Source organism: Triticum aestivum, chromosome 5B (assembly GCF_018294505.1).
Source record: "Triticum aestivum cultivar Chinese Spring chromosome 5B, IWGSC CS RefSeq v2.1, whole genome shotgun sequence".
In the NCBI taxonomy this organism is placed as follows: domain Eukaryota; kingdom Viridiplantae; phylum Streptophyta; class Magnoliopsida; order Poales; family Poaceae; genus Triticum; species Triticum aestivum.
The window spans coordinates 529,774,381-529,846,469 of NC_057807.1; the positions used below are offsets into that span (position 1 = coordinate 529,774,381).

The 72,089-nt window shown below is 44.1% G+C and overlaps 2 protein-coding genes, 2 long non-coding RNA genes and 1 pseudogene across 6 annotated transcripts; 4 read left to right on the top strand and 1 right to left on the bottom strand.

Annotated features, from left to right (window-relative positions):
• Positions 1–7,381: 7,381 nt before the first annotated feature.
• On the top strand, positions 7,382–7,772 carry LOC123116765 (cortical cell-delineating protein-like; annotated as a pseudogene).
• Positions 7,773–15,968: 8,196 nt separating this feature from the next.
• On the top strand, positions 15,969–19,620 carry LOC123116766 (aquaporin NIP1-3). Of its 2 annotated transcripts, XM_044537675.1 has the most exons (5): positions 15,991–16,269; positions 16,386–16,513; positions 16,746–17,168; positions 17,428–17,489; positions 19,315–19,620. In XM_044537675.1, the coding sequence occupies exons 2-5, from the start codon at positions 16,493–16,495 to the stop codon at positions 19,523–19,525; spliced, it is 717 nt and encodes a 238-aa protein (XP_044393610.1). In that variant the 5' UTR covers positions 15,991–16,269; positions 16,386–16,492; the 3' UTR covers positions 19,526–19,620. The 2 variants fall into 2 exon arrangements, with proteins under 2 accessions (XP_044393609.1, XP_044393610.1); XM_044537674.1 differs by lacking the exon at positions 16,386–16,513 and having other exon boundaries at positions 15,969–16,269.
• Positions 19,621–23,307: 3,687 nt separating this feature from the next.
• Positions 23,308–26,577, top strand: LOC123116767 (uncharacterized). Its single transcript, XR_006457180.1, has 7 exons — positions 23,308–23,453; positions 23,567–23,821; positions 24,030–24,327; positions 24,443–25,085; positions 25,199–25,269; positions 25,394–25,726; positions 25,817–26,577. It is a non-coding gene; the product is annotated as an uncharacterized lncRNA (long non-coding RNA).
• Positions 26,578–35,802: 9,225 nt separating this feature from the next.
• On the top strand, positions 35,803–40,649 carry LOC123112949 (uncharacterized). Of its 2 annotated transcripts, XR_006455826.1 has the most exons (5): positions 35,803–38,819; positions 39,190–39,411; positions 39,510–39,678; positions 39,844–40,008; positions 40,406–40,649. It is a non-coding gene; the product is annotated as an uncharacterized lncRNA (long non-coding RNA). The 2 variants fall into 2 exon arrangements; XR_006455825.1 differs by having other exon boundaries at positions 35,803–39,411.
• An 832-nt stretch (positions 40,650–41,481) lies between these two features.
• On the bottom strand, positions 41,482–42,299 carry LOC123112947 (auxin-responsive protein SAUR36). Its single transcript, XM_044534056.1, has one exon. The coding sequence runs from the start codon at positions 42,057–42,059 to the stop codon at positions 41,622–41,624; it is 438 nt and encodes a 145-aa protein (XP_044389991.1). The 5' UTR covers positions 42,060–42,299; the 3' UTR covers positions 41,482–41,621.
• Between the last annotated feature and the right edge of the window lie 29,790 nt (positions 42,300–72,089).

Sequence of the window (72,089 nt, forward strand, 5' to 3'; positions counted from 1 at the left end):
ACACATACTAAGGAAGGCATAGGTTCAACCCATCGGGGCATCTTAGAATCATATTCTAGAATCTTTAGAAATAATTAACTCAAGCTCGAAGGCAGAGCATGGTTGAGAAAGCAGAGGATACAATTTACCAAAGGCATTATGTATCAGAGGAAAAGCTCACAAGGTTATTGAATATGAAGGGCGTTGTCAGATAAAATCCAACAAAGGATCTGGTGGTCCACAAGGGATCTGACGTGAGCATCGGTACTCAACTAGAGGAAGAAGAATGCAAGGAGATCAAATTATAGAAACAACTGGCTAACTCAATTGTCAAATGCAAAGGAATTATGATTTCCAAATCAAGGGATCATTAGCAATGCTCTGATTAGGGATGGATAAGTTGAATAGCCTTAGGGTACAATCAACGACAATTGGATTGGTCGAGAACCAATTCGAGTTAAAAGAATGGCAGCTCAGCCGGAAAGGTAATTTATAAGGATCAATGATGATTGCGGGTATTCACAAACATATTGAGTCAACAGACTCAAAATGATAATGACAAGGAATGTCAATATGACTACGGGACTTATGGGATTAATCATAATGCAAGCAAGCAAGAATTTCAAGAGCCAAAGGCCCCAAAGGATTTTCGGAAGATCGAATATTATTTTGAAGACTTTTGTGAAACACATGAACAACTGGGGATGAGCGGATACTCGACAAGTGCGAGGATTTATTTGAAGGGTATTCATGTGGTAAAGAACTGCTAGGCAGTAGGCACAAAGTATTCTCGGAACAATAGAGAAAACTTCGGGGTATCTTGTAATAACAAGATTAACTGGGAATAAAAGTAAGAACGACAGGCGTAAGTATTTATCCATAGGGATGTTTCAGTGGTAGGGAATTACAAAAGCGACAAGCACAAGGTCTCGAGAGAATATCAGAGAGTATCTTCAAATTCTTCTGGTTCATGGAGCAATCACCTGTAGTGAGGGGTTCTCCGAGAGGAAGTAGTAACGAGATCCTAAAGTTAGATTTTAGTAAAAATCGTTTAACCTGGATAGAAAAGAGTTCAGAGTCCCAGAGTAAAAGATCCTAGTACCACCCGATGGCGACGTTGGCCCGTAAGGCACACAGCCAAGTTAGTATAAGTTTTTGTAATGTCTAGACTCGACTTCGGCCAAGGAGTGTGGAAGGGGGATTCCTACAGGCAGTTGGCTCTGATACCAACTTGTGACGCCCCCGATTTAATCGTACACTAATCATGCACGCAAATGTGTACGATCAAGATCAGGGACTCACGGGAGGATATCACAACACAACTCTAAAACATAAGTAAGTCATACAAGCATCATAATACAAGCCAGGGGCCTCGAGGGCTCGAATACAAGTGCTCGATCATAGACGAGTCAGCGGAAGCAACAATATCTGAGAACAGACATAAGTAAACAAGTAGCCATAGATGACTAACACAAACTAGGACACAAATCGAAAGAGGCGCAGGCCTCCTGCCTGGGATCCTCCTAACTACTCCTGGTCGTCGTCAGCGGCCTGCACGTAGTAGTAGGCACCTCCAGTGTAGTAGGAATCATCGTCGACGATGGCGTCTGGCTCCTGGACTCCAGCATCTGGTTGCGACATCCAGAAAGAAAGGAAAGGGGGGAAAAGGGGGGAGAAAGCAACCGTGAGTACTCATCCAAACTACTCGCAAGCAAGGAGCTACACTACATATGCATGGGTATATGTGTAAAGGGCCATATCGGTGGACTGAACTGCAGAATGCCAGAAAAAAGGGGGATAGCTAATCCTGTCGAAGACTACGCTTCTGGCAGCCTCCGTCTTGCAGCATGTAGAAGAGAGTAGATTGAAGTCCTCCAAGTAGCATCTCCAAGTAGCATCTGCAGTCGCATCTCCAGTCGCATCGCATAGCATAATCCTACCCAGCAATCCTCTCCTCATATCCCTGAGGGAGAGCGACCACCGGTTGTATCTGGCACTTGGAAGGGTGTGTTTTATTAAGTATCCGGTTCTAGTTGTCATAAGGTCAAGGTACAACTCCAAGTCGTCCTGTTACCGAAGATCACGGCTATTCGAATAGATTAACTTCCCTGCAGGGGTGCACCAACTTACCCAACACGCTTGATCCCATTTGGCCGGACACACTTTCCTGGGTCATGCCCGGCCGCGGAAGATCAACACGTCGCAGCCCCACCTAGGCACAACAGAGAGGCCAGCACGCCGGTCTAAACCTAAGCGCACAGGGGTCTGGGCCCATCGCCCATAGCACACCTGCACGTTGCGTACGCGGCCGAAAGCAGAACTAGCCCCCTTAATACAAGAGCAGGCTTACGTTCCAATCCGGCGCGCACCACTCAGTCGCTGGCGTCACGAAGGCTTCGGCTGATACCACGACGCCGGGATACCCATAACTACTCCCACGTAGATGGTTAGTGCGTATAGGCTCGTAGCCAACTCAGATCAAATACCAAGATCTCGTTAAGCGTGTTAAGTACCCGCGAACGCCGAACAGGGCCAGGCCCACCTCTCTCCTAGGCGGTCTCAACCTGCCCTGTCGCTCCGCCACAAAGATCCACTCGCGGGTGCTCCACCAGCCGACCCGACTTTAGTCTCCACATGTATCATGTATAAGGTATATAGTATATACCCGTGATCACCTCCCGAGTGATCACGGCCCGATAGTATAGCACGGCTGGCGGACAAGAATGTAGGGCCACAGATGAATATACTAGCATCCTATACTAAGCATATAGGATTGCAGGTAAAGGTAACAACAGTAGTATCAAGGACAGGCTATGCATCAGGATAGGTATAACAGAAAGCAGTAACATGCTACACTACTCTAATGCAAGTAGTATAGAGTAGAATAGGCGATATCTGGTGATCAAGGGGGGGGCTTGCCTGGTTGCTCTGGCAAGAGAGAGGGGTCGTCAACACCGTAGTCGTACTGGGTAGCAGCAGCGTCGGTCTCGATGTCTAGCGAGAGAAGAGGGGGAAGAAACAATAAATATAATGCAAACAAATGCATGACGATGCATGACATGACGAAGCGTGATGTTAGGTGTACCCTAACGCGGTACGAGGTGGTACCGGTGAAGGGGGAATCATCCGGGAAAGTATTCCCGGTGTTTCGCATTTTCGGACAGAGGAGCCGGAGGGGGAAAGTTGCGAGTTCGAGTTGCGTATCCGGATTCGTCTCGTCGTTCTGAGCAACTTTCATGTTGAAAATAATTTAATCCGAGTTACGGATTAAAAGATATGATTTTCTAAAGATTTTATTAATTTCTAGAATCTAATTAATTATTTAATTTAATTCAAAATTTGGTTTTATAACATCAGCATGATATCATGCTGATGTCAGCAGTCAACAGAGTTGACTGGTCAACCTGACCAGTGGGTCCCACTGGTCAGTGACACATTTTAATTAGACATATTAATTAACCTAATTAGTATTAATTAGGGGGTGGGCCCCACTGTCATTGACTGATTAACTAAAACAGATTAACTAGTTTAATTGGTAATTAGGTTAATCTAATCAGAATTAGTTAAGTTAATTAATTTAATTAATTAATTAACTGATTAATTAATATTTTATTATTTTCTTTTAATCTTTCTTTTTGAAACGTTCTGGGGCTGGGCCCCGTTTGGCAGTGGCCCAGAGGGGCGATGCGGTTTACAGGCGCTAGCGGGCGCCGGGTCTCGGGCGTCGCCCGAGCGAGGGGGGAAGTGAGGCAAGGCCAGTGGCAAACGCCGGCGAGGAGCGTGGCGCAGGGAGCGGCCGGACAGGGAGGGGTAAGGCGAAGGCCATGGCAGAGCTGGGCGGTCGTGGCGAGGCACCGGCCGTGGCCGCGAGCGGTGAAGGCGCGGGTCGCGGCAGAGGCAAGGCCACGGCGGGGCCGGAAAGCAGCGGGCGGGCGCTGGCTGCATGGGGTGTGGGCGAGGCACAGTCGTGACCCTGGGCCAGCATGCGGTAGGAGCCGCGGTTCGGGGCAAGTGGCGCGGGCGGAGCACGGCCACGGTGGCCTTGGGCGCAGGAAGGTGGTGTGGAGCGGCGAGCACGACGAGTGTGGCACAGCCGGGTGGCCGCGGACGCGCAGCGACGGGCGTGGCGAGAAAGGGCGATGGTGGCGGACGGGTGTGGTGCGAGGAACGAGATAGAGACGGGGGAAAGCGGGGATCGAGGGCGCGCTCACCGGGCCCTGTAGGCGTGCAACAGCGTGCTCGGGGAGGGCTCGACGGTGGCATGCGCCGGCAATGCGGACGGCGTCCTCGGGCGCGAGTAGATCCGTCAAGGGAGAAGGAGAGGGGAGTGCGAGATGGCGGAGCCGTCAAGGGCGACGTCAGAGCCGGCGAGGTGGTCCCGGGCGGCGGCGAGCGTTGGGCGTCGAGGTCGGCGGGATCGGGGCCGATCCCGATCCAGATTGGTGGGGGAGAAGGGATCGTGGGGGGGGGGAAGTGGGGTGCGGTTAGGGTTTCGGTCGTGCTAACCGGGGTGTTGTAGGCTGGGGCGCTGGGTGGGCCGGCCCATTCGGACGGCTGGGGCCAGCTGGGCCACTTGGCCCAGCGGAACAGGGGGGTTCTGTTTTCCCCCCCTCTTTTTTTTGTTTGTTTGTTTTGTTTTACTTTTTTTTTAATTTTATTTCCTAATTTGTTTTTAGTTTGGTAAAATATCCAATTAGCACCTAACATAGTAACATTAATTATACCACTGCCACAACAACTTTGGCACCTAGCTAAATAGCTTAGTATTTTGTAAAATATATTAGGAGTATAACTAATTGTTTTTGCTGTTGTTTTAATCACCTTAGGGTATTTAATTATTTTATAAAGATGTTGTTTCTCCACCAATAATATCCATGATTTATTTGTCACATTAAGAACATTTTAGTTTTGACTTTCGATAAGTTTAATTGTTTGACTTGACTTTAAATTTGAAATTGAACGAGATTTGAATCATCGCAAGATTAACAACAGTAATCGTGGTGATGTGGCATCATTAGCAGAGGTTTACTGTAGCGTAACTATCCAGGCGTCACAACAACAATGCCAGAAATTCTTCTGTTACTCTTGTAGGAGTTGTTGGATTTCCCCGAAGATGAAGGTTGATGTAGCACAACAAAAGAAATTATTTCACTCAGTTAAGAACCAAAGGTTTATCGAACTAGTAAGAGACACTACGCTAACAACGTAAACAATATCTGCACACAAACACAACAATTGCTTGCACGCAACAAACGCAAGGGGGTCGTCACTCCCCTTGTTCTTGACAGTTACAAGATTAAAAGCAGATATAGTGATAGGCAAATTAGCAAAATTAGTAAAGAGCAAATAGTAGGAGCTTTTGTACTAATGGAGAATAGACCCGAGGGCCATAGGTTCACTAGTAGCATCTCTCTTGAAAGCATGTAGTGGCACGGTAGACAAATTATTGTTGGACAATTGATAGAATAGCGCAAACTATAACTATGATCATTCATGGCATAATCTCACATAGGCATTACATCTTTGATAAGTAGACAATTAGTCCAACTACATCTAATACTATTACTCCACTCCAAGACCGCTATCCAGCATGCATCTCCAAGTATTATTTCATAATAAATAAAGTAACACAATAAGAAAGATGACATAATGTAGACATGAAGAGATCAATCAATATGACCAAACCCCGTCGTTTTACCCTTTGTGGGAACAATACAATACGTGCCTTCGCCTCTCCTGTCATAGGGAAAGCTCGCCGCAAGATTGAACCTACTACTATGCACCACTCCCTCTCAAAACCTACTCATCTAATTGGTCAGAAAAGTCTCATAGATTGGAAATCATACGTAGCTACAAAAATACACAAGAGAAATACTTCAAGAGAATCAATATGAATTAATGAACAATATGATCATAAGTCCACAGTTTATCGGATCCCAACAAACATGTCACAACAATTACATTGAATAGACCTCGGAAGAGATCGTTGTATTGAAGGGGAGAGAGAGAGAGAGAGAGGAGCCATCTAGCTACTAGTATGGACCTGTAGGTACTGAAAGAACTACTCACAGATTATCATGGAGGCAACAAGGTTGATGAAGCTGGCCTCCCCAATGATTCCCCCCTCTAGGAACAGGGATTTAGATGGGATCACATCGGAATAGAGGCTTGCAGTGGCGATAAAATTATTTCGGGTCTCGCTTCGAGGGTTTCTGAATATGTCAAAATTTATAGGCCATGAATTAGGGAAAATGAGCTACAAGGGGCCCACAAGCCAGGGTGGCACGCACTACACCCCAGGGCACGCTCTCTGCCTTGTGGGGTCCTCGTGGGTCTTCTCGTCCTCCCCCAAAGTTTGTAGGGTCTCTTTTTGTCTAGAAAAAATTATCAAAAAGTTTCGTTGTGTTTGGACTTCTATAAGTATGGATTTTTAAAGAAAACCGAAAAGATGGAAAAACAGAAGCTAGCATTGGGCACTAAATTATTATGTTAGCCTAGAAAAATAATATATGATGACATAGAAAGCATAAAAAATGATAATATAATAGCATATAACAATTAAAAATTATATTTATATTTGACACGTATCAGCAGCCCGCCTATGCGTTTGGGGTGGATATGGGGGGTCCGGGTGTAGATGCACCAACTAGTCATGTATGTGAGCCATACCCTTCTATGCCAGCTCATTAATAAATTTATGTTTAGATTATACATAATTAGCTTTCGAGTTATGTTTGTGTGTGTGCGTGACACAAGTGCATCATGTTATGTAATCTAAATTATTGTGATGGAGATCGTGTCATTGAGGATATTTCGGTAAGAATGTTTCTCATTACTGATAGCATCCATTTTATAATAACAATGCTCATGATAAGGAAAACAAGATCATCATCAATACATGAGCAAGTCTTAGAGGCATGACTAGGGATCACATTGGTGTTTATATTTCCACGCATGTATTTGGGTTTTTCTATGAATCTCATATCTGAGAACTAATATACTTATAGAACAAAAATATAAACTTGATAATGAACATGGAAATATAATAATAAAAATAATTGCCTCTAGGACATAATTCCGACAATTACAGGTTTCCTTGTTTATCAAAATATATTAGGAAGTAAGTAGAAGCTTCCTTTTTATAGCATTTGAATTAAATAGATTTAACCAAACGAAGAAGTGTGTAAATATTGTATTCGTCCTTGAGAACACGTGATAATTTACTACCAACTATAAGGTATGTATGGTATATAATTATGAGTCATCAATGATTGCTTGACATATTGGGGGATGTAAAGAACCCACTAATTTTTTTCTAGCTATAAGTACCACGAAAAAGAAACATCTCAAACAACACATGTACCAAAGAAACCACCAGCTAGCTTGCTTCAAATCTTAAGTAATGGCGCTAACAAAAGTTGCTCTCTTCCTTGCCCTCAACCTTGGTCGTTGTGCATGGTAACCCTCCAATGGTTCCTGCACCACCTTTGGTGCCTACCCCACCTGTTGCACCGGCACCATCGATTGGTGGTTCCTGCCCAATCAACCCACTAAAGATAACTGTCTGCAGCAATGTGTTGTTGCTACTCAAGCTCCGGATCAACATGCCGGAGACCGAGCAATGTTGCCCACTGCTTAGTGGGTTGGCTGATCTAGATGCCGTTGTTTGTGTTTGCACTGCCATCAAGGCCAACCTCCTCGGCATCATCACCGTCGACATTCCCGTCGACCTGGCCCTCCTACTCAACCATTGTAACAAGACATATCCCTCTACTTTCACCTGCTCGCCATGAGCCATGATCAACTATACCTCTCCAAAACATACTCATAATTGCCATGCATGTGAGGCATACCCATCTATGCCAACTCATTAATAAATTTATGTTTAGATTATATATTTAGATTTCAAGTTATGTTTGTGTGTTTGACATAAGTGTATTATGCATGTTATGTACTCAAAATTATTGATATGGAGCTTGTCTCATTGAAGATATTCCCTACAACATATGAGATCATTATAAATAATTCAAAGCGACATCGCAGTTGGTTGTTTGAACCATCTATCTATATACGACATATTTATGAATTTTTACAACCGGTTCTATAGTCTATGGAAACATCTATGACATTTGGATCTTACTATGAACCATATGTTGGCAGTTATTTATCATCGAAGGTTTAAGAGATTTCTTTGTTCTCGGCTAGATGTGTTGATTATGTTCATGTGGGGTCCAACCTCTATAAACTAGATGACGCCCCGCACTTTGCTGCGGGATTTTGTTGTCGCGAAGATGATAACAATTGAAATTAGTTATATGCCAAATTTTATTTACATTCAGTGACTGTTGTATTTGTTTTATAACATGCATCACCGGCACGATGATTTAAACAATTGAAAAGAAAAATAATTGGAAAGCCCAAGAGCTGGAATAGTTCCTGGATTCCCGCATGAATCATCCTTCATACTCTGCTTTTGAACATAGTCAAAATGGCCATATAAAATGAATAATATGTCAATTGTGATCCAAATCACTCAATATAGTAACACTTTGTAGAAGGATTAGTTCAGAATAGTGACCCATTTCATTGTTGTGGTTTATTAGTTGTGCAAACTACAAAAAGATCTCGAGAATCTTAGGCCCTGTTTGGAGTCACTCAGCTCCTAAAAATACGCGGAGCTGCGGAGCATCTGTTTTCCCAGCTCCATGCTTTTTAACTTTAGCTCTTGGAGCGGAGTGGTGGAGTGACGGGGCGCCGAACAGGGCCTTAGTGGTCTTAATCACATCATATACGCCATGGTTTTTTATTTCCTTTTGATTAGTACAAAATCCACCACTGTTATCACTGGACAACCTTACAACGACATTCCTTGTGAATCCACATATCGATCTTGGCTTATGCGTATAGTCGAACCAACCAAACTGCAAAGTCAAAATGGCCAAACGAATCAAATGTTACCTCGCTGGGGAGAAGGCAGCTTGCCCCAATAATCAGCAACATAGTGGAAATAATAGATTGAAAAGATGAGCTCACTTGTGTGTCCTTGCTTGGCGGAAGGCGTTGGGGTAGAGGCGCCTGTGGAGGGTGATGAGAAGAAGAGGCGGACTACTCCAACGCGCCGGCCTCTACGACGACGTGTAACGCGGACTCCGTGACACCTATCAACATGGCAGCGAGCGATGCGTTGGATTCGGGAGCCTTGGCGTCGTGCAGGGATGAGGCATGGTAGTAATTATTATAGGGAGACTTTTACTTGAGTCAATTATTGAGAGGAGAGAAATGGTTTAGACGTGGGACCTACTTGCTGATATGGACAGGGTACATGTTGAAAAAATTGATAGTAATGGGCATCAACTTCTTAAGAATGAGATGTCATGCCATTTATTTATTTTTTCGTGAGAAAACTTTCAATCTATTCATCAGTTGTCAAGGTAGTACAAAGAACACCAGAAGTAAAAAATTTACATCCAGTTCCGTAGACCACCTAGCGACGACTACAAGCACTGGAGCGAGCTGAAGGCGCACCACCGTCATCGCCTCTCCCTCATCGGAGCCGGGCAAATATTTTTGTAGTAGTTAGTTGGGAAGTCGTCGTGCGAAGACCCCATAGGACCAGCACAGCAAAACATAAACCGCGACCGATGAAGAGGGTCCTAGATTGGAAAGATTCAACTTGCAGACATATAGACGAACGAAGACCGGATCCAAGAAGATCCACCGAAGACAAATGCCGATCGGATCCCACGAGATCCACCGGAGACACACCTCCACACGCTCTCCGATGATATTAGAACGGAAATGTTAACGCCCACACATGTGGGCGTTGACCATCTCGACCACATGCTTCTATCACCGTCCAATACTATATGCACGAATCTTAGCACAATCTGGCTGATTTTCTGTGCCACGTAGGACAAGGCGAGTGTGTGGTGTGTGACATAGTTCGTCCACACATTCGTTTTACCACACGGAGGGGTCGGTGTGTGGGCGTTTAGCAGTTCACCCACACACCAGTTTTCAGTCACGCACAAGGGCTGGTGTATGGGCGTTTGCCATCTCGTCCACACGTCCGCCTCCTCTCCCACACCCAAGCTGCCAGTTGCCATGCGTTTTGCAGTGTACATGGCAACTGCCTTAGTGTGATTGCAAGCAGATGGCAACTCTTTTTTTTTACCCGAACATGTCAGTTGCCATATGTTTTGCATGGGTTCATGGCAAACTGCCCTAGCGTGCACGTAAGCAGATGGCAACTCTTTCTTTTTACATGGCAACTGCCCTAATGTGCTTGTGAGCACATGGCAACTCTCTCTTTTACCCGAACATGTTTTTTTGCCATGCCATTTTTTCAGTGCTACATGACAACTGCCTAGTCTCTACTCCTAATGTCTCAGTTGGTAGGTCGCGTTCCGGGTTTTATTTTCGTCCCACCTCACCCGGTCTTTTTTGGTACTTCTTTGGTACTTGCTCCCACCTCCCGCTCAGCCGAGACGGTTTATTTTCGTACTCCCTCCCACCTCCCAGGTAGTTCCCTCCACGCAAAAAAAAATCGAACCAACCAATCTCTACTCCTAATGGAGCAGTTGGTAGTCTTCGCCGGTCAATTTTCGTCCCACCACTTTCATCCGGTTTTTTTTCGTAGGTTAACTGTCGTAGATTTTTTTCGTCGCCTCCCCCACTTCATCGGTTTATTTTCACTTCACCCTCTCACACAACGAAAAAAACTGAACGGATCAGAACTTTCCGTACTGACGCAAATTATTTAGTAATGTCTTTATGTAAAATAATCAATCACAATCAATCTCTAAAGATCAAATCTAAATTAATTAATCTTCATAACGTTTGTTTCCTTTCGAATCACGTTCATAACTTTCCTTCCTTGTTTGGGCAGAAACTATTTGGTAGCAGAGATTAGGAAGCTTCCTATGAGTGTAGTAATAGGAAGTATTCTTTTTCTTGATGATTCGTTTCCATGCATGATGATAGTAAATTATGCCAACATTCACCACTATTTATCAATGTCATCAATCGTATCCATTTCTACCAGTTTTAAGGGAATCTGCTCGCTATGTTTTTTTTAAGGGGATCCGCTCGCTAAGTCGTCGTCGCATGTTATTTTCACAAACAATCTCTACTCCTAATGGAGCAGTTGGTAGGTCGCGTTCCGGGTTTTATTTTCGTCCCACCTCACCCGGTCTTTTTTGATACTTCTTTGGTACTTCCTCCCACCTCCCACCCGTTTTATTTCGCTGGTTTTTTTCGTCCCTCCCCCACCCCACCGGTTTAGTTTCGCGTCACCCTCTCACACAACGAAAAAAATCTTAACGGATCATAACTTTCCATGCTGGTGCAAGTTATTTTTAGTAATGTCTTTATGTGAAACAATCAATCACGATCAATCTCCAAATATCAAATCTAAATTAATTAACCTTACCTTAAATTGCTCAATCACATTAATTAGGAAACAAAATAACCGATTTTAAGAAAATATCTACTCTTAGTGGAGGGTATTACATACCAAACATAGGTACGTCATTAGCTCGCTTCCTTCCCTTCTCTTCCCTTCGTCCCTCAGTCCCATGCTCGTGGCGCTGAAGTGGCATCGACAAGCGATGGCGGCGAGGACAACACGTGGCAACCCCTGAAGCACGAACACGACTGCACCTCGGGTCTGCCGTCTCCCAAGATATGGGTGAGTTCTCGTGATGCCCACCCTAAACCCTCACGTCCTACAAATTCCTCAACCTCTACCATCTCGATTTCATCCATGCTCTGATCCAAATGACGATGCAGCTCCGGCCGATTGACAATGGAGGTTTGCCATCCTTCCTCTCAGCACCCACTCCTGGAGGAACGACACGCCATGCCGATCGAACCCGGTCGAGATCACTCACCAAGATTGCTATTCGGAAGTTTTTTGTCAAAAAGTGAAGAGTGGGACGGGATCTGCACTTTTGTTAATATCTCTACTCCTAATGTCTCAGTTGGTAGGTCGCGTTCCGGGTTTTATTTTCGTCCCACCTCACCCGATCTTTTTTGGTACTTCTTTGATACTTGCTCCCACCTCCCGCTCAGTCGAGACGGTTTATTTTCGTACTCCCTCCCACCTCCCAGGTAGTTCCCTCCACGCAAAAAAAAATCGAACTAACCAATCTCTACTCCTAATGGAGCAGTTGGTAGTCTTCGCCGGTCAATTTTCGTCCCACCACTTTCGTCCGGTTTTTTTTCGTAGGTTAACTGTCGTAGATTTTTTCGTTGCCTCCCCCACTTCATTGGTTTATTTTCACTTCACCCTCTCACACAACGAAAAAAACTGAACGGATCAGAACTTTCCATACTGACGCAAATTATTTAGTAATGTCTTTATGTAAAAGAATCAATCACAATCAATCTCTAAAGATCAAATCTAAATTAATTAATCTTCATAACATTTGTTTCCTTTCGAATCACGTCCATAACTTTCCTTCCTTGTTTGGGCAGAAACTATTTGGTAGCAGAGATTAGGAAGCTTCCTATGAGTGTAGTAATAGGAAGTATTCTTTTTCTTGATGATTCGTTTCCATGCATGATGATAGTAAATTATGCCAACATTCACCACTATTTATCAATGTCATCAATCGTATCCATTTCTACCAGTTTTAAGGGAATCTGCTCGCTATGTCTTTTTTAAGGGGATCCGCTCGCTAAGTCGTCGTCGCATGTTATTTTCACAAACAATCTCTACTCCTAATGGAGCAGTTGGTAGCCTCGTACGGTTTATTTTTGTCCTCCTCCCACCTCCCCTGGTTTATTTTCATCCTCTCTCCCACCTCCCAATTTCGTTGGTTTTTTCGTCGGTTTTTACTCGCCCCCTCCCACCTCCCAATTTCGTCCGGTTTTTATTCGTCCCACCTCCCACCACCCCCTCATACTGGTTCTTTTTCTCTCCACTCTTTCCTTGCAAACCAATAATTTCCTAACATACAAAAGATCACGAATCTATCTTTCCTTACCCGAACCAATCGCGCCCTACATCAGTGCATTTCTTTATTAAGAAAACTAACATGTAAATCTTAACGCATTGCAAACAAATCCCGTTATGGACCTAATTAATTTATTATGGAATCTATACGTGGTCGCGTTGGTTCTTTTTCTCTCCACTCTTTCCTTGCAAACCACTAATTTCCTAACATACAAAAGATCACGAATCTATCTTTCCTTATCCAAATCAATCGATCCCTACATCAGTGCATTTCTTTATTAAGAAAACTAACACGTAAATCTTAACGCATTGCAAACAAATCCCGTTATGGACCTAATTAATTTATTATGGAATCTATACGTGGTCGCATTGGTTCTTTTTCTCTCCACTCTTTCCTTGCAAACCACTAATTTCCTAACATACAAAAGATCACGAATCTATCTTTCCTTATCCGAATCAATCGATCCCTACATCAGTGCATTTCTTTATTAAGAAACTAACACGTAAATCTTAACGCATTGTAAAGAAATCCCGTTATGGACCTAATTAATTTATTATGGAATCTGTACGTGATCGCATCTCTCCCCTCGTGAAAAAATCGCATCCATCTCCCGTTAAAAAGGAAAAGAGAACATGAACGATCAATCCCACACCCTGCATCTCAGTAGAAAAAAATCGCCCCCGCCTCTGCTACTGCGCCTCGCCGTGTGCCTGGCTCGACCCATGCCTCGCCTGCATGGCTGGACGCCGCCGTCTCCACCGCCACGTACAAGAAAACGGCGCCTCGCCGTGTGCCTGGCTCGACCCATGCCTCGCCTGCATGGCTGGACGCCGCCGTCTCCACCGCCACGTACAAGAAAACGGTGGGCAGAACCATCCATTCAAATCGCACACCCCCACCCTCCTCCGCAATCCCTAGCCCCACATCACCCTATCGCTTTCTCGCCTCTCTTTCCCCTCGATGTAGATGGTGCCGAGCGGCGGCCTCGAGCACCAACAGTGCCGCCCTCTCTATCTTCGCTGCGTCGAGAGATGGGCTGAGGCTATCGTCGGTTCGCCGCCCACGATTGGGCCGCCTCTGGTTGTCGCGCACCACCGGCTCCACCTAACTTGCCCGACCCTCTCCGCTTTCGACCTTCCGGTGACCACATCCCTCCGCGCCTCCATCCATCATCCACAAGGCCACTCCCTGCACCCACCCTCCTAAATTCTACATACCGGCGGACAATCACCGAAGATCCAAGTTGGCCCGATATCAATTTTCTTACATGCTTTCTTTATCAGTTGGTGATGGGAATGGGTTCCAATTTCTCTCTCTGACTGTGGATTCGCAGGCAAGAAGCGCTTCTACATGCATCCTCCTGTCGGTCCCTAAAGTACCAAGGTAAATGGTTGATGTTGCGTTTGTCTAGGATGATATATGTTGGCTCTGTTCCGGTTCATCCGAGCAGTTTAGTGACTAATTTACTGATAATTTAATTATATTAATTAAATGAGTCGGGTGTATCGTCGTGCATTTATCTTGCCAGTAATGTTATGTGATGCTCTGATGCACTTTGGGAATTGGTTATCTTGTCTTCAGTGCAGAACATTTGTTTATTAATGCATGAGAAGAATCCTTGTTACTACCTTGAACCTGTTTTATAATTCATATTGTTATGCACTAGCGCGTGTGCGTGTGAAATAGATGGATTATGGTTCCGTACCCAATAAGATGGATATGTGTGTGTGTTAGAGAGAGAGAGAGGGAGAGGGGGAGAGAGAGTGAGGAGGAGGGAGGGAGAGAGTGTGTGTGAGAATTTGATGGTAAAAAGGTCGTCAATGTCACTTGATATGTATGAGAATATTAAATGTAATATTAACATAATTGATATTGAACTCTTAAAGTTAATGTGGCCCTGTTGCAACGCACGGGTGTTCTTCTAGTGTTAGTAGGTGACAACTCCTAAAGTTTTGCAATCATGGCAACTGCAGTAGACCAGACCACACATGGCAACAGCTGTAGTTGTCCAAAAAATGGCAATCTGGAACTTTGATCTGAGATGGCAACTGCCTAGTGTTAGTAGGTGGCAACTCCTAAAGTTTTGAAATCATGGCAACTGCAGTAGACTATACCACACATGGCAACAGATGTAGTTGTCCAAAAAATGGCAATCTGGGACTTTGACCTGAGATGGCAACTGCAGTTGAGCAGACATGGCAACTGTAGTTCTCCGACGTGGCAACCGTAGTTCAGCGACATGGCAACTGCACTTAAACGAACGTAGACGAGGGTCCGGCCCATGGCAACTGCGTGCGCGCGGTAAAGTGTCACGTGGGGCATGCGGGACCACGAGGTACGAGGCCTGACGTATCGGGCATGCGGGCGTTATCTATTTCGTCCACACACGCGCGTATAAGAGGGACCGGGAGGAGGGAAAAAAAGGCGTGTGGGCGCTAGTTGTTTTGCCCACACACAAGCGTGTGGGCCGGTCCTCTTAAGCACCACACAGAACATGTGGGCAGATCCCTTAACGCCCACACGTGTGGCAGTTATCGAGACCCTATTAGAAACATCGCCGGGACTGGGGCTAGGCGGGGAGGACCTTATTCCATCTTCAAGAAGCCGCCTCCGCCTCGTCTTCCTGATTTTACTATATTTATTTTGATTTTACTGTTTATGACGGGGATAGATGAGCTCAGAAGCCTAATCGGCCCTCTCACTAATATGCTCCCTCTGTAAATAAATATATTGTTTACATAGGGAGTATATACTAGCATCGTCTTAATGACCCCATATGGGTATACGTACATGGGACCTCACGTTCTCAACTAGAGGAATTTTTGCGGATTTTGGCGAGGCTAAAAATAATAATAATCCATAGGCAGTCTTCAAAGAAACTTCCTATGCATAGCTACCGTTTCCGGACTTTAGGAGGATTCGTGATCCGGTGGTCAACCCAAGAAATCACAGGATAACATTTGCTAGGAGGACACATGGACCTCGCTATCTAGCAGCTGTAGCATTGAAGCCTGGAACCCATAAATAGCACAAGCGTACTGATCAGCACGCAGATCCAAACAAGACATAGAGATACAGAGCAGAGCAGAGCTGATAGACAGCCGGACAGCGAGAGAGAGGGAGGGAGGCTGGGAGGGTGTGAGCGGAAGGCGGCGTGCGCATGGCAGGAGGAGAGCATGGAGCCAACGGCCTGCAAGAGCACGACCACGCCGGAGCTCTGGAGGAAGGAAGAGGAGGAGGAGCGAATCAACCAGCAGGGTGCGAGGATGCAGAGCAAGCTCTGAGCAGCACCGGCAACCAGCCCATGATCTCCGTCCAGTTCGTGCAGAAGGTGTGTATGTTTGCATACGCAACTACTACTAGATTATCCTTCATCCACGAACTATTATTCTTGTTTAGTGTCTGAGAATCCTTACGTGATTCGGCCATGCATGATTATCCATCCAGCACAAAGTAGTTGCACTTGTTCACACCTGCCCGTGGAGGCCGTAGTTCAGGTAGGAGAGAAACCGGGCGGAGCTCAAACACCAGAAGAGTCAAACAAGTGGACGAAGATGACGACTTTCGTCTGCAAGGTACACGTGATGACTGATGACTGATGAGCCGGTAACATTCCAAACGCAACAATATTATATTGTTTCGGCCAGTGGAAAATCCCAAATGAGTATTTCTTTGCCTTTGAAAATGTGGCCTACTGGGTCATAACACCACCGGCAGTAGCTATCCTATCATTACGAGTCTCTGGGCAACTTGGACAAGCAAGCAAGCAATTGACCTGACCGCGACATTCTTGGACCATGGGCGCAGGTCCTCGCCGAGATCCTGGGGACCTACCTGCTCATCTTCGCCGGCTGCGCGGCGGTGGCCGTGAACCAGAGGACAGCCGGCACGGTGACGTTCCCGGGCGTCTGCATCACCTGGGGCCTGGCGGTCATGGTGATGGTCTACTCCGTCGGCCACATCTCCGGGGCGCACCTCAACCCCGCCGTCACGCTCGCCTTCGCCACCTGCGGCCGCTTCCCGTGGAGGCAGGTCCCGGCCTACGCGGCGGCGCAGGTGGTCGGGTCGACGTTGGCGAGCCTCACGCTGCGGCTGCTGTTCGGGGGCGAGCCGGAGCACTTCTTCGGGACCGTGCCGTCCGGGTCGGACGTCCAGTCGCTGGTGCTGGAGTTCATCATCACCTTCTACCTCATGTTCGTCATCTCCGGAGTCGCCACCGACAACAGAGCCGTAAGTAATTAAACCGGAGGAGTGCTGTGCGATCACAATCCTTGTCTTGGCCATTAATTTAGTTTTCTACACTTAGCTAATTTTTGAAAAAGACCGGTTATAACGCACCCGCACACACGCACACATTCACACCACCACACACCTCGGTCTACTGAAGATTGTGTCAAAATTACGGAGCTTAAAGATTGACGAAGTCGCTACAGACGCATCGCTGTCTACTTCACTAATTGTTTCTGACCGTTTTCTCCTTCTCTTGCAGATTGGTGAGCTCGCTGGTCTGGCCGTTGGAGCTACTGTGCTACTAAACGTGCTCTTTGCCGGGTATTCCACGATAACCGCTACATTAACTGTGTTTTACTCGCCATTTTGGACTTTGGTTGTCAAAAGTCATCTTTTGATTGAGACACGTTGACGGGTCCATTTCTTAGACATATGATGTTTTTAGCCTCTGGTTATCTCTTAGTGTGAAACAATCAACCAATTTACCCCAAAAGAAAACTATTTGCACAAGAAACTTACGATTTGTTACCCTAACAAAACCCATTTCGAAAACTCCACAAAGCAGCATGGCGGCCCAATGTCATGTCCATGCGGCGGAGAACTCACATGTCATGTCAAACAACACTGAAACTATTTGGAATTGCAATGCGGAAGAAAAATTAGATAATTGCTGCATGGTAGGTTAGCTTGTATTGTACATGGTGTGCTAAAATTTTAATGAGTTTTGTACACAATCAGTGTGATTTACATATAATTTTACTGTTTAATGTGGTTGTGTACAAAAAACTGGATTTTATTAGGTGAAACTATTCGAAATTGCAATGAAGTTCCATTAGATGACCATAAATTAAAATCTGGAATTAGAAAACCATGGAGTATACAATCTGAATTATTATCCATGAATTTTGGGAACAAGTAAGATTAATTCGAAAACAATGGGGTATGTGTCTTTTATTTAAGAGGATTCCTATGATTATTTTTAAATATTTGTGTGGCCTGGGATCCTTGTGCTGACTGGGTCAGCTACCACATTAAAACCATTAAGCTACGCGTGAAGGGCGGTCAACCAGTTATGCCACGTGACGCAAGCTGGTTGGCCGCGGTGAGAAATCTTTAAAAAAAGATAAAGGTGTGGATTATTTTTTAAATGTATTTTTTAGATGAAGGCGAGGACCTCTAGTATTTTTTAAATGGCGGGTTATGCAAAGTGGCACTCGCTGGTAGGCTGCGGTGGTATTTTTTTTTCTTTTTTACTTTTTTTTAGGTGAAGGTGAGGATTTTTCCGAGATGTTTCTTTTATACGGAGACGAGAACTCTGTGTTTTTGTTTTGAAAACATGCGCACATCTTCCTCTCAAACGGCGTCACAGGTGGCGCCCCAACCACTAGTGACCTAGTAAGTGGGGGTACCATGTTGATTTAGTTTTTCTTAGAAAAACTAGCATACGTGGGAACACTTGCCTAGCCAGGAGTTACCGATGCCTCAGGTCAATTGCGAATTACAGTAGTAAAAAAATTGCCTTCACAAAAAGACAAATTTCAGTGCTTTTAAATAGCATTCCACGCCACTTTTTTTGTCCTTTTGCACAGGCGAAGAAAAAGTTGTTTTTACACGAAACTTTGTGCGTGCATATAGAATGTGAAGATGCGTGCATGAGTTTTTTTCAGAATTTCTTGGCATTTAGAAATAAGTTTTCTAAAGTGGGTTCATGTATCCATGGGTTCATCTATGCACTTTTCTTCTTGCCACGTACGCCCCAGGCCATGGCCTTAGAGCTTTCGTCTGACTATGGACCTGCTTCGGAATGAAACTGAAGTACATGGTAAAACGAGTTTTTTCTCTAAAATCAGCTAAGCTCTAACACTCGATAGTGGGTAAAAGTCGGTTTTTATGATATAAATATTTAAAAATAGTGATAAGGAAGTAGTTTTCATGATAAGTCTAGTAATAATATAAACATGTGGAGAAAACAACCTAGGCATTATTTAGTGTATAGAAGCGTTTGAAATTTTCTAATGTCTTATTGCACTCTACCACTATGTTTCGCGAGAAGAACTAACTATATTAAAATATGTCAGACTGATTTTTGTGGTTTTATTATATTGGAGAAAATAGTAATTTTGTGTACACGGACTGTGATGTGCAGGCCCATATCAGGAGCATCCATGAACCCTGCAAGAACCATCGGTCCGGCGATGGTCGCCGGACGCTACACCGGCATCTGGGTGTATATCGTCGGCCCTGTTAGTGGCGCAGTTGCCGGTGCGTGGGCTTACAACCTCATCCGGTTTACCAACAAGCCACTGCGAGAGATCACCAGGACTGGGTCCTTCTTGCGAAGTGCAAGGATGAGCTAGCTGCTTTCACAGTGTTGTTTGCTTGTAGATAGTGAATGTCAATGACATGTTTTTAATTTGCAATTCTCCAATCGCACTGTAAATTTATTCTCCAATCTCCCTAGCCTTTCCCCTCTCGGGTGTCCGCAAGTGCGGGACAGGGAGACCCCGGGCGGTGTCACTAGGCGGCGGCGGTCCAGCGCGGCGGCGGGGGTTCCTGGCGCGAGCGGGGGCGGGTTTCTAGACGGCGGTGTCGCCATTGGCGGCGGGGCGACACGGCGGCGCCCGCTTGGCCCAGATTTGGGCCCTTCGGGCCCCATCTGGGCCTGGGCGGGCCGGCAGTGGGGTGAGTCTGCTTCGTGGCTTTCGCGAGGCGGGGGAGAGGCAATGAGGGCAGGGTGCTGGCGGCGCCATCGCCGGCTTGCTGCAGCGTGGCGACGGGGCTGAGCGGGCCCGTTTCGGGCCTGGCCGGGTCAGGGGTGGCCTGGCATGCCCTGCTGCCACGTCCGTACGGCTACCGCGACGGTGCCGGAGGTTCTGGCCTCCCGCACGACGACAGTGGAGGTGGTTCCCTCCCGTTCGGCTTCGGTGCTGCTTCTCCTTCCGCAGGGCGCTTCTCTCTGGTCCTCTTGGCCTCGTGTTGGTGTTCGCATTGAGGCGGTGTGGGTGGCGGCGCAACCGCATTGGCGCATGGTGGTGGGCGGCGGTCTGGCTGGTCGGCTCCGGTCCGTTGGGCGGTGGGGTTGGAGTGTGGGAGAAATCCTTGCCAGTTCTTCGACTTCAATGCGGTGACACCTGCGGGTGCCACCATTCCTTCCTGAAGGGTGTCGGTGATTAGGGATGAAAACGGAGCAGAAACGGACAGAACTGAGTGCTATCATATTTGTTTTCACATTTCTTTGCAGAAGCGGAAACTAATACAGAAACCCCGAAAATGAATACGGAAACAGATACTACCGGAAACGGACACGGAGCGAATACAAAGCGGATACGGAAACAGAAATAGGCATTGTTCGGAACTTAAAAACCCCTTGAATCATAGAGAAATACACACAAAGACAAACAAATTTAATGAGTTGTTAACATGGCTACAAAATAATATCATTATGTTAGCAACTTAGCGTAGTATTGTAGTAGTATCGGACAATTGCGTATAGGGTCAAGCTGAGTACATGTGTGGTAGTAGGAGTTGGGCCTTAGATCCATTCTACTAATTGTGTCATTGTGTTCTCTTTGGTAGTTGGGCTACAAAATAGCTATAGGTCTATAGTAAAAACAGAAATTCCATATTCACGGAAACGGAAAGTTCCATTTCCATGCATGTTCCATCGGAAAACACCATTCCGTTTTTGTTTCCGTTTCCGCATAAAAAATTCCATTTCCACTTCAGTTTTGCGAATTTCCGTTTCCGTTTTCATATTTTCTCTCCATTTCCATTTTTCCTCCGGAAAAACGAAAAGTTTCCACTCCATTTTCATCCCTATCGGTGATATCCATCCCCCACCTCCCTCCGCGTGCCGGGGGAAACCCTAGGACAAGTCCGGGCAGCAGCGTCGTCGGCGTCGCATTCCTTCTTGGAGGTGTTGCTTGGTATGTGGCGGTTCGGAGCCTCGGGTTGTGGTGGTTTGTTTCTGGAGGGTGTAGCGGTGGCGGGTCATCCGCGCTTTGTCGAGCTGCCGTTGTTGGCATTTATTTCTTCTTCTTTTTCTTTGGGCTTGATGTGTTGTTCACCCCGGTGTTCCTTGTATCAGTGGTGGTTGCTTTGGAATACAAAGTGGGGGGAATTCCTTTTTCGGTATTACATTATTTCACAGTTTTCTCCTGGTAATATAAGTCTCTACTTTTAGTTGAATTCAACAACATGTGGTTATGCTTCTGTAGGTTCGTAGTTGCTGAGTGTGAGAGGGTCTGTATCTCCCCTAGTTATGTTAGTACCTAGGGTGTAGGCTGGTTGTATGTCTTGGGGGTGTATGGAAGAAGGTGTTTCTTACTAGTAGAGGACTATTTTCTTAAATGAAAACGGGGGGCTGTAGGTTCCTTTAATAAAAAAACAACTAACCATGCCCCGTCTTCCTAATAACCAACAAGTATAAGGGATCTATCATAGCTTTTTTGATAAGAGAGTTCAACCCAGTGAGGAGCAGAAGGAATTGGTTGACGGAAACTAGCAAGAATTCACTACAAAAGATGCAAAGATTGTCTGATGGTTTGTTTGAAAGCAAGTAATCGCAAGAAAGTAAATAGTAAGAAAAATGCAACGGTGCAGCAAGTGGCCCAATCCTTAATTATACTAAGGACAAACCAACTGTTTTACTTACAGGGATCAAGGCATTCTCAAGGACACAAGGTTCTTGAGCATTCCTGAATTTATTTTTGATGAAATCTTCCGGTGTTATTACCTGTATAACATCGGCTTTCGCCTCGAGGGGGTTATTGGTAATATAATGATTAAATCTTTGACCATTTACCACTCTTGGTTTGGTCCCCTCGGATGTTGTTGATCTTGATAACTTCAAACGGAAAGAAGCTTACCTGCAAAATATCTAAAATGAGACTTGTACAAGAGAACTTTAGCACCAATCTTAAATTCATGTTTTTGAATTCCCCTACCATGATACATTCTAATTTTTAAAACATATTAGCATTCTCATAGGCTTCCTTCCTCCATTCATCTAAAGTGCTCATGCCAAGCAATCTATTTTCATCAGCAAGTTTAAAATCATAATTGAGTTGCTTAACAACCCAATAAGCTTTATGTTCTAACTCAAGAGGTAAATGTCAAGCTTTACCATAAACCATTTTATATGGTGACATGCCCATATGATTCTTATAAGCAGTTCTATAAGCCTAAAGTGCATCATCAAGTTTGTTACATCAATCCTTCATCGACCTATTGACAGTCTTTTGCAAAATTAATTTGATATATCTATCAGATGATTCAATCTTTCCACTAGACTGGGGATGATATGGTGATGCTACTCTATGGTTTACTTGTACTTAGCAAGACCTTTTGTAACAGCACCATGAATAAAATATGAACCACAATCAGTCATAAGATATCTAGGACTTCCAAACATCGAAAACATAACCTCTTTAAGCATTTTAATAAAAGTTTATGATCAAAAAATTTAGTTGAAATGTCTTCTACCCACTTACGGACATAATCAACAACAACTAGAATATGAGTGTAACCATGTAATGTTGAAAAATGTCCCATATAATTAAAGCCCAAGACATCAAAATGTTCAATAGCAAGAAAGTAGTTCATTGGCATTTCCTGATGTCTACTAATATTACCAATTCTTTGACATGTATCACAAGAGAGAATACACTTATGAGCATTTAAAAAAAAAGTAGAACAATAAAAACTAGATTGTAAGACCTTGTATGCATTTCTATCTCCAGCCTGGTGCCTTCCATAGGACTAGAGTGACACTTCCTTAGTATCTCTTCCTGCTCATGTTCAGGTATACAATGCTTAACAATATCATCTACTCATTTTCTATATAGATGTGGAACATCCCAAAAAATAATGTCTCCAATAAAAAAAATCTCTTTTGTTGATAAGTAAACTTAGTTGGCATATACTTAACAACAATAAAATTTTCATAATCAACAAACAATAAAAAGAATCTATGAAAAAGTGAAAACTATCAGGTTGTGATGAAGTGGCACACATGCAGTACACCACTTATTATCAGCACCAGAGAAGGTGGAATTGACCTTGCAAGGGGTACCCCTTAATTAATGATTTTACGCTTCTAGTAGCGGCATTTGAATGAGAGAGGCGATTTGGTGCCCGTGCCTCTTTCTCTCCCCCGCAAAAGAACACTACCGCCGGTGCGTGTAAAGCTGAGCAGGTCGTGGCGGCGGCGCTTCCTGACCTTTTTGCGTCTGCAAAAATAATGGAGGATGCGGGCATGGAGTTCCTTCAGGCCGCAGTCGACAGGTTAGTGCTTACAGATCTGGAAATTTGGGGATTTTTCATTTAATTGCAGCCAAATTCATAAGCAGAACGCTAACAACGGGACATGGTGGGCGGCCATTGCTATGAGATTCCAGGTTTCCGCTGCGCGAGGAGTTCGCCGACAGCCTTGAGCATCCAGATCCGGTGCCTCTGGTGTTGTTGCAGTCATGCGAGGGCACCCGAGCCGAGTATGTGAGCTCAAATGCTGGTTTTGATTTTGGTCAACGGGTTGGTGGCGATGACCATGTCCATGGACAAAGTTAGAGACCAGCGAGAGCTGATGCATTTCCGACTAAGTCGGTAGAGTCTACTGACAGAGTTAATCCAGAAGCCCCTGGATGGACAAAAAGGTCTGAACCTAACGCCTCCCTTCCTACCTAACTGTACCTTGCTACATTCTAATGTACTGATTTAGTGCACTATGTAATTTGCTACGTGGAAAATGTCCGTGCTAGCTGTTAGAATTAGTAAATTGAGCAACCGCCTTTTAGTGTGAACTGCTAGTGCTATCAGAAGGGCAGTCAGTACACTTTTGATATTTGCTTTATTTGTGCACAGCATACTGAATACATATGTGATGGGGATTTTAAGATTAAGGCTGGGTAGTGCACCTCCAGACCGCACACCGTGTCTGTCCAGGATGAGTGCTTTGGAGTAGTCGATCAGGAAGTATGCAGAAGAACCCACGAAAGGTGTTGTATGGCCAACACTTGGGTTGACTTTCGATTCACTTGGTGAGGCATACGACTTCTACAATTTGTATTCTTGGGAGATCCGATTCAGTACTAGATATGGTAAGAGCAGACTCAATGCCGAGAGATCTAAATGCATGGAGGAGATAGTCTGTGGTTGCTCGGTGAGTGCCGACCTCTGGTAAACTGACTAGATATTCAGGGAGAATGTTATTGCTGAATTTGTTGTCCAGTCCTTGTGTGGCGGTACTGATCTTTGGTTTGATGATGCGCACGCAGGGGAAACCAGAGGTAGAAAATAGTAGATCATGCAGGCGTGAGTGGCCGACGTTGATTAGGTTGCTGCAAGCGTCAGACAACAGCTGGTAGATCACTGAGAAGGTGCAGTGGCCATCGCACAAACACATCAACGTCTACCGCAAAGAGTTGATAAAGCAGTTGTGGGAAAACAATGTGAACCTTGGGAAGGTTTACTGTATAATTGGCAGTTTCTTCGGATCAATTGAGAGGGTGCCTTTCAAGAAGAGGACTCTTCGGAACATTTGTGGAAAGATAAGCCGTGAGCAAAAGGATGACGTGAGGAAGACCCTAGAGGTGTTTGCTGACATTCTTGCCGGTGACCCTGACTTTACCTACAGGGTGTTGGCTGGCAGTTCAAGCAAGGTGAAGAACCTAATGTGGTCTAACGGTAGCAGCCGAATGCAATACAAGTTATCTGGAGATGTTGTCACATTCGACATGACATACAGGACTAACCTATACGATATGCCATTTGGGCTATTCGTGGGAGGTAACAATCATTTCCAAAGCATTATCCTTGCTGGTGTCTTGATGCATGATGAGCAAATAGAAAGCTTTAAATGGGTTTTCGCTGAGTTTTTGCGTATGATGGGAGGCCCACCCCCTAAGACAATCCTAACAGGTTTGTGGTGTTTTTCCAAATGCTTGCTACATAATTATGAAATTAATTTCTGAAAGCAACACAAAATGTGCCCCACTTATTTGACTGACTTTGTCATTGCATGTGTCTTTTAGGCAGTACATGAGGTTGCAGTTTGACCGGGAGCATGAAGAAAGCTACGAGGAGAAGAGAATTATGATTATAAGTCAGAAGCACTTCAGTATTTCATTTACACCCATTACAGCTTCAACGCATTACCCTTATGTGCACAGCCGCCAGCTTTGTTAGATGATCCACATATAACTCTAACTTTCTGATTTTTATGCCAGGGGCTGTTAGGAGATCTAATTTGGCAATAGAGAGGCATGCAAGTAATATTTACACAAGGGCTGTGTTTGAAGAATTTCGCCGTCTACTAATTGAAGGCACAGCCTATAATGTCACTGAGGTAGAGTGGATGAGGAGGTATGTGACAACACACGATAATGCAGCAAAGATAAAGAGCAGGGTTGTCTATGAGCTCACCGTAAGCGATGATCAGACAGAGTATACTTGCGAGTGTGGTCAGTTCGAGCACACTGGAATGTTGTGCAGTCATATTCTGAGGGTTATTTTTTTGGAAATGGAGGCATGCCCCCGGCCTCTGCATCATGACGATGAGGGTAAAATGCCATTTGACTTTTTCTTAAATTATGATTCCATTTGAAAATTAATCAGTACATGGTAAATTTATCATATTGGTGCTGGAACAGGTCATGGAGATTCCGGCAAAACACATAGTGAAACGGTGGACCAAGGACGCGACGGACAGACTTATGGGCCACCTTGTTCAGTACCAAAAGGACAATTCGATCAACTTGTTGTTCAGGTGCAGGCATTCGAAGTTGTACTTCAGAGCTATGAATGTGGTTTGTATGGGCGATGCTAGCGCAGAATCATTTGATTTCATGTTTGCTGGCCTGGCTGATTTGTTGCTGCGTGGCGCACCTATTGCAGAGAAGAGGGATGGTCTAGGATTTAAGGACCGTATGGCAGGTTTGGCTCCTAGTAGATTGCCTGTAAACGGAGAAGTTGCATTTGCTGGGGGCCAACCAAGGTATTAGTGCAGCACAATCTGCTAGCGTGAATGATCTCCAAGGCCTGGCAGCACCAGATAAGCAGAGGAGTGTTGGAAGACTAACAAACAGTAGGGAAAAGGCATTGTACGAGGTCTGAGTAAAGGCACAAGGTTCTGCAACATTTTTCGCCGAGGGGCACAAGCGAACCACCTGTCCTGAGAGAGGGGATCCCCCCCCCCCCCTGAGAATAAGTTGTCGAAACTGATTTTAATTCATGTATTGTTGTTTGTCGAGGATTTTCTAGTCTTTTTCAGTGAGCTCCGCACCACACTTGTTTCTCATCTTCAGAGGCAATCTATGATCTGTACAATAGATCGAGTATTGTGTTGTATTTCATACCAAGTTGTGAACTGATGTTTGATTATGATGTTCTGATTTTTGCCGTGTGAGACAATTAATCAGCCTCCTGTTGGGGTGATCCCCTGGTGTCATTCATGATATCCCAGGTATCAGCCTCTCTAAAATTAGCTCAGTTCGGTTGATGACTATGTTTTATCATCCATGTCTGGCTGGTGACAGCCTTGACCATTGTTTGAACTTCAAACCAGAAAAGTATAGTGAGCGTGTCTTCAGCCATGGCACCACGCACTACTGCATCGACAAGGAGCGGCACGATGGGGAAGTCTAAAGTGGGTGAGAGTAGCCGTGGAGTGGAGATTAAGGTACGCCTGATAGTTCTGAATATCGAAAGGATTCAGATGCCTCCTCGTACATGAAGTCGGCTTCGAGCCGTTGAGTCGTCTGGTTGAGTGTGAGGGTGTGGCTGGTAGATGCATTTATGGCGGGCGCGTGTGGATGCCGTTTGTGAGTCTGGCGGCGTGCACGGCTCACACAGGCTCAGATAAATGGATGAGCCGTGGAAACTTTGCCTGTTCCGCGTGGGTAGTGCAACGCGCCGTCACATTCAATGCACTGCAGAGCAGGACCTTACATGCACATATACGGTCGGGAAATACCAGCGGAGGCACGGATCCACAAGCAACCTAGGGGTGTGGATTTCAGGAGCAGCTGAGCTCGAGCTCAGAAAAGGATTTCCCCATTTGAATTTGCTTTTTGAGTGGAGCGGCTGATGGGCGGGCACGTTGCTCCTTTGGGCCGGCTTCTAGCCTCGAGTGGACTCGGCCCGCTTCTTCTGTTTGGTGTGAGTAGTGATGACAATAGCCTAACAGCAAAAGCAGAACTTGCTTTCTTCGTCTCCCACTTTCTCTCTCTTGTGAAACAACCTTCTTGTCTATGCTAAAAAAAGAAAGAAAAAAACATGATGTATTTTTTTAATTGTTTCTTCATTGCTGGAGTATTTAAAAACGATAAAATAATATATTTTTAATTAATCATGTCAATCCACTCTGGTCTTATTGTAACACTGGAACACTGTTCAGGTAATGACATATTTTTTTCTCACAAAAAATGTATCCATATATTTTTATGACATTTATGTGAGAAATACTTCAACAATTTTATCTGCACCAAGCACCATTGAATATTCTTTTTCAATGTACATCTACAACTTTTGTACAATTGGAACAAATTTGACATCTTTTTCTCCAGTGAGAAAATTATTATGAAGTGATGAACACTGTTTACAACACTTATAACCATTTTTTGGGACCATGGAAACAACTTTCAAATTATTTTGTTGTAATAGTTAACCATGTTATTTTGCAAATAAGAGAACATCTTTTAAAGATAAACATTAAAAAAATAAGGTCACTGGAAGATTTTTTTATCTAATGTTATTTTTTTCATTTTTACAGCGGGACATATTTACCCAACTACGAGAACATTTTCATTTTTAGTTTTTCACCAGCACGCCAAAGAATTTTAGTGTTATAACATGTTTCCTTCTTTACCAAATATAATAGGAAATAAGTAAATACTTCCTTTTTATATCATTTGAATTAAATAGATGTAACTAAACAAAGAAGTATCTAAATATTGCATTCGTCTTGGAATATTTCCTACTAAATATAAGGTATGTATGGTATAGAATTATCAGTCATAGATGATTGCTTGACATATTGGGGAAGCAAATAACGTACTCAACTTTCTAGCTATAAGAACCACCAAATAGAAACATCTCAAACAACACCTCTAGCAAAGAAACCACTTGCTAGCTTGCTCAAAGATTAAGTATGGCACTAACAAAGGTCGCCCTCTCCTTTGCCCTAAACCTTGTTCTCATTGCCATTGTGCATGGTCACCCACCAGTTGTCCCTTCACCGCCTTTGGTGCCTACCCCAGTTGTTGCACCAACTCCACCGAATGGTGCTTCCTGCCCAATCAACCCACTGAAGATAACTGTGTGCAGCAATGTGTTGCTGCTACTCAAACTCCGGATCAACGTGCCGGAGACTGAGCAATGTTGCCCACTGCTTAGTGGGTTGGCTGATCTTGATGCCGCCATCTGTGTCTGCACTGTCATCAAGGCCAACCTCCTTGGACTCGTCACCGTTGACATTCCCGTCGACCTTACCCTCCTACTAAACCATTGTAACAAGACATGTCCCTCTAGTTTCACCTGCTCTCGATGAGCCAGGACCAAGTATACCTCTGCAAAACATACTCATAATTATCATGTATGTGAGGCATACCTATCTATGTCATCTCATTAATAAATTTTGTGTTTACATTATATTTGTTTAGTTTTCAAGTTATGTTGGTGTGTGTGTGACATAAGTGTATCATGTTATCTAATCCAAATTATTGCGACGGATTTTGTGTCATTGAAGATATTCCCCTACAACATATAAGATCATTATAAATAATTCATAAATTACATCGTTGTCAATTGTTTAAACCATCCATCTAGATACGACATATTAATGATTTTTTCACAACTATGGAAACATCTATGATATCTTGCTCTTACTATGAACCATCTGCTGACAGTCATTTATTATATGGTCCAAGAGATTTCTTTGTTCTCAAATATATGTGTTGATTCTGTTCATGTGGCCTCCAAACCCTGCCATTAATTTTCCTAGATATGCACACACTTGCTTAGCTATTGGCTACTCCTAGGATGACTAGCCATGCTCCTATCAAACAATGTGGAGTTTCCAACCTTGCCCAAGCCAATCGACGGTGTATATTGGGCTTGAGTTTATACCATGAGTACCACTATACTCTGAAACTCCGCATGACTCCACCGACATTTGTAGTCCCTTCTTTTCTTGATCATAGTCAACAATCAAGCCAAATTAAGCTCCCTTTTATTCTAATTTGTTTTCCCAACTTTCGGAACCCGCTTAACGCCATCACACGCTGATCATTGATCTTCGTGAAATTCGATAACTCACTGATACGTCTCCGTCGTATCTACTTTCTCTAACGGTTTTACGTTTGTTTTGGACTCTAATTTACATGATTTGAACGAAACTAACTCGGGCTGACGCTGTTTTTAGCAGAACTACCATGGTGTAGTTTTTGTGTAGAAATAAAAGTTCTCGGAATGGAACGAAACTTTTTGGAGATTTTTTATGGAATAAAAGAAAAATACTGGAGCCAAGAACCACTGGAGGGCCCCCCCTGGGTGAGCACAACCCACCAGGGCGCCCCCCTCCTGGTGCACCCAGGTAGGTTGTGTCCACCTGGTGGCCCCGCTGACCCTATCTCCGACATTATAAAATCCTATTTTCGGAGAAAAAATCAGGAAGAAAGAATTATCACGTTTCACAAGACAGAGCCGCCGCCGCCTCTTGTTCTTCATCGGGAGGCCAGATCTGGAGTCCGTTTGGGGCTCCCGAAAGGGGAATCTTCGATCTTCGTCATCGCCAACCCTTCTCCATGATGCTCCCCACCGGGAGTGAGTAATTTCTATGTAGGCTCACTGGTCGATGAGAGAGTTGGATGAGATTCATCATATAATAGAGTTAGTTTTGTTAGGGCCTAATCCCTAGTATCCATTATGTTCTGAGATTGATGTTGCTATGACTTTGCCATGCTTAATGCTTGTCATTTTGGGCCCGGGTGCCATGAATTCAGATATGAACCGTTTATGTTTTCACCATTATATCTATGTTCTAAATCTGATCTTGCAAGTTATAGTCACCTGGTACGTGTTATGATCCGCAATCCCCGGAGTGATAATAGTCGGGATACTTTTCGGTGATGACCATAGTTTGAGGAGTTCATGTATTCACTAAGTGCTAATGCTTTGTTCCGGTTCTCTACTAAAAGGAGGTCTTAATATCCCTTAGTTTCCTTATGGACCCCGTTGCCACGGGAGGGTAGAACAAAAGATGCAATGCAAGTTCTTTCCATAAGCACGTATGACTATTTACAGAATACATGCCTACATTATATTTATAAACTGGAGCTGGTGTCGTATGGCCCTAGGTTATGACTGTTATACGATGAATATCATCCAATGAATTCACCGATCCAATGCCCACGAGTTTTTACATATTGTTCTTGCTAAGTTACTATTGTTATTGCTACTGTTATGCTTGCTACAAAATCATTGCTATCACTGTTACCGTTACCGCTACTGCTACTGCTGCTATCAAAATTATCATATTACTATGCTACTAGTCACTTTGCTGCAGATAATTAATCTTCAGGTGTGGTTGAATTAACAACTCAGCTGCTAATATTTGTAAATATTCTTTGGCTCCCCTTGTGTCGAATCTATAAATTTGGGTTGAATACTCTATCCTTGAAAATTGTTGCAATCTCCTATACTTGTGGGTTATCACTCAGATATCAGGTTTTGTTCCATGGTGGGCCAAAGACTGGCCACGCCCTTTTATTCACGTGTCGTGTCAGGCGCATGTCGGGCAAAAAAAAAACCATGCCCGCAGGGCCGGCCCGCGCAGCACGACGCATATGGCCATGTTTGATGGTTAGCGTGAAATAGTAGGAAGACGGGAAGGGAGGTCCTATTCCTCGACCTAAACGACGAATAGCCACGGAACGTGCATCCCTGTCCGTGCATGATTTGGGCTGGCACAAGTGCGGGAAGGGCCGCCCCAGCATTTTTTGTTTCTTTTTGTTTGAGATTCCAAAATAGTTTCTGAAAAATTTAAAATTTTCTAAATTCCAAAAATGTTTAGCCATTTAAAAAATGGCCAGAATTACAAAAATAGTTCACGATTTCAGAAAATCTTCATGATTTTAAGAAACATGTTTGGGAAATAAAAAATGTTCATGATTTTGGAAAAATGTTCAAGAAATAAAATAGTGTCTACAGATTCAAAAAATGTTCATGATTTTCAAAGAATGTTCGTGTACTCAAGAAAATATTCATGGTTTATAAAACATGTTCATGAATTCAAAAAATGTTCACGATTTTAAAAACATGTGCAAGTACAAAAAATGTTCACGATTTTGAAAACATGTTTGCAGACTAAAGAATTTTTTTTATTTTGACAAAAATGTATGCATATTTAATTTGTTGTGATTTTCGAAAAATCTTCAGAAAATCATTTTTTTCATGAATTCAAAGATTTCTTTCATGATTTTCAAAAAATGTTGACATATTCAATTTTTTCTTAAATTCAAAATATGTTCAAGATTGAAAAAATGTGCAAGATTTTGTTTATGTGAATTTGAAAAATCATGAAAATAAAAAATAAAGAGGAAGCAAAATAAAAAATAGATGGAATAAAAATAAAAGAACAGGAAAACGTTGATAAAGATAAAAGAAAAAAAATAAAAAATAAAAGAAAATAGCGGTTCAGGGAAGGTTCTACTTACTTGTCGTAGAGGTATTCAACTTGCGAGTGAGCTGGGCTTATCTAAGGTTTTATTGGAGACGGACAATCAAAATGTGGTGAGAGTAGCCAGGGATCCGCCTCCTCCTCCTCCAAGAAAGAAAGTTAGGGTTCGTGCCTCTCGCCGGCGCCGGCGCAGGTCCGCCTCGTCTCCGGTGGCTCTAGGGCCATGGAGGCGCGGTGGATCCTGGTAAGGGCCGGCGGGAGGGCTCCGTTTTAGTCGTTTTTTCGATCTTGTTAGGGTTTGTGTCCTATTCAGGAAGGTGAGACGGTGGCGGCTGCCTGAAGATGGAATAAAGGTCTCCCCGCCTAGCCCCTATTTCGGCGGTGCGTCTAGTATCGTTGATGGGCGTGTGGAGGTGTGTCTCCGGTAGATCTATCTTTGGTGGATTTGCTCGGATCTCGTCGTTGTTCGTCTACGTTCGTGTGTTTTCGGTTTGGATCCTTCCGATCTACGTTATTTTTCATCGGCGGCGGTTGCTGTTCTGCGGTGCTGGTCCTATGGGGTCTTAACACGACGACTTCCCGACTGTCTACTACAACAAGTTGTTACCGGCTCCGGCGATGAAGGAGCGATGACGGCGGCGCGCCTTCGGTTCACTTCGGTGCTTGTAGTCGTCGCTAGGTGGTCTACGAATCTGGATGTAATTTTTATTTCTGATATTCGTTATACTGTCATGATTGAAGATGAATAGATTAAAAAAAATTCTGAAAAAAAATGTGGTGAGAGTACTCACTCCGGATCAGGTTGATCGGTCTACATGGGGACTGCTAGTTGAGGAAATCAAAGAATTGCTTCAAGGCGTGGGAGAGTTCAGAGTACTCTGGGCAAGAAGAGATGCTAATAAAGCTGCACAGTATTTAGCTAGGGAAGGCTGCCTTCGTAGATTATGTAAAACATGGCTTAATGTTGTTCCTGCTTATATTCGTGATGTTGTAATGGCCGATGGTGCCATAGACTAAGTTTAATTAATGGCAAATATTTTCCCCTCAAAATAAATAAATAATATAAGACGTTATTACACCTCCCAAAAATGGTGGGAAAACCCAAAATGAGGCGTCCCAAACAGCATCGATAGTGGCACACATGCAGTGTATCACTTATCAGCATTAAAAAAGATGGAATTGACCTTGCAAGGGTATTTCTTAATTAGTGATTTCACTCTTCTAATAGCGGCATTTGAATTTGCTTTTTGAGTGGAGCGGCTGATGGGCGGGCATGTTGCTCCGTTGGGCCGGCCTCTGGCCTCGAGTGGACTCTGTCCGCTTCTTTTGTTTGCTGTGAGTAGCGATGACAATGGCCTAACAGGAAAAGCAGGACTTGTTTTCTTTTTCTCTTACTTTCTCTCTCTTGTGAAACAACCTTCTTGTCTATGCTAAAAAAAAGTGTACCTCCAAAGTGTGGTGAGAGTACTCACTTCGGATCAGGTTGATCGATCTAGATGGGGACTGCTAGTTCAGGAAATCAAAAAATTGCTTCAAGGTGTGGGAGAGTTCAGAGTACTCTGGGCAAGAAGAGATACTAATAAAGCTGCACACTATTTAGCCAGGGAAGGCTGCCTTCGTAGATTATGTAAAACATAGCTCCTGCTTGTATTCGTGATGTTGTAATGGCCGATGGTGTCATAGACTAAGTTTTATTAATGTGTTGGTTTTGTTCATGTGGCCTCCAAACCCTGCCATTGTCTACTCCCATGATGAGTGGCCATGCTCCTATCAAACAATGTGGACTTTCCAACCTTGCCCAAGCCAACCTTTCCCGAGCCGATCGACGGCGTATATCGGGCTTGAGTTTATACTATGAGTAGCACTGCTACTTCGAAACTCCACAGGACTCCACCTGCAATTGTAGCCCCTTCTTTTCTTGATCATAGTGAATACTCAAGCCAAATTAAGTTTCCTTTTACTGTAATTCGTGTTCCCAACTTTCGAAGTATCTGCTTAACGCCATCACACGATGATCATTGATCTTCGTGAAAGTGGATAACTCACTTATCAGGTCATGTTTCATGGTGGGCCAAACACTTTTATTCAAATGTCGTGTCGGGCACATGTCGGGCAAAAAACCCATGCCCGCGGGTCGGCCCGCGCAACGCGACGCATATGGCCATGTTTGATGGTTAGTGTGAAATAGTAGGAAGATGAGGAGGGAGGTCCCATTCCTCGACCTACAGGTTGAATAGCCACGGAACGCGCACCCTTGTCTGTGCATGATTTGGGCTGGCACAAGTGCAGATAGGGCCGCCCCTGTATTTTTTTCGTTTCTTTTTCGTTTGGGGTTCCAAAATCTCTACCTAATAATAAAGCACGGATTCTTTCTACCCGTCCGTCCGTCGCACCTTTTTGCAAAAGGCCGCTATGTTTTCTTGAAATCAACCCGCAGTCCGAACTTAAGTCACATCCGAACCGTTATTTTACATTTTTACAAACCCCCCTGACCTTTTAGGTAATTCATCTGCGGATCATATTTAAGTCAAACAAATGCTTTTCTAAATCATCCATATCTTTCAAACCGTAACTCTGATTTGAACATGTTATATATGAAATTTGATTAGAAGCATATGTAGAATATGAATATGAGATTATTTTTACCTGTTAAGTATTTTTAAATATTATATGATTTTGGAAGATATTTAAGTCAAACAAATGATTTTCTAAATTATCCGTATCTTTTAAACCGTAACTCCGATTTTAACATGTTATATATGAAATTTGATTAGAAAAATATGTGGAATCTGAATATGATGTTAATTTTATCCGTTAAATATTTTTAAATATTGTTTTGGAAGCAAACTTATAATCTATAGTGCATGATCCGTTTTTCTTTCGTACCGGCGGCGATCCGGATTGCAAATAAACACCCACTATAATCATATGGGAAAAAAACATCGACAACTACACATGCATACCTCTGAAAAACGTCGCAGATGAAAATAACAAATTTCTCATCGCGAGAGTGAGAGAAAAGCGAGAGAGAGGGAGAGGGAGAGAGACGCCTTAGGATTAACCATGTTCAAACACATTTTGATTTGTGTGAACACTGATGCCACCACCGACGAGGGTGAGAAGGAGGGTAAGAGGCAACACAAATATGATGCCTCGCTAAAATAAATGAAATGGACCTACTGTTGTCTTAAGTGATGATTGTGGGGTTAAGAACATGTGTTATTTTTTCTCCCGTTGCAACACAAGGCCTCTTTTGCTAGTAAGTTCTAAAATATTTTAAATTGTTTGAGATTTTGAAAAATCTTTCAAAATTCAGAAAATGTTCAAAATTTCAATAAATAGCCAGAATTGCAAAACTAGTTCACGATTTCAGAAAATGTTCATGTTTTTAAGAAACATGTTTGGGAAATAAAAATGTTCATGATTTTGGGAAAATATTTGGGAAATAAAATAATGTTTACAGATTAAAAAGATGTTCGTGATTTTCAAAGAAAGTTTGTGAGAAAATATTCGTGGGTTTTAAACATGTTTGTGAATTCAAAAAATGTTCTTGATTTTGAAAACATGTCCAGGAAATCATAATTTGTTCGCTGATTGAAGAAATGTTTGTTATTTTTGAAAAAATGTACGTGTATTTAAAAAATTTCTTGTGATTTTTGAAGAATGTTCAGAAAATCATTTTTTCCACGAATTCAAAGATTTCTTACATGATTTTCGAAAAATGTTGACATATTCAATTTTTTCTTAAATTCAAAACATGTTCAGGATTGAAAAAATAAATAGGAAGCAAAATAAATGTAGAAGGAAAAATGAAAGAACAGGAAAAAGTAAATAAAGGTAAAATAAAAGAAATAAAAAACAAAGAAAAGTAGCGGTTCAGGGAAGGTTCTACCCACTCCATCCCATAATGTAAGACATTTTACATCTCCCAAAAATGGTGGAAAACCCCAAAATGAGCCGGCCCAAACAGCATCGGTAGCGAGGGTATGCGTGGAATAGGATCCGCGAGCAGAGGAAGGGGCCCATATCCCCGCGCGTGCTCGGCGCCGGCATCCTCTCTCATCTCCGGCCGGCTCCCCTCACCGGCCGCCGCCACCGCCTACTCGCCGTCCCTTCTCATCAGCGGATCAAGCAGAGGTAGCAGCAGCGCCACCCCTCGCTCCTCGGCTCGCACCCAATCCCCCCCGCCGCAACCCTAACCCTCCCCAATCGGCCGCCGCCGACATGTGTCCGCCGGAACCCAGCTGCCACTCGGCGCTGCTCGTCGACCTCGTCGTCAACGAAATCCTCATCCGCTGCCCGCCGGACGAGCCGGAGCGCCTCGCCCGCGCCTCCCTCGTGTGCAAGGAGTGGCACCGCGTCCTGGACGACCCCGACTTCCGCCGCCGCTACGGCGAGTTCCACCGGAGGGCGCCCCTGCTGGGATTGCTCCACGACTACGGCGTCCTCTCTGATCACCCCATCATCCAGTCCAGATTTGTGCCCACCACGGCCTTCTCCACGCGGACGCCCCTGCACCGCAGGTTCCTGCTCGACTCACGCCACGGTCGCGCCCTCTATGGAACCTACGTCCCGCCGCGAGCCTGCTTGGGCCAAGGTGGACGACAAGGACCCCATCACCGACGCCGGCCGAGTGGAGGGTTCCGTTTCCCACCAGCACCAAGAGCTTGCTCTCTGGCGGCTGGAATGCAGCAGTGCTCTGCGCCGCAGACGGCTGCGACCACGCCGTTGGTTGCCGGAGCAGCCCCTTCCTCATTGCCGTCATAGGCTTGGACTTCCATTGGCGGCGCACGTTCGCCTGCCTCTACTCGTCGGAGGCAGGCACCTGGAGCCACTTCAGCTGCTTTGAGCACCCGGGCACTGTAGTCGTTGGCCGGGGCCGGGCCAGCATCGTTTTGCAGAATGCAATATATTTTCCCTGCAATATATATAGGTTCTGGAATCATGCAGTACAATGTGGCCGAGCTGGAGCTGTCATGGATCAACGCGCCTTCTGAATTACCCAAACGCAGTGACTTTTGCCTTGTCAAGACAGAAGATGGCAACCTGGGGTTTGTCAGCTACGACGCCGGTGGCCGTATGTACATGTGGAAAAGGGTATTTGATGCCAACGGAGCTGGGGAATGGGCTCAACGCAGTGCCATCAGTGAGCTGCTCCCTACTCGTGCCCTACCACCTTACCGCCGATTCATGGACGGTGCCAGAGTCGCTCTGTTCAGAACATGCTCTGAATTGCTTATGGTTGATCTCAGATCACATCGAGTCAGGAAGGTAAGCATCGAGGGGTGCGAAGTCGATAAGGTCATTCCCTACATGAGCTTTTACCGAAAAAGGCTTTCGCCCCGCTTTATAAATAAAGCAAACCGTCAAGAGCACACATACACGGACTAGTCCAGCACACACACACCCAAGTCACAGAACAAGAAGTACAAAGGTTCTGCTGAGGGCACAGCTCAACAAGCCCAGCTACATGAGCTTTTACACTCCACGTACTAGCCTAGAGCGGGCGCAGCAGCTTTTTCAAAAGGGCTCCAAGGCCATGGTGGAACGAGACTTCGTCGACGTCGTATGCTGCCTCCGCCGTGCCCATGACATCAGGTGATGATTCGTTCGTTCCACCCGCCCGATAGGAGTTCTATTTTGATGCTATTGAAACTTGTTCCTCATAATGTGTACAAGCACTAGGCTGTAGCTACAAGAGGAAACAAAATGATGCACATAGTTAGCACCTTATTGATGGACGTGATTGTGCAGTTAGTTTTCATTTTGCTATTCTATATCAGATTGCACTATCTTTCATGGCCTTACATTATGCCCTTAAGGCCGTAACAATGATAAGCTGACAATTTGACACCTATCTCGGAAGTTGATATTCAAAGAATGTGTGTTGTTATCCTGTTACCCCATATGGTCATATACACTAGAATATATTACTATTATCTACCTATGCAGTTTATATTATCATACTCATTACACTATACAAATACAACATTTTCTCATCCTCTGTTCATACCTGTTGAAGACTTTACATGGTAAGCTGCTAATCATTAATGTACTCCTAAATTTCGAAGTTAATGGTCTTGGTCTGAGACTCGAAAATATTTGGAATTATCTGTTGATTCTCATCATCATTATATAGGAGAAAATTCATCAAAGTGTTTTTTTTTACTTTAGGGCCTGGATTGGGTGTATTTTTTTGTGTAATCCCCAGTATGTAGCTCAACCTTGAAATAAAACACCAAGGAGCTTGCAAAAATTACACTCAATCAAAGAGCAATGCAATTTTTTGCTATAAATAGTAGATGCTCTACGGCAAATTTGGTTCTTTCGCCTTTAGTTGTCCAAATAGCATGCTTTGAATGAGTTGCTTCTTTTACAATAATACTACACATTATTATTTTTGAAATTTTGTGTTACTGAAATTACATAATAACATCAGCAATTGACATTTACACCAGAATTCTATCAGGTTTACATCTCAGTTCACCAATATATTGATTAATGATGATCACCTTATATCGGTTGAGTTGGCTCATACATATGTCATCCAGCCATGGCAAATACTGATAATAGTCATTGCCTCATTGGTTAGGTCAAAACTCAAATAGCAAATATCAGGAGGATAGGAACCATGAAAGTGACAAAGATGATGACATGGTAGGAGATGAAAATTATTCTGATTTGGATCTGGCATGGAAAATGCTGGAGAATGCAAGGGCAATAGTTGAGAAGAGCCCAAACCTCACTATGAAGAAGGTTAAGGTCTTCTCTGCTCTGGCTGCAGTCCATGGAAAGAGACAGTCTCAATTATCTTACACTATAGTTACTGTCCTTAATTTAGTTGACTAATGGTCTTGATACTCATGGCCCCACATCTGGTTTGCGGAAGACATAGACAACTCACTCGATGACTATTTCAAAGCTTTAGCCATCTTGGATAATTTGGTTGACCCAGATAATCGTCCGATTGTTACACTGTATCCTCCTGGTGGTAATACTAGTATCAATTGTCTTATCATATAGTGTTATAAAACAGCTTACTGGCAACTCAAGTGCTGCAGTGCTTGCATCCTTCTAAGGTTTTACGTGTATATTTTAGTCTGTTAAACTGAATTTTATGGCTAAAAGGGGTGCTTTTAATATTGTACCCATCCGTGATTCAGGTAATTTGAGTTGATTCGTATCTTGGACAGGTACCTTCATTTATGTATATGTACCTGTACATGTAGTTACGGTGTTAAACTCTGGTTATATCATAGAAAAAGGATCAGTTATATAATGTTGTTATCTTTCATATTTCGGTTATTCTTCCTTTTAATTTCCTTGATTCAATCATGGAAACTGAAGGATGTGTTCTGTCTCTGAACTGGCATTCAAGATTGGTGATGCGATTCCATATTGTGCAAAGTCTTTTTCGTTATGTAAATCACATACAGTATGCTAAACCTGAGAATGGCCAAGGGTGATAATGGTGATAATGCATCTTCTGCTAAAGGAGGTTCAGGGAAATCTGCTTTAAAAGATGTGATGGAGTTGCTTACCGACATATTAACTGAACTTGAGATGAAGGTAAATGGTATTGATTTTGTTCATGTTATTGTTACCGACTTGGTTTCAGCTGGAAGACCTGGAGCATGAAATGACATCATTGAATTGTTTTAATTCAGCTTGAAGACCTGGAGCAAGAAATGACAACACCAAGCTCTTTTACAAGTGAGGTTTTGATTGCCTCAAAGGCAAGTGGAGGCCAGAGCGCTGGCAATTTCAAGTCAAGAGCTGCATCTTCTCCAACTAAATCTTACCGCAGCAGCAACTGCAAGTACTAGGTGGCTGAAAGTAATGTAACTGACCTTGGGTTATAAGCAGAAGCATAAAACTATGTTTTTGTTGAATTTAAACCTGATGCTTGATTCAGGATGCTAGTTTTCTGTTAAAAGGGAATCTGGTCCCAGGTGTAGTTCAGTAATTAAACGCTCGTTTGTGGTGCTTATAATCCAACAGGACGTCACCGTTGAGCCCTATCTGGTGCGTATTTTGGAGATCTCTGATCTTGTGTCAAGTATGAAGGTTATGAAGTTAAGGATGGTGCTTTGGTCAGAGAGTGAGGCTATACTTGGGAACATGTTGACATGATGCTTCAGAAGTATCCTGAACTCTTTCAAACAGGTATGTGCTAGATCTCATTACTATTAAGTGTTTTCTGCTATTAGTTTGTTGGTGTGAGTAGATGAATTTGGGACTGTGTTCCTTAAAGGAGGGGTGACTGTAATATCTGGACTAGCTATTTAAGGAGCAAGGAAGGAAAAAAAGGAGGAACACCATACATATTCAGTGCTGAACTGTTGATTTGTGCCCGAGGGCTGTCCAATGATGGGCATTTATACGGATACATGTAAAAGGTCTTCTGTAGGTCTCATTGCTTCTTTCAAAGTAGAAACCCTTCCACTGTTCCAAGTTCCAACATGACTTGTTTTCATTGTTCCTGTATCTGACTTAATATAAGTGATGCTTGTATCTTTGTTGATGCTGTGCTAATAACATTCTGGATGACTTCTTACTGCAGAAAATGGATCGAGAGAAGCCCATGAGAGCAAGTTTCGTCTACCCTTAGCGTAATAAGTCAGAAAGGGTTGTGGCCTGAAGGTTGTCAACGGGATCTTCAGATGCTATGTTTATCCTTTTTGCCCTGGTTTACTTACTGCACATGGGCATGTACTTCTGTTGGGATAGTGGATGCTGATTTCACTGAACTGTTTGTTTCATAGTTTCAAGTATGGACGTGAGATGAACTATATATATATATATATATATATATATATATATATTGCCTTGTCATGGCAGTTGACACTTAGGACCCATCCTTTTGTACGAATGATATCACTCGTCCTTTTAATTTTCTGTGTTGCATATTTGAACGGCAAAGTATGTGCACCATTTGCTTGCGAGCTATCTCGATTATTGTTGGGTTAGGTTTTTTTTAGGCAAGATTTTATTGTTTCCGTCTTCTGCCCCTAGAGAGTGCACCCAGCTCACTATTGGGTTGAGACTGAGAAGGGGATTCTGTTTTTCCTTTGTCATGATGGTGCAACTTGTTTGTGGAACTATTTGTGCAGCCACTTCACAGGCTGTGAGATAGAGATGGTTGTTGGAGTGATTTCAGTACCATGTATAGTGTTGTTCAGTTAGATCTTCAAGGATACTTCAGCTGGAAGCTCCTATTCTGCTCTCAATTTCCATGTGGATTTTATTAAGAATGGTCCATGTTTGTGACGAGCATATGCCATAGGTGCTTGAACAAAGAGTGGAAAAGCTCCCATATTTCAGTACCATGTCTAGTACACCCTCTGTTCCAAATATAAGACGTCTTGGCAGTTTTAGAAAACAGGTAGTAGTTTGCTAGGTTTGCATCAGTTTTAACATCTTCCATATTATTACTGTCAGTAGCTTGCGTGCCTTCACTGGAGGAAGTTAAGAGGAATTTTTGTAATGGTCTTCTGTTGGAACCTGTCGACAAATTTTGCTACACACCGGGATCTTGAGCGCTGGAATGGAACAAGTGTGTCAGGTCAGTACAATATCCCTTTTGTTTCATACTACCAAATAACAATATTCTGCTGTCGGAAAAAAAAGGTTATAGTCTTGTAGATCCAACTGCAAAATTGTTCTTCACTTGTTTACTGGGGTATATGTACATACATCTATTTACACATTGCATCACATGAAGATTTACCAAAAAGGGGTGCATATATATACATCAAGAAGACATCACTTCTCACTAGCTAAAATATAGCCATTGACTGGCCAAGACCCGTGCAAACCATGGCGATGCCACTCTGGTTGCTGCGTGGCATTACCACAGAGCTAAGGACGGCTCTCTCCACCTCCTCTGAAGGCTTTCTTTTAAGCAAGCATATCACATACGCCATCACCGCCGCGTTGCAAGGTACCGTGATCCTGTCTTCACTCGTGAACCCGAACTCGTCCTCCGACATCCTCAGGAGTTCCCCGAACACCGTTGTACTGAGGTACGCCAGCGGGACCTCGAACCGCTCTCCACCGGTGGTGTAGACAACGCAGTGGCCCTTGTCTGCGATGGCCGATGCGCCCCGCAGGTTGGCGTCGTGGATCGGCCCCATCGTCGCTGGCCTCCGCTTCCTGAGGGCTGCCATCTGCTGCCACTTCTTTGCCTGCTGAACTAGGCTCCTAGGACTTATCATGGTGTATTTTTTCTGATGAGATGCCCTTTTGCATAAATGTGTGTTGGTACTTGATGTTTTTGGCTGGTATGAAGACGCTTGTGTGCTAGTTCCATGTATTTATAGGATAGCAAGGGAACACTGCAGCCTTATGTTTGTCCTATGGCTATGGGTGTGTAACCATCGGTATGACTAGTTGCCAGAGACAAAGTCTTGGTGTTATCCTCCGAGGTAGCTACTTGCTCTGCATGATTGAGCCTGATACCCGCTTTTCTTCCTAGTCTGCACTTTTGGTCCACTCTAGTTATCCTTTTCTTGGTCCAGTCTATGTCAGTCTTATTCTCCCATTATGGCAGTCTACCTCATGCTGCTTGGTTTTACATTCGTAACTGGTTGCATTGGTTCTGAATCTTCTGATTACCAGATGTTTACTTCAGTGAGCTTGTTTGTTTGTATACGTTTTCTTCTAACGTTGTTTTCAGAACAACGATCTACTCTTGACCAATAAACATGCTAGCACATGGTTCCAACCGGTGCATAATTCAATTTGTTTATTTGTAGTACAAAGCCTTGGCCATTTCTCTAGGCTAATTCAACGTGTTGATGTGAGATATAGGAAAGTGAACCAATAAAAACACTGTTTATTGAACCAACTGATCTTAGTGTTTTACTGGATTTATAAATCTGAGGGCTTGTCCACTAATCAGATTCCATTTTTTGGGACACTCATTTGTAACTAGTGTCTAGTGCATAATCCGCTTCGTTTCTAGTACCAGATTCCCTGCGATGTGCAGTCCGCAGGTTCTATCTGTGTTTATCTCGCTTTCTTAATCACTTCCTTACTTTCTGCCATAGCTATAATCTCAGCAACTGCTTCCTCCAGATTCCATGTGTTCTACATCAATGGTTTCTTCCTCCATTTTTCTTCTCCCGGTGGACCATTCAAGCCATTTATTTAGCTTTCTTTTGTAAACATTGTTTTCTAATTCAGTCAAAATCCAGCTGCCATAGTACCTTTTTAAGCCAGCAAACGTCGACGTTTTCCCAAAAGTCTTTGTAGACCTCTTTCCAATGGAAAATCTTTTTTGTGTAATTCCAAATGTGAAGCAAGTCTCCATATCTTATTGGTGAAACTGAATACTTGAAATTGAGATCAATTCTAGGCCACTTCATGACTGTCTAAAAAAAGATTCATTCCAGTGGTCAGATGCTCAAATTGGGGCCTTCACAACATTGAGGAATTGTCTGGTCACTGCTCCTGTTATGGCTTTGCCTGATTTGACCCTACCATTTACTTTTTAAACAGATGCATCAGGTCAAGGTATTGGTTCTGTCCTCATGCAACAAGGCAGACCAATTGCTTATTTCAGTAAAACCCTGGGAAAAGAAAAGGGAACTTCACCTCTTCCTATAGAGCAGGATCTTGCATAAGTCTTTCAAATTCAAGGGTTCCGCTTTTTTTCTTCTAAATTGACCCACTTACAAAAATCCTAGGACTATAGGGAATATAGATACCTATACTAGTGCTCTGTGAAGTAAAGTGGAGGAAGGGATTCCAAAACTTCCTGTTTACCAGTTCAGTCATAATTAAACCTTCCATTTTCTATTTTAGAACTTTGGGTTTCAAAGACTTCTCCCACAATAGAGGCTTTCTTCTTTTTGAGCAGAAAGAATGAATGCAGTATCGACAGAATGGTATCTATCTTCTTAATATTCGTTTTCCAGGGGAATGAGCCAACCCACACAAGAGGAATAGCTAGGATTTCCAGAAGAAGATGCAATTCGTCTGATGAGAAATAAAAAGGAATATCGAGAATTCGCGTGGCTGAAGTTGAAGCAGCTACTTTCGAAGTAACAGAAAGAAAAGCAGCGATCAGAGTGGGGGAGTCAGAGTCGAAAAGAGGATTCCTCGCTCCGCTTGCCCTCTGGCACAGATGTGGGAAAAGGTCTCAGTTGCGGAATCAAATATGAATGAAGTTAGAACAATCAGCGTAAGCTCTTTCTCTAGGGCCACTGTCCTTCATGCTGGATCCTCTACTATTCTATGTTCTCTCCGAAAGCGTGCCAATCCCTATGTTGTGTGGAGCTGAGCATCTTCTATTCGCTGGGATCAAGCTTTTCCTCTGCAGGGGCCTTGTGCTCCGTGTTTTTTTCCTTAAACAGAACTCTATGTTTATGAGATTTATTTGTGGTCATCGCCGACAGTATTTTCATTTATTGAGTACCTATGTTGAAGAGTCAATTAACATGCTTTTATTTGCTTAGCTAGTGCTGGAGTAATAAGCAACTTTATGATCTTTCAAACAAGACCGTTTCATAAGTGTAGCTGCAAGCTGCTGCTGTACAATGTATGACACGAGAACCGCATGGATGATAGATCATGAAACTATGCATGGCAATTTTTATCTGTTTTCCGTATGAAAAAGAGAAGCTCTAAAACTATGTATGCTGTGCTATTTATTTTCTGTGGTAAAGGTGCGTTTGCAACTTGCAGGCAGTGGATGTTATTGTATTATCAGAAAGTTATGTTATTCAGAGGCGCAGAAGGGGGCAGAATTAGCTTAACAAAGGGCTCATGTGTATTCTTGAGCAACCAAAGAGCTAATCCGGAATTAATAGTGCCCGGGTTAGATAGCATGATATTGATATGATATACTTTAATCTTTCTTTTGTACAGTTCACATGAAGTCGTATTTTGTTATGAGGTTTAACAAATAAAAGCAATGTTTGTTTAACCTACTGCTTGTAGTTTTAAGCCATTTTTAGTTCCAGATTCCCTGTGGTCTGCATTCCACAGATTATTCCTGGGTTTATCATGTTTTCTTAATCTCCAGCAAATATGTGGTCTGCATCAATGGTTTCTTCCTCCATTTTAGTACTTCTCTAGATGGACCACTTGAGCCTCCGTGTGCCCATTTATTTGGTTGAAATGTAGCTTTCTTTAGACATTGTTTTCTTGATCCAGTCAAACTCCAGCAGCTACTTCCTATCTCACAAGAGTTACCTGTTCATTTCCTCGAAAAAGAGTTTATTGAACACATGCTTGATTTTGTATCCACTTTGAATAGTCAATTAACATGCGTGTATATTCTTAGCTGGTATTGTATATTGCCTGACTAATAAACAGCTTAATGATATTTCTAACAGGAACACGTCAGAAGTGTAGCTGCTGATGTGCCATGTATAATAACAACATAAGAGAATTGCATGGATAATAAATCATGAAACGGTGGAAAATTTGGGTTGGCTGTCAATTGGCTCGAAATGATTACGTCGTTACGAGAAACTGCTGAAATCTTTTGGCCCCAGACATTTTTTATATTTTGACCCATTCCTTAACACAGATCAAGTGAGACGGAAATCTTGTTATTCCTTGCCATGATGGTGATACTTGTTTGCGGAACCATTTTCACAGCCACTGCACAGGCTGTGTGATAGAAACGCTAGTCGCAATGATTTCATACTTTCAGTAGCATGTCTAGCCTAAAGGTTTGTTCAGTTAGCACTTTAAGGATACTTCAGCTGGAGTGAACCAGATAACTTGGTAATACAGTAGAAAAGAGCATGATTTCTGTATATGTTCCCAAAAATCTCAACACAGAAGAAAGAGAATTATTTTCTTTGGGCGTTTCACATGGCACGGTTCGAGAGAGATTGAGAACAGAGGTCAGAGATGGACAGATTGTTGTGGTTGCAATGCTTAATTCCAATGTTAAGTGTGATTATGCCTCACAGATGTAGCTTATAAATTAATCAAATTTACACATGTTTAGTTGGCATTCATGCTTTCTTTCTTTTTGTTGGTTTGCCGGTCATATCGTGACAATAAATGTAACTACTAAAGAATAAATAAAAATGTGAAGCAAAGTTGATCAAGCAGGCACTGATCAACAACTACTATCTTGCAAATTCATACTTTCAATATTTATCTCATGAAGTTTGGAAAATAGCTATCCCGTGTAGCAGCATGGGTTGATGAGTAGTAGTTCCCAATATTACAGTGTCCAAATGAACAGGCGCAGCAACGCGCGCCTTCAATCCTCTAGTACATAAGCGTTAATTAGCTAGTGATTTGTGTATAGCCCTGTGCTCATTAATGTAGTACAATCCATTATCAGTTGATCTCAATAATCGTATCATTGCTTGGACACAGGGCGGAGCTTCATGGGGCCATGGGGGTCATTGCCCCCCTCCCACTACTCTAGAAAAACTCTTAGGCTGGTCATAGTGGGGGTAACTTAAATAATAACTGTCTAGATCAGCAATTTTGCTTACGTGGCACTGAATTAATGAAGAGAGAGTAACTTAGAGTAACCTATTTGGTTACCGTAACATAGCGCACATCATGAGATGTCTTTAACGCCAAATCGATCCAGTGTTGCTGCGTCACTTAAAAAAAAAAGAGCTCGTCCCTTTCCTCTGCGGTCGAGGCCTCCATCCATCTCCCGGAACCGGATCCTCTAACATTAAGAAGGAAAGTTAGAGAAGCTACAATCCCCTAACTTTCCTTCTTGCAATCCATATGAATAAGGCTAAAATAATTTAAATTAATATGCAAATTACAGATTTAATGTGTAAATCTATAATCATTACATACAAACAATTTGATGATGAAATAAAATTAACTATAGATTATTTATATCTAAAGTAAATATCAATAGTAAATAATCCGCTAAACGTCTCTAACATTCCTTCTTCATTTTACACTATGATTACACTGTAGCATTGTGGCTTTACTTCTCTAAGTTAGAGGATCCGCCTCCCCATCTCCCTCCCGGCCGCCTCCATCTACCCTCGCCTCCCTCTCTGTCTCGTCGGCCAACGGCAGCTCCGGGCGGCGGCGGCTCCAACCGGGGAGCCACCCGAATCATGGCTAAATCTGGTGCCCGCAAGGAGGCAGCGTCAGCCCGGTCGTCGGCGACCTCGCCACCACATCACTTCGCCGGCGCCCCGGCAAGCTCGCATGCCAACCCCTCGCCACAGCCGCTCATCTACCCCGGCGCCTCGACGAGCTCCTGATTCAGCAGTTGTACTTCTCTAGATGGACCACTCGAGCCTCCGTGTGCCCATTTATTTGGTTGAAATGTAGCTTTCTTTAGACATTGTTTTCTTGATCCAGTCAAACTCCAGCAGCTACTTCCTATCTCACAAGAGTTACCTGTTCATTTCCTCGAAAAAGAGTTTATTGAACACATGCTTGTTTTAGTATCCACTTTGAATAGTCAATTAACATGCTTGTATATTCTTAGCTGGTCTTGTATATTGCCTGACTAATAAACAGCTTAATGATATTTCTAACAGGAACACGTCAGAAGTGTAGCTGCTGCTGTGCCATGTATAATAACAACATAAGAGAATTGCATGGATAATAAATCATGAAACGATGGAAATTTTGAGTTGGCTGTCAATTGGCTAGAAATGATTACGTCGTTACAAGAAACTGCTGAAATCTTTCGGCCCCAGACATTTTTTATATTTTGACCCATTCCTTAACACAGATCAAGTGAGAAGGAAATCTTGTTATTCCTTGCCATGATGGTGATACTTGTTTGCGGAACCATTTTCACAGCCACTGCACAGGCTGTGTGATAGAGACGCTTGTCGCAGTGATTTCAGACTTTCAGTAGCATGTCTAGCCTAAATGTTTGTTCAGTGAGCACTTCAAGGATACTTCAGCTGGAGTGAGCCATGTCAGGTCAGTACAATACCCCTTTTGTTCATGCCAAATAACAATATAAGGATATATAGATCCAACTGTAAAATTGTTCTTCTTCACCCGTTTATTACTGGTTATGTGCATACATCTATCAATTTACACATAACATCTCTTCAACATTTACCAAAAAGGGTGTGCGCTTCTCATCACTAGCTAAAATATAGCCAGTGACTGGCCAAGACCCTTGCAAACCATGGCGATGGCACTCTGGTTGCCATGTGGCATTACTACTGAGCTCACAGTAACCCTCTCCACCTCTTCTGACGGCTTTCTCCTGAGCAAGCACATCACATACGCCATCACCACCGCGTCACAAGGTACTCGCAACACCATTGTACCGAGGTACACCAACGGGACCTCGAATCGCTCCCCAACAATGACCCTTGTCTGCGATGGCCGATGAGCCGCGCAGGTTGGCTTCTTTGATCTGCCACATCATTAACCAACCTCCGGTTCCCGAGGGCTGCCATCAGCTGCCACTTGTTTGCCTGCTGAACTAAACCCCTAGGAGTAATCATGGTATTTTATTTCTTCTGATGAGATGCGCTTTTGCAGAAATGTGTGTTGGTACTTAATGTTTTTGGGTGGTGTAAGATGTTTCTGTGCTAGTTCCAGGAGGTAGCTACTTGGTCTGCATGAGGTTGATACCCACGTTTTCTTGGTCCAGTCTATGTCAGTCTTATTCTTCCATTATGGCAGTCTGCCTCATGCTGCTTGGTTTTACATTCTTAACGGGTTGCATTGGTTCCGATTACCAGAGGTTTACTTCTTGAGCTTGTTTGTTTGTACACCTTATCTTTTAAAGTTGTTTTCAAAACTACGATCTACTGATGACCAATAAACGTGCTAGCCCATGGTCCCAAACCTGTGAACGCAACCTCTGTTTATTTTTGTAGGATAATTCAACTTGTTGATGTGAGGTGCAGGAAAATGAACCAATAAAAACTCTGTTTATTTAACCCACTGCTCATAGTTTTTCACTGGATACCATTGATAATCAGCCCTACTTGTGTGACTTTGCTTCGTCTGCAGCCCATAGATTCTTCCTGCATTTATCTTGCTTTCTGAACCACTTCCCTCAATTATGATCTCCATAGCTATGATATTGCTTGGTCTGCAGACCATAGCTATGATCTCCAGCAACCAATAGTTTCTTACTCCATCTTAGTTCTCTTGGTGGACAATTCAAGCCTCCTTATGGCCATCTATTTGGTTCAGATATCGTCTTATGGATTCAGTCAAACTCCAGTGTTCATCGTACTTCCTAACTCACTAGAGTTACCTGTATTTTTGCCTCAAACATAGTTCCATGTTTTTAACTATCGAATTTTGTGGTAATCACCAACAGCATTTTGAACATATGTTTGATGGAGTATCCACTCTGAAGAATCAATTAACATGCTTGTATTTGCTTTGCTGGCATATAGTGGCCAACTAATAAATAACTTTGCGATATTTCTATCAAGAAAACTTCGTATGCGTAGCTGCCTCTCTACAATGTGTATAACATAAGAGAACCACATGGATGATAGATTTAGGTTTACGATGGAAGACCACGGTGGTAAACACCAAGAACGTGAGCTTACTTCCATGTAAATCCAAGTGAGTATAACTGTCACATTAGAGAGGTAGCGCCAATCATCAGTGCTGAGGAACATACTATTTGGCATTAACTAAGGTTTTTATTTACTTTGGTTTTGTTTGAATAGTTCGTTGGCAGTGGTTGTCAGGGGAGTGATCACCAACACACCTCCATCGCCAATTCCATGATGCTCCCCGCCGGGAGTGAGTAATTTCTTCATAGGCTCGCTGGTCGGTGAGGAGTTGGATGAGATTCATCATGTAATCGAGTTAGTTTTGTTAGGGCCTAATCCCTAGTATTCACTATGTTCTGAGATTGATGTTGCTATGACTTTGCCATGCTTAATGCTTGCCACTTTGGTCCCGGGTGCCATGATTTCAGATATGAACCGTTTATGTTATCACCATTATATCCATGTTCTAGATCCGATCTTGCAAGTTATAGTCATCTACTGTGTTTTATGATCCGGCAACCCCGGAGTAACAATAGTCGAGATCACTCCCGGTGATGACCGTAGTTTGAGGAGTTCATGTATTCACCGTGTGTTAATGCTTTGTTCCGGTTCTTTATTAAAAGGAGGCCTTAATATCCCTTAGTTTCCAATAGGATCCCGCTGCCACGGGAGGGTAGGACAAAAGATGGCATGCAAGTCCTTTCCATAAGCACGTTGGACTGGCCGAGCCCCCAGCCTGACGTGACGCGTCTCCGCTTTTGCTGACGACCTGTTGATCCGATTTATTTTGAAAATCCTCCGCGCCCTCGACCAGCGGCGAGTCCCCGGAGCATCCCCTTCCGACGGCGGCGACGAACCACCTGTGGCAGCGGCATTCCTCTGGCCCCCTGAAGCGCCGCCGTGAGCCCGAGGCTCGGTGCCCAGATCATCCATGTCCTCATCAGGAGGTGCACCCGACGGGCTCACCGGAGGCGGCAACTCTGGATCATCCTCCTCATCGATCACCAGCCCGGCAAGCTTGACGATGCGCACGTTGTACCAGAGCGTCGACGACCGTGCGGAGCGCCGCCCACTGCGAGGCTCCTCAATGTAAAGCCGTCGCCGGCTCGGAAGGCGGTGCTGCTAGACGGCGCCAGTCCCCTGATTAATCTGTTCAATTGACTAGGTGCGGTGTGATCCAAATCTGATTGACGCCTCTGTATGAGCAGATCCACCGTCCTGCAGGAGGTGAAGAACAGCAAAACACCCAGGGAGCCAGTCCCCTGATTACCCACTTGCCTCGGCGTTGGTGGAACGCCGATGGAAGCACTCAGCGGCGTGGCCCCGCAGAAGGGGGAGCGAGGGGTTCACTGCAAGCCTCTGGGCAGTCAATTGAACAGATCAACCCTAAAACTCCAGGCTGTAAAAGAAGGTAGTATGAGCAAATCGACAGACCATGGTTACCGTGCCGAGAACCTTGAATTGTTATGCCAAGCTGCACTAGTCCGTCTTCCAGCCAAGAACTAATCAGGCTAGTTACCGTGCCGAAATTTTCCACATGTCCAGCGCTGAGCTTGTGTCGTGCACTTCGCCCGAAACTTTGATGGCGTCAACCTCAAGCTCCCGCTTACAAAATTGAATACAAATAATGTTAGGTTTCACCATAATAAATATATATCCTCATTAGCAATGCACAGCAAAATATGCCTCAAGATCCAGGGGAACTACTCTTCACTTGCCCCCGATCCGAAGCACTATGGTGGCGGGTGCTTTGCACCGTTGGACTCTGCCTTTGAATTTCGAACCACCGATGCAGAGTGAACTATCGCCGTACGTCCAGCTGCGCACTCTATTGTCACCTCTGTTTTTTTTTTGAAATTCAACCACGACTTTATCTAATCATAAAAGGCAGGGATTTCTGCGGAAAGAATTTGCAAAATACAATCTGGGGGATCATTCACCCAGAGCTTACTAAGATTATTTGCTACTCCTTCCTTTGCTAGTTCGTGCGCGGCTCCATTCGCCGTCCTCCGGACCCAAGACACCTTCCATTCCCTTAACGCCAGCATGGTTTTTACCTCCTTTATCATCGGTCCCAACGAGGAGAGATCGGCTTCTGCACTTTGCAGCTTGCGTACCACTTCTTGCTAGTCCATCTCAATGTGCATCTTGGCGAAGTTTAAGTCCCCCGCAAGTTGCACTGCCCTCTTACAGGCCTGAAGCTCCACCAATGCTGGGTCACCACCCATCAGATAGTATTGGCACGCTCCAGCAATGAAAGCTCCGTCTGCGTTCCTGAAAACCACCCCCGCCCCCCTTTCCTCCTCCCTTGGCAGTTGCACCATTTACATTCGCCTTGATCCAACCATCAGCTGGAACGCTCCAATTCTGGACCAGGGTTACTCGGGGTGTCTTGCTCCCTCTGCCATTGACCTGCTGCCACTCCTCCATAAGCCTCATGACCATCGTAGCTATGTCACCTGCCTCCTCAATTCTCGTCCCTTCTCACGCATTGTTCTGTGCCATCCACAACGCATATAGTCCTTGCACCACTATAGCTCGAGAATCATCTGAAGCATCAGCAAACCAAGTCATGAGCCACTGAGATAGCGCACTCTGAGAGCGAACTGACTCTGACGGGATTGCCGCTGGTGCTCCCAATTCCGAGTGCAACAATTTCCAGAATTTTGCAGAGTGGGGACAACGCCAAAACCTGTGTAAGTTCGTCTCCTCCCTTCCACACACGGCACAAAACACCCCAGATTTGATCTTGCGCCTATGCAGCCCCGAGCCCACCGCCAATCCATTACAGATCAGGCGCCAAGTGTGGATTTTCACTCTCCCCGGCGCCACCGTATCCCACAGGTTCATTCAAGCTTTGTGGTTCGTGACCGATGACGACCACCCCGGGCTCCCAGTCTTTGCCTTTTTCTGCGTCATGCCAAGATGGTAGGCTGATCTAACTATGAACACACCATCTTTTGTCACCTCTGTTAGACGTTAACTCTTTAGTGTCCACCTACGTGGCAATGTACCTGGAGATTGAAACTAGGCTGTCAGTGTTGTACTGTGAAAAACCTTGGATTTTCCTTCGGTGCCGTGCCACTACCGAATGTACTTTTGCTATATCTTTTGCACTCCCTACACCACCTCTCCCACTACCCGTGGGCGTTTGCAGTGTTTCTCTCTGTAGTCCTGGGTGCGCTGTAGCAATCATGTACTTTGACTGAAAACCACAAGCAGTCCAACATTTGGGAGTCACCATGCATCTTTGATCAGCAAAAAACTCATCATGCTTTCGCATAGTGCAGGGTTCCAACTTCCATTTTAGGGTTACAATAAAATCTACTCCCACCGGTCCTTTTTTACTCTACGTATTAGATTTATCAAAAGTCAAACTTCATAAAATTTGACTAAATTTTTATTAAAAAATAGGGAACTGATTACAATAATCCGCCCGAATACGCGTTGAGTTCCGCCGCACACATAGCCATTAGATACGAGTTTGATCAGACAGTACACAAACTCTAATTAGCCGGCCAGGACGTACACCACTTGACGCGTGCTTCTGCCACCTATGCAATTTTTCTGGAACATCAGTTGTGTTGTAGAAGTCCTTCCGCAACAATATCCATGTCACAAAAAGGTTAAGACGATTTTTTTTAACATCACAAGTATTGCAGAAGTCCTTCCGCAACAACATTCATGTTTCAAAAAAGTTAAGACGAAAAAAAATCTGCAACAGAAACTCCGTTGTAAATGTTTCTGCAACAAAGGGTGTGTTACAAAGAAGGTACGAACCGCTGAATAGCCTTGGATCAAACAGCTGTGGAAGTGACAGATCTTTTTAAAAGATTTGCCGGCTGACACATAGCGTTGCCATAAAAAATATCAACATTTACCGCAACAAATAAATATAATGTAAAAATATTTCTTACGAAGGATCTAATGATATTGATTTTGTAGTATGAATGCTAATAAATTTTTATATAAACATGGTCAAACTTCAAAGACTTTGACTTTGGACAAATCTAATGCTCCCTACGTCTACGTGCATAAGTAGAAAATGCTATGTAGACTTTGAGTTCGGACTTTATCTTATTTTTCCAGGGACGTGGAAAATGTATTTAATGCTATGTAGAAAATGTAATACTCCCTCCGTTCCTTGATATAAGGTGTATAGATTTTTGAGAAAAAATCCGAAATATAAGGTGCATTGAGTTGCACCACTCCTTTGAATATATTTTTTAGAATTTGATTACATTTCCTTATATAAGGTAAGCTCCTCTATTTACTCATGTCAATTAGTCAGGTGTAATTTCACCAAAACTTGTGAAATTTTTCCTCCATGTGTGTACTTTAATTTCCGTGCCAAAAACTATGCACCCTATATTTAGGAATGGAGGGAATAATATTTATTTGAGTCCAGCTTCGATACGACCCCCTTTATAAAAGGTATAAGGGCAGTACGGTCTTTTGCGAGAAATGTATACCCACCTGCATATGGGTCTCCTTTTGGGACGTACACATACGCGTTTGCACATCCTGGCCGCCTCTCCTCCATCATGTGCCGGCCCATTTTACACTTTCCTTTTGCTACACTTTTTTTTTGCTAGAGTTCAAAAATTGGATGCGCAAATGGGTTTTGAACACACAACCTCAATGTTCACAACGACTTGTCATAACCAACTGGGAAGCCCACATTTACTGTTCAATATACTTGCTTTTTTCTACTTTTTGTTCGCTGGTCCGTTCTCTTTATTTATTTTCCTCTTTCTCGGTATTAGTTTCTTTTTTCCTTTTTTCTGTTTTAGTCAAATTCGTGAATTTACAAATCTATGCACAGTTTTCATTTTTGTTTTTCTTTTCAAATCTCTGCAATCATTTTTGTTCCAAATTTTATGAACATTTTTAAAATCACATGATTTTTTTAAATTCATGAGCTTTTTCAAAACCGATGAACATTTTTTCAAACTCGATGAACTTTTTCAAATTTGTGATTTTTTAAAAAAACGATGAGCTTTTTCAACTTTTATGAACTCATTTTCAGTATCAATGAAACCTTTTCCAAATCTATGACCCTTTTTAGTTTTAGTGAACTTTTTTGATTTTTTTCCGAACTTACCTTATTTCCTGATTTTTTAACAATATTAAAAAAATCAAAACCGGCGAACGGGAGAAGCGATCGGTCGGGCGAGCAAGCGAGTTGTGAGCACCTCATTTTTCAACATTAGTCAAATGACCTCATTTTTTTCATCACCTTGTATCACCAAGTCCACTATGCCAAGTTGTTTCCGTTTTTGACAAGTTTCGTATTTTTTGGAGTTTTCTTGTTGAAAAAAGGCCGATAAATGACCGAATGTGTCACATCGTGCAAACGGATTATGAATTCGTTTGAACAAGGCATGGATGCCTACCATGGGCACGCACCCTTGGTGGCAAAAGTTGGGGTCATTCCTCAAATATCCAAAAAAGCATGTTAGACAGAGGGTGTTCGGGTAGGCCAGAAAGGTCTATTTGTGAACACCTGGCTTTTGGCATTCGTCAGATGGTCCCAATTTTTTTCCATCACCTTGCATCACCAATTAATGCCATCATGCCAAGTTATTTTCGTTTTTGACAAGTTTTGTATTTTTTTGGAGTTTTCTCAGTGAAAAAAGGTCAATAATGGTCGGACCAGCCCCGACGTGCAAAGGGTGTGACCAGGCATGAATGCCTACCATGGGCACACACCCTTGGTGGCAAAATTTGCGGTCATTCCTCACATGTCCAATAAAAACCATGTTAGACAGAGGGTGTTCGGGTAAGCCAGAAGGGCCAGTTTGTGAACACCTGGTTTTCTACATCCGTCAAATTGCCCCAATTGTTTTCCATCACCTTGTATCACCAATTCATGCCACCATGTCAAGTTGTTTTCGTTTTCGAGAAGTTATGTATTTTCTGGAGTTTTCTTGGTGAAAAAAGATCGATAAATGGCCAAACGTGTCGCAACGTGCAAATGGTGTCTGAATTTATTCAAACTAGGCACGGATGCCTACTATGGGCACACACCATTGGTGGAAAAATTTAGGGCCATTCCTCACATGTACAACAAAAACCATGTTAGACAGAGGGTGTTCGGGTGGCCAGAAGGGTCTGTTTGTGAACACCTGATATTTTGCATCCGTCAAATGGCCTCAATTTTTTCCATCACCTTGTATCACCAATTCATGCCATCATGCTAGGTGTTTCCGTTTTTGACAAGCTTTGTATTTTTTTGAAGTTTTTTCGATGAAAAAAGGCTGATAAATGACTGGACGTGCTACAATATGCAAACTGCGCCCGAATTCATTCAAATCAGACATGTATGCCTACCATGGGCATGCACTCTTGGTGGCAAAAGTTAGGTCATTCTCACATGTAAAAAAGACCATGTTAGACAGTAAGTGTTCGGGTCTATTTGTGAACACGTCGTTTTTTGACATCCGTCAAATGCACTATTTTTTCCATCACCATGTATCACCATTTCATGACACCATACCAACCGGTACTTTCATAGGACAAGTTTTTGATATTTTTGAATTATTTCGGTGAATAACGGCCTATATAATGGCCACACGTGTCACAACGTGCCGACAGTGTCGTAACTCATTTGAATCAGGCATTGATGCCTATTATGTCCATGTCTGGCTACTGCAAAAAGTTAGGGTCATTTATCCATAGTACAAAAAACACCAGTTAAGAGTAGGGTGCCGGACTAGCCCAGACGGCTGCATCCGTGAGCATGTATTTTTCTTAAATTCAATGCTTCTGTTATTTAAATATGAAATTTCCATAATTATGAATCATCATGAATAATTTTTTGTTTTCTAACCATTTTTTAATTTCTTAATAATTTTGGAATTTCAAATTATTTATGAAAAAGTTGAAAACATTAACAATTTTATGAAAATTGCTAACAAATTCCCAACAGTTGCTGAAAATTGTGAACGAAAAAATAACTAAACTCAAGAAAGAAAAAATGAAATAACGAAAAAAAAGAAAGAAAACATAAAAAATAGATAAGAAAAAAAAATGCAGCAGCCATGGCCTAACACGCCGTCGGGCCTGTTGGACCGGCCAAGCATGCCACGTCGTTATTACAAGATGAAGAAAAATTCGAACGTGAACACGTTGTCTTGCTTGGTTAGTGTGTTGGGTATTAGAATCGGAGGTTTTTAGTTCGAATCAGGCCGCGTGCATAATTTTTTGGAGGTTACACTTCTTATGTGATGTGTTTAGGCTTTGTGCTTAGGGAGGTGCTTCCAAAGATAAACTGAATTTTTTTGAAGCGCTGATGCCTATTTGTTAGGAGAGATGCCTAATTAAGCGTGTACCTTATATGAATAAGCATCGATGCTTAAGGAAAGTCTAATTTATTTTTCTAAACACCTCTCTAAGTACCTTGCATTGTACAAAGCCTTAGGGGGTTGTGGCCGAAGTGTTTTTTTACATGTCTTCATCTATCTAGCACATAATCAGTTTTTATTTACTTTTAGTATTTTTGTGACATATCTTCATTTACCTAAAACGTTTGCTAGCCAACAGTTTTTTTTTTACTTTTAGCATCTAAGTAAACTAATTTGGACCTAGAATCGTTGTTAGCGATCATCTTTTTCAATTTTAACATAAATTTTAATTTGATAGCTCATCAGTTTTTTATTGGTTTGCCTATGTCTACATGCATTCGTCGGGGGTCTACAGAGTGCGTGAGTGTGTGCCCATAGTTTGTAGTCCCTCCGTCTGGAAATACTTATCATCAAAATAAATAAAAGAAAATGTTTTTTTTTAAAATGGGGGCATTGCCCCGGTCTCTGCATCATGACAATGCATGCAGCCATCTTATTAAAAAGGTCTCAGAGTATCATAAAAAAAAATAAGTCTTACAGCTCGCAAGCAGAGGAAAGATAAAAACAAAATTACATGCTCAAAAGCGCAATCGGTATGACAATGTCAAGGGCAAGCTCCCTAGACTCCGATCCTGTTATGCAACCGCCATCCGAACCGGTTGAATATGGCCCGCGCTATCATCTCCTACTGGTTGCACCCAGTATCCAAAGGCTCCCTGAAGTCCGTAGGAGTGAGTAAGGACCACGTACGGATCCAAGCGGATGCTCTAAAGATGACCTGCAAGAAAGTTAAAATATGTCGTCTGTTAAAAATCATGTCATTCGTGCAATTCCATATAGCCCACATGAGCGCACATATTTCAATCGAATACGGCTGCAGTAATCTTATCAACCCCAGCTACCCACGTTCCAAACAACGATGCAATGTCAACTGGAGGAGTAATGTTAAAGGCTATATGGATAGTTCTCCAAAGAAGCTTGGCGAGTGGGCACTCTATGAATAAGTGTTGTATTGTTTCATCATGATCACAAAAACAACAACACAAACTACCTACCCACCACCTCTTAAGTAAGTTATCTTTGGTGAGAATCACTTGCTTGTGGACGAACCACATAAAGATTTTAATACGCAAGGAAACCTTAATCTTCCAAATATGTAACGATCTCGAGATTGGGCTAGAATTTATCAAGTCCATATAGAAAGATTTCATCGTAAACACCCTATTTCTAGCTAGCTTCTAGTGTGTCAAATCTGATTGGTCGGATAATTAAACATCTAATCAATCTTCGGACCAAATGCATCCAAGCAGTCCATCGTTCACCAACTAACGCACGTCTAAACTGTTTAAGGGAGTCGATTGATATACTGTGCCAACGTAATCCTCCTTACGTTGCGCGATGTTATATAGGATGGGGTATTGTACGGCTAGGGGCGTATCTCCTAACCACGTATCTTCCCAGAATCTTGTTGACATCCCATTGCCAATCAAGAATTTTACCCTACGAAAGAACAAGTCTTTCGTTCGCATGAGTCCCTTCCAGAATGGTGAGTCAGTTGGTCTCACAGTGACCTGGGCGAGAGTTTTCGACTGTAAATACTTATTACGTAAAATCTGTGCCCATATACCTTCTGATTCAGTCTCTAATCTGTAGAGCCATTTGCTCATAAGACATTTATTCTTAATTTCCAAGTTCTCAATTCCAAGACCTCCCTGATCCTTGGGTCGGCAAAGAATATCCCATCGTGCAAGACGGTATTTCTTCTTGGCCTCATGTGACTGCCAGAAGAAACGAGATCTAAAGAAATCAAGTCTTTTCCGCACCCCTTTCGGTACCTCGAAGAAAGAAAGTAGGAACATCGGCATACTAGTAAGTACTGAGTTAATTAGCACTAGCCGACCTCCATATGACATTAGCTTGCTCTTCCAGCAACTAAGCTTTTTTTTCAATTCTATCTTTGATGCACTTCCATTCTTTATTTGATAGCTTATGGTGATGAATCGGTATCCCTAAAAAACTGAAAGGCAAAGAACCTAATTCACACTCAAACAATTGTCTATACGCGTCCTGTGTTGGAAATATGCCCTAGAGGCAATAATAAAATGGTTATTATTATATTTCCTTGTTCATGATAATTGTCTATTGTTCATGCAATAATTGTATTGACTGGAAACCGTAATACATGTGTGAATACATAGACCACAACATGTCCCTAGTGAGCCTCTCGTTGACTAGCTCGTTGATCAATAGATGGTTATGGTTTCCTGACCATGGACATTAGATGTCATTGATAACGGGATCACATCATTAGGAGAATGATGTGATGGACAAGAACCAATCCTAAGCATAGCACAAGATCGTGTAGTTCGTCTGCTAAATGCTTTTCTAATGTCAAGTATCATTTCCTTAGACCATGAGACTGTGCAACTCCCGGATACCGTAGGAATGCTTTGGGTGTACCAAATGTCACAATGTAACTGCGTGGCTATAAAGGTACACTACAGGTATCTCAGAAAGTGTCTGTTGGGTTGGCACGAATCGAGACTAGGTTTTGTCACTCCGTATGACGGAGAGGTATCTTTGGGCCCACTCGGTAATGCATCATCATAATGAGCTCAATGTGACTAAGCAGTTAGTCACGAGGTCATGCATTACGGAATGAGTAAAGTGACTTGCCGGTAACGAGATTGAACGAGGTATTGGAATACCGACGATCGAATCTCGGGCAAGTAACATACCGATTGACAAAGGGAATTGTATACGGGATTGATTGAATCCCCGACATCGTGGTTCATCCAATGAGATCATCATGGAACATGTGGGAGCCAACATGAGTATCCAGATCCCGCTGTTGGTTATTGGCCGGAGAGCTATCTCGGTCATGTCTGCATGATTCCCGAACCTGTAGGGTCTACACACTTAAGGTTCAGTGACCCTAGAGTTGTTATGGGAATTAGTATGCAGTTACCGAATGTTGTTCGGAGTCCCGGATGAGATCCCAGATTTCACGAGGAGTTACGGAATGGTCCGGAGACAAATATTTATATATGGGAAGTCCTTATTCGGTCACCGAAAATGTTCGGGGGTATATCGGTATTGTACCGGAACCACCGAAAGGGTTCCGGGGGTCCACCGGGAGGGTCCACCTGCTCCGGAGGGCCCTGTGGGCTGAATATGGAGGGGAACCAGCCCCTAAGTGGGCTGGGCGCCAACCCCCCTAGGGCCCATGCACCTAGGGTTGGGGGGGGGGGACCCTAAAGGGGGCACCCCCCTTGGCTTGGGGGGCAAGCCTTTCCCCCTTGGCCGCCGCCCCCCCTCTAGATCCATCTGGAGGGGGTCGGCCCCCCTCTCCCTTGCCCCTATAAATAGAGGGGAGGTGGGAGAGCTTCCGCACCCTTCCCTTGGTGCAGCCCTCTCCCTCCCCAACACCTCCTCCTCTGTAGTAGTGCTTGGCGAAGCCTTGCCGGAGAACTGCAAGCTCCACCACCATGCCGTCGTACTGCCGGAGCTCTCCCTCAACTTCTCCTCTCCCTTGCTGGATCAAGAAGGAGGTTACGTCCCTGGGCTGTACGTGTGTTGAACACGGAGGCGCCATCCATTCGACGTTAGATCGGATCTTCCGCGATTTGAATCGCCACGAGTACGTATCCCTCATCCGCATTCTAGTAACACTTCCACTTAGCGATCTTCAAAGGTATGAAGATTCACATCCTCTCTCTCTCTCTCTCTCTTGTTGCTAGAATCTCCTAGATTGATCTTGGTGTTCATAGGAAAATTTTGAATTATTGCTACGTTCGCCAACAGTGGCATCATGAGCTAGGTCTATTCATAGATTCTATGCACGAGTAGAACACAAGTAGTTGTGGGCGTTGGTTTGTTCAATATGCTTACCGTTACTAGTCTTATCTTGATTTGGCGGCATCGTGGGATGAAGCGGCCCAGACCGACCTTACACGTACGCTTGCGTGAGACAGGTTCCACCGCCTGACATGCACTTGTTGCATAAGGTGGCTAGCGGGTGCCAGTCTCTCCCACTTTAGTCGGATCGGATTCAATGAAAAGGGTCTTTATGAAGGGTAAATAGAAATTGGCATATCACCGTTGTGGCTTTTGTGTAGGTAAGAAACATTCTTGCTAGAAACCCATAGCAGCCACGTAAAACATGGAACAACAATTAGAGGACATCTAACTTGTTTTTGTAGGGTATGCTATGTGATGTGATATGGCCAAAAGAATGTGATGAATGATATATGTGATGTATGAGATTGATCATGTTCTTGTAATAGGAATCACGACTTGCATGTCGATGAGTATGACAACCGGCAGGAGCCATAGGAGTTGTCTTAATTTATTGTATGACCTGCGTGTCATTGAAAACGCCATGTAATTACTTTACTTTATTGCTAACCGTTAGCCATAGTAGTAGAAGTAATAGTTGGTGAGACAACTTCATGAAGACACGATGATGGAGATCATGATGATGGAGATCATGGTGTCATGTCGGTGACGAAGGTGATCATGCTGCGCCTCAAAGATGAAGATCAAAGGTGCAAGATGATATTGGCCATATCATGTCACTTTATGATTTGCATGTGATCCCTCATTAAAATTTCAAGAAAGTGTTCCCCCTGTGCACCGTCGCGAAAGTTCGTTGTTTTGAAGCACCACGTGATGATCGGGTGTGATAGATTCTAACGTTCGCATAAAACGAGTGTAAGACAGATTTACACATGCAAAACACTTAGGTTGACTTGACGAGCCTAGCATGTACAGACATGGCCTCGGAACACAAGAGACCGAAAGGTCGAACATGAGTCGTATAGTAGATACGATCAACATGAAGATGTTCACTGATGATGACTAGTTCCATCTCACGTGACGATCAGACACGGCCTAGTTGACTCGGATCATGTATCACTTAGATGACTAGAGGGATGTCTATCTGAGTGGGAGTTCATTAAATAATTTGATTAGATGAATTTAATTATCATGAACATAGTCTAAAATATCTTTGCAATATGTCTTGTAGATCAAATGGCCCACGCTAATGTTGCCCTCAACTTCAACGCGTTCGTAGAGAAAACCAAGCTGAAAGACGATGGTAGCAACTATACGGACTGGGTCGGAACTTGAGGATCATCCTCATAGCTGCCAAGAAAGCACATGTCCTAGAAGCACTGCTAGGTGAAGCACCCATTTTCCCAGCAACTCAAGACGTTATGAATGTCTGACAGTCGCGTAGTGATGATTACTCCCTGGTTCAGTGCGGCATGCTTTACAGCTTAGAATCGGGGCTCCAAAAGCGTTTTGAGTAGCACGGAGCATATGAGATGTTCCAAGAGCTGAAAATGGTTTTCCAAGCTCATGCCCGGGTCGAGAGATATGAAGTCTCCGACAAGTTCTACAGTTGTAAGATGGAGGAAAACAGTTCTGTCAGTGAGCATATACTCACTATGTCCGGGTTACACAACCGTTTGTCTCAGTTGGGAGTTAATCTCCCAGATGACTCGGTCATTGACAGGATCCTCTAGTGTGCTCCCACCTAGCTACAAGAGCTTTGTGATGAACTACAATATGCAGGGGATGGAGAAGTCCATTCCTGAGTTATATTCAATGGTGAAATCTGCGGAGGTGGAAATCAAAAAGGAACATCAAGTGTTGATGGTGAATAAGACCACTAGTTTCAAGAAAGGCAAGGGTAAAAGGAACTTTAAGAAGGATGGCAAGGGAGTTGCCGCGCCCGGTAAATCAGTTGCCGGGAAGAAGCCTAACAATGTACCCAAGCCCAAGACTCAGTGCTTTTATTGCAAGGGAAATGGCCATTGGAAGAGGAACTGCCCCAAGTACTTAGCAGACAAGAAGGCTGGCAACACCAAAGGTATATGTGATATACATGTTATTGATGTGTACCTTACTAGTACTCGTAGTAGCTCCTGGGTATTTGATACCGGTGCGGTTGCTCATATTTGTAACTCAAAACAGGAGCTGTGGAATAAGCGGAGACTGGCGAAGGATGAGGTGACGATGCGCGTCAGGAATGGTTCCGAGGTCGATGTGATCGCCGTCGGCACACTACCTCTACATTTACCTACGGGATTAGTTTTAAACCTCAATAATTGTTATTTAGTGCCAGCTTTGAGCATGAACATTGTATCTGGATCTCGTTTAATGCGAGATGGCTACTCATTTAAATCCGAGAATAATGGTTGTTCTATTTATATGAGAGATATGTTTTATGGTCATGCCCTGCTGGTCAATGGTTTATTCTTATTGAATCTCGAACGTGATGTTACACATATTCATAGTGTGAATACCAAAAGATGTAGGGTTAATAATGATAGTCCCACATACTTATGGCACTACCGCCTTGGTCACATTGGTGTCAAATGCATGAAGAAGCTCCATGCAGATGGACTTTTAGAGTCTCTTGATTATGAATCATTTGACACGTGCGAACCATGCCTCATCGGTAAGATGACCAAGACACTGTTCTCCGGAACAATGGAACGAGCAACCAACTTGTTGGAAATCATACATACTGATGTGTGCGGTCCAATGAGCGTTGAAGCTCGTGGTGGCTATCGTTATGTTCTCACCCTTACTGATGACTTAAGTAGATATGGGTATGTCTACTTAATGAAACACAAGGCTGAGACCTTTGAAAAGTTCAAGGAATTTCTGAGTGAGGTGAAGAATCAACGTGACAGGAAAATAAAGTTCTTACGATCAGATCGTGGTGGAGAATACCTAAGTCACGAGTTTGGTACGCACTTAAGGAAATGTGGAATTGTTTCACAACTCACGCCGCCTGGAACACCTCAGCGTAATGGTGTATCCGAACGTCGTAATCGCACTCTATTGGATATGGTGCGATCTATGATGTCTCTTACCGATTTACCGCTATCATTTTGGGGTTATGCTTTAGAGACAACCACATTCACTTTAAATAGGGCACCATCTAAATCCGTTGAGACGACACCGTATGAATTATGGTTTGGGAAGAAACCTAAGCTGTCATTTCTAAAAGTTTAGGGATGCAATGCTTATGTCAAGAAACTTCAACCTGAAAAGCTTGAACCCAAGTCGGAAAAAATGCGTCTTCATAGGATACCCTAAACCATTGGGTATACCTTCTACCTCAGATTCGAAGGCAAGATCTTTGTTGCCAAGAACGAATCCTTTCCGGAGAAAGAGTTTCTCTCGAAAGAAGTAAGTGGGAGGAAAGTAGAACTTGATGAAATACTGCCTCTTGAACCGGTAAGTAGCGCAACTCAGGAAAATGTTTCTGTGGTGCCTGCACCGACTAGAGAGGAAGTTAGTGATGATGATCAAGGAACTTCGGATCAAGTTGCTACTGAACTTCATAGGTCCGCAAGGACACGTTCCACACTAGAATGGTATGGCAACCCTGTCCTGGAAATCATGTTGTTAGACAACGGTGAACCTTCGAACTATGAATAAGCGATGGCGGGCCCAGATTCCAACAAATGGCTTGAAGCCATGAAATCCGAGATAGGATCCATGTATGAAAACAAAGTATGGACTTTGACAGACTTGCCCGATGATCGGCGAGCCATAGAAAATAAATGGATCTTTAAGAAGAAGACTGACGCAGATGGTAATGTGACAATCTATAAAGCTCGGCTTGTCGCTAAGGGTTATCAACAAGTTCAAGGGGTTGACTACGATGAGACCTTCTCACCCGTAGTGAAGCTGAAGTCCATCCGTATCATGTTAGCAATTGCCACATTCTATGATTATGAGATATGGCAAATGGACGTCAAAACGGCATTCCTTAACGGTTTCCTCAAGGAAGAATTGTATATGATGCAGCCGAAAGGTTTTGTCGATCCTAAGAATGCTAACAAGGTATGCAATCTCGAACGCTCCATCTATGGGCTGGTGCAAACATCTCGGAGTTGGAACATTCGCTTTGACGAAATGATCAAAGCGTTTGGGTTTATGCAGACTTATGGAGAAGCCTGTGTTTACAAGAAATTGAGTGGGAGCTCTGTAGCATTTCTCATATTATATGTGGATGACATACTATTGATGGGAAATGATATAGAACTTTTGGAAAGCATAAAGGCCTACTTGAATAAGTGTTTTTCAATGAAGGACCTTGGAGAAGCTGCTTATATATTAGGCATCAAGATCTATAGAGATAGATTGAGACGCCTCATTGGTCTTTCACAAAGCACATACCTTGATAAGATATTGAAGAAGTTCAATATGGACTAGTCCAAGAAGGGGTTCTTGCCTGTATTGCAAGGTGTGAGATTGAGCACGGCTCAATGCCCGACCACGGCAGAAGATAGAGAAAAGATGAGTGTCATCCCCTATGCCTCAGCCATAGGGTCTATTATGTATGCCATGCTGTGTACCAGACCTGATGTGAACCTTGCCATTAGTTTGGTAGGGAGGTACCAAATTAATCTCGGCATGGAACACTGGACAACGGTCAAGAATATCCTGAAGTACCTGAAAAGGACTAAGGATATGTTTCTCGTTTATGGAGGTGACGAAGAGCTCATCATAAAGGGTTACGTCGATGCTAGCTTCGACACAAATCTGGATGACTCCAAGTCACAAACCGGATACGTGTATATTTTTAATGGTGGGGCAGTAAGCTGGTGCAGTTGCAAGCAAAGCATCATGGCGAGATCTACATGTGAAGCGGAGTACATGGCAGCCTCGGAGGCAACACATGAAGCAATCTGGATGAAGGAGTTCATTACCGACCTATGAGTTATTCCCAATGCGTCGGGCCCGATGACTCTCTTCTGTGACAACACTGGAGCTATTGCCCTTGTCAAGGAGCCCAAGTTTCACAAGAAGACCAGGCATATCAAGCGTCACTTCAACTCCATTCGTGAAAATGTTCAAGATGGAGACATAGATATTTGTAAAGTGCATACGGATCTGAATGTCGCAGATCCGTTGACTAAACCTCTTCCACGAGCAAAACATGATCAACACCAGAACTCTATGAGTGTTCGATTCATCACAATGTAACTAGATTATTTACTCTAGTGCAAGTGGGAGACTATTGGAAATATTCCCTAGAGGCAATAATAAAATGGTTATTATTATATTTCCTTGTTCATGATAATTGTCTATTGTTCATGCTATAATTGTATTGACCGGAAACTGTAATACATGTGTGAATACATAGACCATAACATGTCCCTAGTGAGCCTCTAGTTGACTAGCTCGTTGATCAATAGATGGTTATGGTTTCCTGACATGGACATTATATGTCACTGATAACGGGATCACATCATTAGGAGAATGATGTGATGGACAAGACCCAATCCTAAGCATAGCACAAGATTGTGTAGTTCGTTTGCTAAAAGCTTTTCTAATGTCAAGTAACATTTCCTTAGACCATGAGATTGTGCAACTCCCGGATACCGTAGGAATGCTTTGGGTGTACCAAACATCACAATGTAACTGGGTGGCTATAAAGGTATACTACAGGTATCTCCGAAAGTATCTATTGGGTTGGCACGAACCGAGACTGGGATTTGTCACTCCGTATGACATAGAGGTATCTCTGGGCCCACTCAGCAATGCATCATCATAATGAGCTCAATGTGACTAAGCAGTTAGTCACGGGATCATGCATTACGGAACGAGTAAAGTGACTTGCCGGTAACGAGATTGAACGAGGTAGTGGGATACCGACGATCAAATCTCGGGCAAGTAACATACCGGTTGACAAAGGGAATTGTATACGGGATTGATTTAATCCCCGACATCGTGGTTCATAGATCATCATGGAACATGTGGGAGCCAACATGGGTATCCAGATCCAGCTGTTGGTTATTGGCCGGAGAGCTGTCTCAGTCATGTCTGCATGATTCCCGAACCCGTAGGTTCTACACACTTAAGGTTCGGTGACGCTAGAGTTGTTATGGGAATTAGTATGCAGTTACCGAATGTTATTTAGAGTCCCGGATGAGATCTCGGACGTCACGAGGAGTTCCGAAATGGTACGGCGCCAACCCCCCTAGGTCCCATGCGCCTAGGGTTGGGGGGGGAGGGAACCCTAAAGCTCCCCCCCCTTGGCTTGGGGGGCAAGCCTTTCCCCCTTGGCCGCCACCCCCCTCTAGATCCATCTAGAGGGGGCCGGCCCCCCTCTCCCTTGCCCCTATAAATAGAGGGGAGGTGGGAGGGCTGCCGCACCCTTCCCCTCGCGCAGCCCTCTCCCTCCCCGACACCTCCTCCTCCTCCGTAGTGCTTGGCGAAGCCTTGTCGGAGAATTGCAAGCTCCACCACCACGCTGTCGTGCTGCCGGAGCTCTCCCTCAACTTCTCCTCTCCCCTTGCTGGATCAAGAAGGAGGAGATGTCCCAGGCTGTACGTGTGTTGAACGCGGAGGCACCGTCCATTCGGCATTAGATCGGATCTTCCGCGATTTGAATTGCCGCGAGTACGACTCCCTCATCCGTGTTCTAGTAACGCTTTCGCTTAGCGATCTTCAAAGGTATGAAGATGCACATCCTCTCTCTCTTGTTGCTAGAATCTCATAGATTGATCTTGGTGTTCATAGCAAAATTTTGAATTATTGCTACGTTCCCCAACATCCTATTCTTCCCTAGCCTTTCCAAAGCAGAACAACTCGCTCTTGTGAAAGGCCATTTAACTAAATCGTTAAATTATTGCTACGTTCCCCAACATCCTGTTCTTCCCTAGCCTTTCCAAAATTTTGAATTATTGCTACATTCCCCAACATCCTGTTCTTCCCTAGCCTTTCCGCCAAGCCTCACTAAATCGTTTCATGCGCATTGCCTGCTGAGGAAAGGCCATTTAACTTTATCATATGCCTTCTCAAAATCCACTTTGAAGATAACCCCATCTAGCTTCTTTGAATGAATTTCATGCAACGTTTCATGCAAGACGACAACCCCTTCAAGAATGTGTCTCCCAGGCATGAAAGTTGTCTGGCTCGGTTGTCGTGGTTCTAAGTCTGACAGTAGAAAGGGGGGTAGGTATGGAGAGGCAAGATCTTAGCTATGGCGAAGATGTACACACGAGGTTTATGAGTTCAGGACCTTCTCGGAGGAAGTAATAGCCCTACGTCTTGGTGCCCGGAGGAGGTCGATTGGATTATGTGTGTTGTATTACAGAGGGTGCGAACCCTTATGCCAGAGGAGGGGAGGGGGGGGTGTCTTATATAGAGTACGCCAGGAACCCAGCTCCCCTCCGTTACAAGGGAACTAATGTACATAAAGTAAGGGGCGTTACTGGTAACGCCAACATTAAGTACTCTTAATGCTCATGAAGACTAAGGAGTAAATATCCGGCCGTTGCGTACTCTTTTGACTCCTGGTCTTCGATATGGTCGAGTGACCTTCTTTGTGGTCGACTGACGATAAGTAGCGACCGTCGAGTGGTGTGACCGTCGAGTGGATTGCACTCGACGTATGAGATTGGTGCTCTTCCGTTGACTCTTGGTCTTTCCATCTTCTAGGGTAGTGACCTTGGGTAGAACGTATAGGTCGAGCCCATGACCCTACCCCGGGTCTGTATCCTCGTCAGTATCCCCCGAATGGATTAAGGTATGAGAGGAAAGGGAGACAACGTTGGACCTGTCCCGCGTTTGTGTCTCCGCGAGTGTTTCCTGCTAAAGTGAACGCCGGCGTTGGTACTTCGGAGTCGACTCGGTTACCTTAATCCATTCAGAAAGTTGTTGATTGAACTGGTGGCTTCATGCGTCGAGTGTCGTACGGGAGTGCGAGATCTCGGGCGCGATTGCCCGCGGGGGATCCTGGATTCCGCGGGATACGAAATTTCAGGGGTGCGCGCGGGCAGGAGGGCGCCGAAAAAAGGGGACCCGGATAAGCAGCGTCGCCTCGATCATCATGCCGCCTTTTTCGCCACGTTCGCAGCGCGCAACTGTAGCAGGATTTGACGGGATTGCCCGGCCCCACGCATCAGTCACTTGGAAGTGAACCTTTATAAGGCAACGGGGCCGGGGTGCTTGCACTATGCACGCCCGCCTCTTCTTCTTTCTCCTCTGCTCCTCCGCCGCACTAAGCGCCTCCGCTTTCGACACCGCCGCTCTCCCACCATGGTGAAGGACAAGACGGCGGCACTAGAGCGCGCCAAGAAGGCGATGGGGGCGGCGAAGGGCAAGAAACCAAGCCGTGGATCGTCATCGCGCTCGGGGCGGCCGCCGGGCTGGATCCAAGGTGATTGGATCCGGTCTTCGATCCGGCAGGAAGATCTGACTGATCTGGAGGAGTCTGGGCTGATTGCAGCTGGGGCGGCGACGTTGCCGAAGGGAGAGACGAAGCCACAACCTCGACCGGGTGAGTGTGTCTTGCTCGCCACTCATGTCGACCGGGGTTTCTCGCTTCCTCCGCACCCTTTCTTCCGTGGGTTTTTGAACTTCTTCGGGGCACAGCTCCATCACTTTTCCCCCAATACCATCACGTATCTAGCCGCTTTTGTGTCGATGTGCGAGAACTTCTTAGGGTGTCGACCGCACTGGGGTCTCTTCAAACATATCTTCACCATTCGCTCCCAATCGGTTAAAAAGGCGAAGTCGAGTGACTCGAAAACCCACGTTATCCAGATGTGCGGGGGCTTAGGTATCCAAAAGAGGAATAGGAGTGCTTTCCCTGCTGTGACCCTCCTTGAATCCGTTAGGGGTTGGCAATCATCCTGGTTATACTGACAAGACATTGCGACTCCAGGCCAGTCGACCGGTCTTCCTCCCTTTTCATTCGACCGTGTCTAGACTCCTGCTCCACTGAAGGTTCCTGCTACCGAGACCATGGAGACGAGGATGTTAGTGGACCTAGTGGTCCAGCTCATCAATGAAGGTGTCACTGGCCTGGACTTGCTGGAGGTGTTCCTCGCTAGGCGTATCCAGCCTCTCCAAGCCCATGATCACTCGATGTGGTTGTATTCTGGACCGGGCGACACCACTTGGGTCCATCCGGAAGAAGTGTCGCTCGACACCGTGGCCTCGTGGTTGAAGAGTATTACGGGCAATCAAGATAACCCTAGAGGATCCAGGTGAGTCATCCCTTTCGAAAGTGACAACCCACCGACAAGATACATTCTCCGTTCCGACTGTTTTCCGCTTGCGTTCCGACTGCGCTCGATGTTGGCTAACTCTTGTCTTGACCAATTTGCTTTGCAGGTATTCACTGAGATGTACTCAATGCCCAACGGCGAACAGGCTTTGGCGCAGGACCAGGAGGGGGAGGACAGTGCGGAGGAGAGTGGCGAGTGGGAGTCCCCGGGAGGGGAGGAGGAGGAGGAGAGCGAGGAGTTAGACGAGGAGGAAGAGGTCGACTCGCCGCCGCGCTCCAAGCGTCGATCCAAGCAGCAACACGATCCGTCCGGCGGTCGTGTGAAGAGTGCGGCTCCAAGTGCCGCCACCCAGAAGCGCGCTCGGACGTCGACTCCGGAGCCGCCAGAGAAGGTAGCTAAGCAGCCTAAAGTCGCCCCCTCCAAGACCCGAAAGACATTGCCACGAATCACGATGGACGTCCCCATTGCCTTAGGGTGGGTATCTTGTTTGTGTTTCTGTAAGTCGACTGAAAGTTCTCTCGATCCTACTAACTAATCCTTGTGCCCTTCCAGCCCCGCCTCTGCTGCCACTGACATGGACGTTGACAAGGCACCAGAAGACAAATAAGCCACCTCACGAGCTGGTAAGTTTGTTCAACCCAGTTCTGTTTAACTGAGTGAGTGGTCAATTGACTGAAAATTTGATACTTCTCTTCTTATGTAGCTCCGCAAGATATCTTTGTGCTCCCTGATGACGAGGAAGAAGAAGCGCCTCTACAGGAGAGGAAGAAGAAGAGTGGAGGTTCGAGCAGAAGGAGACTTGAAGTCCAAATCCCTCAGTCGACACCGGCACTAGAGGTGATAGCTCGGACTAACATCACATTTGCTAACCCGTTGACGACTGATCGTCCGTCGGGGTTGACTGCACAGACGCCTGCTGCACCAGTGCAACTCCACTTGTCTGACCCGGCCGCTACTTCGACTCCTCTGGAGCCATCCCTCTTTGCTACATATCAAACTTCGGATGACTCGCCGAGTGCCGCTAGGGAAGCTCTTCGCCAGGCGAATCTTGTCATGGAGCAGGTAAAAGTGATGCATGAAGCTAGTCAGATAGCTTACAATGCCAGCACTGCCCTTCAGACCAATGTCCAGGTAGTAAACTTCCGACTGAATTTTTGAACGTTGCTTTATATCTGATCACCCAGTGGGTGTTCCTTCGTTTAGAACTCAAGAAATCTCCGATTTTGCACTTTTCGGATCAGTGGGGGCACGTCGAGTGCACCCAGTGGGTGTAGTCCCCGAGACCACGGTCGACTGCTGGCAGTCGACTGAGGTCTGATGAGTGTTGATCATTCTGATGAGTGTTGATCAAAAAACTCTTCGCTGAGTATTGATCTGATCCAGTGGGGGCACGCTAAGTGCACCCATTGGGTGTAGTCCCCGAGACTACTATTAAATATTTGATTCGGCAGTAGTCTGAGAGTAAATCTTTCCCTTCACTGTTACTTGTATGTGTCGACTGACATGTCTGTCTTCCTGGTTGCAGAGGTCTTGTGATCTTGGAGCTCGTCTCACCGAATTAAAGAAGAAGCATATCAGTGTTGAACTTGATCTCGAACTTGCAAAGAAGAATCTGAAGAAAGCTCAAGAAGAAACAACCATCATGGGAGGTAACCACTCGGTCATTTTGTCTGCTTTGTAGCTTCACACTTGGCACTGGCTTTTCTTTCAGTCTCTTTGAACCGAATGAATTCACACAAGAAGATGTGCGTAGTGAAAATCACCAACTTCAGTCTCGTCTGAAGAGTGTTGTTTCTTTAGAGAGGATGAAGGAAGCTCTGGAGCAGAAGGACCTGGACTTGGCAGCTGCTCAAAAGGAAGCGCGCGAGAAGACGAAGCTTGCGGACGAGAAGCTGGCTTCAGTAGGCAAGTTGGAGGATGAGAACGTGACATTGAAGACGGCTGTATTGGACGCAATCGTGAAGTCGAACAACTGAGGAAGGACAAGGAGAACTTGACCGCTGAAGTTGAGGGCCTCAGGACCAAGACCGGCAAGCTAGAGTCTCATTTAGAACAACTTGCGGCAAAGCTTGTCCTGAAGCTTGAAGGTATGTCTATTCAGTTAAATAACCATTGTCGACTGGGATTTGTAATACTGTTGACTCATTGTTCGTTGTGATGAAACAGAACTCTGTCAGGACTTCGAAGCTGAAACTGGATGGGTCGAGACAGGTCTCGACCCCATCAATTGCCCCATGAAAGATGAAGTCGCAATGAACTTGCTTTGAGTGGAATCGCGCTTGGATGGTGCAGTTGACTATCTGGCTCGGTTGAAGGCGGCAATGGTCCAAGTGGATGCCAAGCTCTGGCCTTAGGCGGAAATGTCTCGAGACATCGAGTCCTTGATGACTCGGCTAAACCAGATC

Excerpts from the sequence above, each read along its gene's own strand:
- LOC123112947 (XM_044534056.1), bottom strand. The coding sequence starts at position 42,059 with ATGATAAGTCCTAGGAGCCTAGTTCAGCAGGCAAAGAAGTGGCAGCAG.
- LOC123116766 (XM_044537674.1), top strand. The coding sequence starts at position 16,099 with ATGGCAGGAGGAGAGCATGGAGCCAACGGCCTGCAAGAGCACGACCAC. Across the intron at positions 17,169-17,427 it reads TCGCCACCGACAACAGAGCC|ATTGGTGAGCTCGCTGGTCT; the intron begins GTAAGTAATTAA and ends CTTCTCTTGCAG. Across the intron at positions 17,490-19,314 it reads CTAAACGTGCTCTTTGCCGG|GCCCATATCAGGAGCATCCA; the intron begins GTATTCCACGAT and ends TGTGATGTGCAG.